Source organism: Ischnura elegans, chromosome 8 (genome assembly GCF_921293095.1).
Source record: "Ischnura elegans chromosome 8, ioIscEleg1.1, whole genome shotgun sequence".
In the NCBI taxonomy this organism is placed as follows: domain Eukaryota; kingdom Metazoa; phylum Arthropoda; class Insecta; order Odonata; family Coenagrionidae; genus Ischnura; species Ischnura elegans.
This window is the reverse complement of record NC_060253.1, coordinates 91,853,234-91,918,999: the sequence shown is the minus strand read 5'-3', so window position 1 is coordinate 91,918,999 and position 65,766 is coordinate 91,853,234. Positions and strand designations below refer to the sequence as shown.

At 38.6% G+C, this 65,766-nt stretch overlaps 2 protein-coding genes across 4 annotated transcripts; one reads left to right on the top strand and one right to left on the bottom strand.

Moving 5' to 3' along the window:
* Window positions 1-30,154: 30,154 nt before the first annotated feature.
* Window positions 30,155-43,491, bottom strand: LOC124163222 (juvenile hormone epoxide hydrolase 1-like). Its single transcript, XM_046539971.1, has 7 exons — window positions 43,048-43,491; window positions 42,687-42,930; window positions 42,375-42,549; window positions 41,009-41,146; window positions 37,208-37,410; window positions 34,452-34,722; window positions 30,155-30,595 (listed from the first exon to the last, which is right to left on the bottom strand). Exons 1-7 carry the CDS (start codon window positions 43,219-43,221, stop codon window positions 30,322-30,324), a joined length of 1,479 nt encoding a protein of 492 aa, XP_046395927.1. The 5' UTR covers window positions 43,222-43,491; the 3' UTR covers window positions 30,155-30,321.
* Window positions 43,492-44,149: 658 nt separating this feature from the next.
* Window positions 44,150-63,990, top strand: LOC124163224 (short-chain-enoyl-CoA hydratase-like). Of its 3 annotated transcripts, none has more exons than XR_006865736.1 (6): window positions 44,150-44,804; window positions 47,338-47,482; window positions 49,444-49,593; window positions 51,118-51,275; window positions 62,140-62,297; window positions 62,998-63,990. XR_006865736.1 is itself a non-coding variant. In XM_046539972.1 (5 exons), exons 1-5 carry the CDS (start codon window positions 44,427-44,429, stop codon window positions 62,218-62,220), a joined length of 912 nt encoding a protein of 303 aa, XP_046395928.1. In that variant the 5' UTR covers window positions 44,150-44,426; the 3' UTR covers window positions 62,221-62,356. The 3 variants fall into 3 exon arrangements, 1 of the variants encoding a protein (XP_046395928.1); XR_006865735.1 differs by lacking the exon at window positions 62,998-63,990 and adding an exon at window positions 62,579-62,931; XM_046539972.1 differs by lacking the exon at window positions 62,998-63,990 and having other exon boundaries at window positions 62,140-62,356.
* Window positions 63,991-65,766: the final 1,776 nt, after the last annotated feature.

The following is a 65,766-nucleotide window of genomic DNA, read 5'->3' as shown; positions in this document are numbered from 1 at the left end:
GATGATAACTGAATTCCTCCTACTGAACTAACGGTCCATACTGAAGAAGTTTGATGTATGCCAACTCTCTGGTCGATTATTAATTGGTTTTGTAAAATATCCATAGCGCGGCGAATAGAGCAGACCATCCATTTGTTCTAAATGCTTGCAATAGCTTATTTTCACTCGCGATGAATGGTATTGAGAAGTAATGAATGCAACAGATTGTATGATCTCTAAAGCAAATTTCGTTGAGCAGCCCTAATTATAGTTTATATCTCAGTGAAATTTGGATCTTTCTACCGTCAACGCCAGGATTGGCGATGTACTATGTAAGCCCTTTCAAATGCGCGGCGAATGTTAGCACATTTAGTGGCCAACTGGAGAATCCTCTGCTATAATATACGTTATAAATGCAGACACGGGTGACCAAAATGGCTGCGCTTATACCTAAATTTGAGGCCGAAATTGAAACTCCAACTTCAATTTTAATATAATAAAGGATAGAGTTTCCAATTGAAATACTTTCAGATATATTTTATTAAAAATGCTGATACTTCTACTTCTTCGTGATCATAAAATTTATTGGAAATAAAATTTAGGCATATAAAGAGACTGACCTCGAAATCGTCTTAGTTTTGAAGTGGGTAAAGCGTCCAACTTTAGACCTTAAGGTGTGAAGGTCAGATATTATTGACTGCTAATTAGAAGCTGCATAATTGACGTGAGCCAGTTTTATGACCATTCAGCCTTGTAAGAATAGAGCAGGAGGTCTATGAGATTGAATATCACTATTGCAATCGTAGGCGATTTTTTACTCATTGGGATTCAACTCCAACCTTTACTTTTCATTTGGTCTCTTTGCGTTTCCCTCTCCACTTTAGTGCCCAGAGCAAGTAGATGCATGTGCGTTGTATCACGGTCCTTGCTCTCATTCCTCCTCTTCTCAAGGGCGTAATCACGAATTTTACAAAAGAGGATCCTCAACCCGTCCTTTAATTGTGATGTCATCCACCGTGCATTTAAATGGGATTATAAAAATCCCCACTCGTGTCCCTGACGGACAAATTGATCTGAGCTCTACGGGGAAATAAGGTATAATTAGGGGTATTAACCGAAATTTATACACATGATGATGTGTTTCACCAAATTAATTACTTCAAATGAGTGGTTTGGAAGCCAAGGGATACAAGTGATTTATTTTTTCTATACACAGTTAAGTACAGAAATTAGGTACCTATAGAAAATAAACGAGATCAATTAGATGTTTAGTAGTGCATTTGATTTTCCACTCGATGTCAGCGCAGAACAGAGACTCACTCGTATCCCATGGCAACCAAGTTTTTGTGTATTTATCTACTAGCAATTAACTTTACCTATCTCTGTTGAAAAGAATATCACTTGTACCCCTTGGCTTCTCATTTCCTCAAATGATATTCATTACAATGACAAACATGATACTGAAAATATTGGATAAAAGTGGATCGCATTACTCTCATCACCGGGCTGCGGGCAATTTTGAAAACCGATTAAAATGCGACCGAATTGGCGACAGGAATCGGCCTTCTGTGGGGTGGAATTGGGCCTCCTCTATGCAGTCCCCTTTGGCATGGTCCACGTGGGTCAGTAGAGCTGAGGAGAGCAGAATATTGAGCCACCTAAATCATGGGTGAATGAGGCTCTCAGTCGTCGATTTCTCACTCGCCCGTGCGTAATCAGTTCTTGGTATCGTTGAGTTAATCGCGTAAACAGAATTTTTTGATGGGATGAAATGCAGTTGAATATTCAATTATAAATAAAAATGAATACTGGCAGGCCGACCGGCTTGGCTCGGGAAGGATAGTGCCTAGAGAAGTGGGAAATTTGGAACTTGGTTTACATGATCACACAGGATTTTAATGTTTCCCTCTTTGAGCGTATCAAGAGGTGTGACTCCCTCGCAGTATATCCAACCGCAGGTGTATGACGTGACGTAACAAACTTCAATGAGAAATCAACGCAAAAAAACGAGTGGGACGCAACCGAAAATAGCACTTGGGGGTTTGGGAGCATTAGATGCACCCGTGTACTAACTTTGGTAGCAGTCTGTTCTTCGCTATGGAAACGCATAGCGGGCAGACAAACATTCATCCTATTATATGTATATGGTTAACAAATATGTCCAAAAACTGACAAAAACGGCAAGGCTTATGCTCCTTTATGCAGCGTGGAGAGTTCTCGGGATCGCCATCGGGTCAGGAACAGCATTACTGTCGACGTGTCATTACTATGTCCGAATCGGCCATCGTCCTTAGAGCTATGAGGGCGATGGCTAAGTTGAACGTCGAAAAACGTCGGCAGTTATGCAGTTCCTGGCCTGGTGGCGATCCCTAGAAATCTTCACGCAGTCTTTCCGCCCGGAAAGCCCCAAACTCTTGAATTCAATTGATTCGGCTTTTACTTCGTAAAAATCCATGTTCAAATGAAAATACACCACCTTGGTAACTTTTCACTGGAAAATTATTTACTGGTATGACGGGTTTCGACGCTGAGGCATCATTCTCAAGCATTTGAGAATGACGCCTCAGCGTCGAAATGCGTCGTGCCAATAAATAATTTTCCAGTGAAAAGTTACCAAGGTTGTGTATTTTCATTTCACCAAACCCTTCTTCACCATTATGCTGATTCTGCGTTGCTCTACTCAAATTTTCCTATAATTTATGGATTTTTTCGCTATTTTGTAGCTGAAATCATTCTATAGGTAGCTTTTGACTAACATTTTCTATAAATATGACCCGCAGGAAGCTTCGTAAGTAAGCAGGAATGTCATGAGTAGCGAGAAAACGTCAAGGTGAATCTCTATTGTCTCCAGCTCAACTTCGAGGCTGCACCTGTAAACCATCGTTACATTACTGCGTGGAAATTGTAATACCAAGTCAAACTACAGTAATCATTGAAGTAATCTAATTAGCTTAGTGATAAATAAACTCGTAAGTCGTGGATCAATGGGGGGGGGGTTAAGGGGCAATAGCACCCCCTTGAATATCCAATTTACGCTAGATAGAATTGAAATATTTTTCGGACCCCCATTACTGGTGGTAGGTTAACCCCTCACTTAGGCCCCCTTGTCCCTATTCTGGATCTTCATGATTATTATTGAGCTGATTGAATTATTATTGCGTGTAAATTATCTACGTGACACATTTTGCAGATGCTTTCCCTAATTGTTTTGAGAACGCCATCAGGGATATGAGGAAATTCAAAGAATTTTCAGCAGATAATTTGTGAAAGTTTAATTTAAGTTTGCGAATGGTGAAGTAAAGTTCTAAGCTAAAATTTTTACCCCCATGCGGTTTTTAGCATTGAAAAAATAAATTTTATGAAGATTTTGAGTGAAAGTGTCACGGGAAAAACTTTGAAAACAGCATGATGAAAACAGCACTAAGTAATTGAATGTAGGAAGCTCACAAATCTGGACTCTCTTTAAAATTCTTAGCCTCGCTCCACAAACTTGTTAGTCGCGTCATCTTTTCCTCTGTCGGAGAGGACCGCGGTTTCATTATTAAATTCGAAGATGTATTTTTCAGGAAACGCAAAAAGTTCTTGCATTTTCCTAGTGTTACGAGTAGTATTTTGAAGGAGAGCCCATAATTACTCCGCAGCCCGCAGACTGCTCCTTCTTTATTTTCGAGTCTTCTCTGGGAAATTCGTGGTACGAGATCCAAAAACATTGCGGAGAAATTAGAATTCCTCTCCGGAGATGATGAATTCTGCCCAGGAGCTTCCTTTTGAATTAAGAAGGTAAGGTTACCTTGATAATTTACTCCACTGCCAGAGGCACATGTCTATAAATTGATTTAGGAAGCCCACGCAGTTTCCAGAACTATGCTGCATGAAATCGTGATGACTGTTTCATATTCTAAATTTTTGCTTAAAGTTTTTTTTTATACTAAAGGGGATAAATTGTAACATAACGGCCCGTACAGAACCTATGTTGGGTCGTATGTATAAGCGAGTTCTGGTCATTGGTGTCGGAAAGAGAATAATCTCGCATAAATATTAATTTTAAGTCTTTCCCCACCGTTTATTTCCATTTAAAATCAAGTAACAAATATCCAGTAATGAATTTGTGCGTCTAGAGTAGCCAAAATTTAAGATAGTACGAATCGCTGATACTTTAGGAGTATACTTTAGGAGAATTGGTACTAGAGGAGTCGCTGGTGATGGGACGAGTGAATAGCGAGGCGCTGCGGCAGTACGAGTCGTATGGCCCGCGCTTCGACTCCCACTAACGGCTACATCGTGACGGAACCGTCACTGAATGGCCATAGGGTAATTAGTAGTCGAATGATGACTGACATAGCGTGTCCACCGTGTCGTTATAAAGGATAGGTAAAACTAGAATGTTTCCGAAAAAGAAAAAGGGAAATTGGAAGGTAAACCATTCTCAAAAATCAAATATACAAATCTCGACGCATAGTTTGACTTACCTGCAGGGACGGTTTAAGTGAAAAGCAAATTACGCGGCCCACGAAGGGTGCCAAGCAATAAGGGGTGCCTAAGTTCTCAGTCCAATGCATACATAACTAGTTTTTAAGCTCTAAAAATATCACATTAACTATATAAAAGCAAGACTGTTATGATTTCACACTAATATTTAAGCCTCAACCCGTATTCTTAAAGTATTTTTATTTATTTTACAATGTATAACCGGAGACAGTCCCTAATAACTCTCAGGTTACTTTTGAGGAGAGGGGTGTTGTTTGCTTACACTAGAAATATTTATGCATATTCTGAGGAAATGTGAGTCTTCCATTTCCGGATCACTACAAAATATTAATGAATATACAACCATTTAGTCAGTAGATAGCCAACCATGTAGTTCTGTTGCCACTGAGAATGGCTTCATACAATCAGCTATCTCATCATCAACAGTAGTACCTACCCAATTCAAGGATTGGTTTTGCGCTGGTCAATTTTCCTGTTAGAGAGAATCCGTTGGTACTAAATGTTTTAAAGTAGTTTCTTGGAAAATTAAGTTAACTTCATTGATAAGGCTATATAGACTCATTTTTGACAACTCAAAACAAGTTTTCTTTCTTTTGTATAATCTCCATGGTAAGTATAAGACGACTATTTTAACGCATCGGTGAATAGCATTTTCCGGGTTTCAAACCGTTGCGAGTTCACTGTCAACTTCCATAGTTTGTAGAGCGAAACGAGCAGGATATGATGCCTATTCTGTTTCGCTGAGCAGCCTCCTCAGTATAAAGGGAAAGTTAGACATAATACACTTGTTATCTGTTGAATGAAACATTGCAATATTTCCACACGAATTATTCAAAAACGACGCGTTCAGTAGCAACAACAACATTATCAATTGTTGTAACAACGAAACGCGTCGTGTTCGATGAAATCCTATGAAAATATGGCAATTTTTTTTTCGATACTATTAAGAACTTCCACCACATCTAGCCGCATATCATACTAGACATAATACTTTGAATGCGGGTTAATGCATCGGATATTTAACGTTTAACGATCATGATTCCATCATCAAGTAAAATTCTCTGTCAGAGTAGATAAATAAAGAGAAAAGTTTTAAGAAGTTCTTGTCATTTTATTCTTGATATTCTGGTCCTTAACCTTCTGGCTGAGAAGGAAGACGCTCTCGCTGAGGACTCAACATGGGCGTATTTTGTGCTTCAAGAGTTTTAGAGTGGAGCCAACACAATGTCACTCTTTCACACGTCGACGATTTTTCGTTTTTTGCTTCCTCATCCGTTCCGTCGACCACATTCATCTCTTTTGCTCCATTACCTCAGCGCCATGGTTAAGTTTACTTTAGACCGGGGTAACCCGTACATGCTTTCTAGCCATAAAAATGTCAGCTGGGTAAAGAAGGAAGCAAGAAAATTAATATTTTTTCTATATCCGGCCAAATAATAGTAATAATTACCTAGGTTACTTTTGAACCTATGAATAATTTATTAATTTCCCAGGGGCAACCCCTGAAGAACAAAGACAATGCACATTTTTGAGCAACATAGAGAGAAAAATCAATAATTTGCAGTAATAATATGGTTAAAAGTTAAATATAAGTTAATATCATTTTCTCGTTTAAAGTGCTGATAGAAAAGTATTTTGGAAATCTCATTTTAAAGATGGAAATCAAGTGTTTTGGACCAAACTCATCTGCAAGCATTTTTCTTCTCAAAGTTAACAATAGTAAAACTGCAACAAAATACTATTTTAAATATGCAAACACAACTACTTCAATCAATTACTACAATATACAAAATAATAACAACATTTAGTTGTCAGAAAGTAGCTTAATGTAATATTTCATCTTAAAACTGGCAACAGAAGAACAATTTTTTAAACTTTTTTTGGCAAGGTGTTCAAGAGATGACTCGCAGTGACCAAAAAAGAATTTTTGAACTTTGTTTTGCAATCGCTAGGAAAGTAAAGATACTCAGAAATACATCAAGTATACATACGTATCCCTACTGGATGACTTCATGGAGGATATATCGAACACATTGAGGGAATTTTTCTTTGAATAAGGGGAAGACCAACAATAAAATAAGCATTTTCTTAAGGTGATGGGGAAGAAATTTAGAATGAAATTTACGTTGGAGCAGGATGTTTTGATTTTACGAGAAGTATTATTAACGTGATTACTCCAACACATACTTGAGTTCACTGTTATCCCAATTTTTCGAACTCTGTCAGATTGGGGAAAACTTTAAGCAGCATCATCCGCTGCATTACGAATAGCATGTGGGAGAACTTAAATAAATATGTAAGATTTTACACTTACCCGACGAACAATATGTATAAACTCTTCTCGGGATACCACGCGGGTGAGTTTATGTAATAAATAAGTATACTTAAATAAAATAATGAGCCCAAAGTGTTTAGTAATTATCTACCATTTCACCCACCTTTGTAAAATATTTTGCATCGTAGTATTTTGTGGAGAATGTTCAAGGACTAGAAAAGCATAATTATTTGTTAAATACCGTATTCTATTCGAGTAGCATAAGTCAAAGTAGTGCAAAAATATTTCTACTTTTGGATGAACGCTTTTTCATACATTACCGACAGTCTAGGAGGTAACATCATTTTGGGACGAGTATTGCTTATTGTATGAAATCTGTGTTTCTAGAGTCTTGGTGAAAGTTTCTAGAGTCTTGGTAGTTTCTCCAACGAATAAGTCGTGCTCAAGCAGTCGCTTCTCCATCACGCATTATGTGTCAGTGCATCAAACAGACTCCACAGTTACTCCCAGATGAAGTGACTTGGTGGCGTTATGAGATATGGGGCTGTTGCCATTAAATAGACGCGCACGAAATAATTATAGTTCGTTTCGTAAAAGTCTTCATACTTTTTTCAAGGGTTCAAATTCTATAACTTCTTATGGTTTCACGATCATAAAGTTAGGCGCAGTGTTATAATAGAGACCAAAAAAATGTGAATTAAGAGTTTTAGCTCAACAAAATTGACATTTTTTCATTAAAGGAGGGGAAATATTAAACACTAAATGCTTTTAAATGTTGAAATGTAGGAACATTTGAGGTTTACGAAGCTAAAATTGTTCTATGATCTTTCTTTAATAAATGCCCTCGCACTAGGAAAGGAAAATATACCCCTTTGTTTCCTGGTAAACCACTATGACCGTGAAAGATCATGCATCAAGGTCATTTGTGGAATGCATTTTCTTCTTATTTAAAAACGAATCAAGGAATAAACATGTCGAATCAGAGGATTTAAACAGCTCACGCGTATTTTTTCAATGCAAAAATACCTACAACTGTCTTACGAAGGTCAAAAGTCACATTGAATAGTAAAAAATGTAGCCAGTTACGATATAATGTAAGAGTTTGATAATGCTTTTAAGCCAATCGTGATTAATTCTTTTATACATTACAATATCATTTATATCAAGCCCCCTGATCCATGTTTCCTGCACCCTGAGACCTCTAAGCAACCCCTAGCCCGAGGACCGAACCCGGGTCTGAATCCGACCACTGCTCTTGACTCTCGAGATCTTTCAAATCATCCAAGAAGACATATTTACAAGAATACTATAATCATTATCTGCTCCTGCATAAGTTCTTTCGTACATTAGATAGCTACTAGAATGTTAAATGATTTATTGAAGGCTTGCTTTAAAAATATCATTGTTTTACATCAGTTCTCTTTTAACGTTAACCACTCAACATTTAAAACTCCAATAAGTCGCGGAAATGCCAAACAGAGAGTGGTGTGGTGGCTAATATACTGACTACAAAACCCGTGAGTCCGGGTTCAAATCCCGTCGCGCCGCGGAGGAGGTTGCAGATGTTACTCGATCCCTGATGAAGTACCGTGAGGTAGTTGCCTCAAGTACAGCACTCTGTCCGTCGTATGGGACGTTGTCTCCTTGTTACATTTAATTAATATAAGGCTAATACCGACGCGGGGTTCCTCTCTACCCTTCCTTCCTTGCCCTTCCAGACGGTGCGAATGGCCTTAGGTTCCTTGCACAAGCATTGATTTTGAACAGTCGGTAAAATATCGGCCGTCCACATTACAAATGTGAAACATTAGAGGGCATGGGAGCTTGTGCACTGACCGACCACGCACCGGCACTTGTAAAATGCCGACTAGCTGCCGGCCTTGCCGGTGTGGATCACGGCAACCAAGCAAGTGATAGTTTTTGACCGGTTAAAATCCGGCGTATGTGCAGGCAGCGCTCCCCCGGTAAAATATCGGCCGATATTTTACTGGTTGTCCTTAATCGGTATGTTTGAGCAACGGGCCGCTGTCAATGCCTCCTCTATGCATTGCTGCCCAGAACAATATGCTGGAAAATTCTTGAATATTGTGGACTTTTTTGTGGATTTAATTATGCTCACCTTGCATTAAATTAACGAATAAAGGTGACTCTTCGTGGAATTTCCATACTTAAAACATGTCGAATGAAATTTCATAGTGTTTTTCCCATGGTTTCATAACTACTACGATGGATTTCAACAACAACGGGTAGGTAGTCAGCTACCCCCTTTGAAAATGACGCATAGTTGTTGAGACCGGGGTAATTTAAAGCTGATTGTGAAGTACAAAGTAATTTTATTTAACGTGTTAAATGATCTCCTTAGTTGCGATTTCATAATTAATTTATATTTCCCATGCCCCATCTGGCTTCCAGTATAAACATAATGTGATCCAGTTTATATATGCTTCCGTAGGAGTGCATTTGTGCCCCAATTAGTCAGCCACGCGCTGAAAAAGCGCTATATTTTGTATTTTTAGCATTCTTTCTCAGAAAAAAATAAATGTCGATAAAAATCCCGGAATTCACATGCTTTAGCGTGAGAATAAACATTGCTTTATTCTCAACAACAATTTAATTCTGCCAAGTGACGCAGCGGTTACTAATACACGCTGCCTCCGCAGAGAAGCGCCACATGTTGTCCACGAAAGTTTCTCCGAAGGCACAAGTTCGCTGTAGTTTCATTAACTGGTATTCGCAAATAGACCACATCCGTTATTTTTATAAACTACCTCTCGTAATATTCAGCGAGAGCCATTCCACAGTGAAATACGAGCATTATTTCCGGTCGCGAGTCTCCCTGGACGAAAAGAGCTTTTTCAAGTGCGAAACATGTGTATTTTTTTCTCGAGTGTCACATCACGTGAATGTTGCACTTTAAAATATATTCTGCGATGAATCGTGTTTGAAAATCTACTCGAATGGAAGTTAAATTATTCCTTTAGCCAACGGTAAACCATGGATTACTTATCATCCCTAAATGCTATTTGCAACATATTCCTGTATTGGAATATTGGTTGGTTCTTCGTCATTTACAGATGGTTACTAGTGACATTTTGCATCATGTTCTGAGAGCCACTTAAAGGGTGTATGGCAGGGGATGAGTTATAACCAAAATGAAGTGCATATTGCACTTCGTTGTAAAGAAATGTATAAAAAGCATTCTAATCGCATTTATTTATGACGCTTGGTATAAATACCACGCAGTATCCATCTCCCATGAACTGCCAAGAACTACAAGAGAAATAAACAGTTAGTAATAAATTACATAAAATAATAAGTAAATAAGTTTAGTAGGTAACACAATTCAGTCTATATTTGCAAGGTGAACATGATTTAAACTAAGGAAAATTTGAACAGCTTAGAATTGAAACAATATTCGCTAAGAATACGTCTTCAAACGTTTTATTCTGCAATGCATTTATTTTATCTTCCTTTAGTGTTGCTTTCTACAATATCATCACTGTACACGTACGCATTTGAGAAATAGTCTTTTTAAAGCTTCCATTCCTACGACTCTCGGTGAGATCAACCCACATCTAGCCCTTAAAAAGGTTAAAGTTTTAAAACTTGATAAGATAAAAATGCCAGAGCTCTGAATTCTTCTAAACCAAAAATGCAATGTCATCTTCAAACATTTCCGGACCCAGTGCACCATCACAACAATTTGAGGATTCAAGCTAGGAGAGACTTTTTTATTATGAACGTTGTTATATTACTTATCTGTATTTTTATTGGCTCTTTTTTCACTATTCATATTCAGCGATATCTTATCCCGGGAAATGCTCTTCCAACCATGCATTACTCAATTAAACTACACCCATTTTACCATACATCTATTCATGGGCGAAACCAGCAAGGGGCAGAGGGGACAGCCCCCCCCCCCCAGAAAGCAAATTGCAAAAGTCTTTAAGGAAAAACAGGACTAGAATGAAACAAAAATTTTCTTTAAACCCACGAAAAGTGATATGCATTAGTATAATACATGTAAATAAAATAATTTTTTTCAAGAAAATATTTTTAAAAACAAAAAAAAAATCATATGTCTATACTGTGACGAACGGGTTTGCGTCCGTTATAAAATAGAGCAAGAAACACCTCAGAGCGGGGGCGACGTAAAAAACGAGTAATTTTGAGGATGCGAAACGTACGGGATAATTGGAAGGGGAGGTTGAGGGTGAAAGACCACACGTATTCCTGGGTTGCGAACACAAGAAATGCATTTATTGACAAAGATCGTAATAATTAAATTTAACATACAAAAATATGGGGAGTAGCACTTGAAAACATGTTAGTAGGGCCGGATTGTCAAGGATCAAATACAAAATACAAAGAAACCAAAAATCAATTTGATAACATAAAAGTAAACTTGAAATGAACTGCATTTAAATCTTTTCGCAAGGTTTAAAAAGTCCTCTGCTGCACTTTTGAGATTGAAGATTCACTAATCGTTCCAGCGCTTTCTTGCAATGGGAAAAGAGAGGGGTAGGAGGGAGAAACGTTCTCGACGCTGCTTCGACCGGGGACAGTGGTGGGGACACGGTTGATTACTGCACCTTATTCGGGAACACGAGGTGATGACGTGGCCGAGTAGACTTCTCATGCGCTCGTGATGGTTCCTCGTTGCATTTTCCAAGCCGACGACTGGGGAGTTGCCAAGGTGCTTTCTCTCTATCTCCAGTAGCCTGTGGCTCCAATGCTCCACCGCCTCTCTCCAACGTTGGTGGCTCGATCAATCTCGACCGTCCTCTCCACCGTCTATCTCCGATGTTGAGTGGTTCAAAGACTGGCTGTCTCTCCCCGATGTTGAGTGGTTCAATGACTGGCTGTCTCTCCCCGATGTTGAGTGTCCCATCACTGACTGTCTCGTGAGAGGGGAAGGGAGGGGAGGGCAGTAGTTCCACTAGCGCGCTCTGTCGGGTCGCGATTCACCTTGTTTGCGCGGTATTTAAAAAAAAATGCTATTCACACGCACACATGAAACAATTACATTTATACCGAATACACTCAAATAGTAACAAAAAGGAAAGGGTAGGAATTGTGACAAGTGCTACTCTTAAATGATAATTAGCGCTGCCGTTACATTGCCCCCACGACGAAATTTCAAAATTTTCGTACAGAAATTTTGAAATTTTGTCTGTCGGACGGCTAGCTGATTCCAAAAAGAAATTTAAGGCAAAGATTGTGAAAGAACCCAAGATCGCAGGTTTAGGAGGTCAGGTTGGGATCAGTGCGGGATTACAGGTGGGTATCCGCTCTGAAATAATCCTCTGCGTCATGCCTCAAAATAAGGCCTCAGGTTATGAAAATTGAATACTCCGATATCTCTCCCTTCAGAGTTCGTTAAGTGACACGCATTTGGACCAGACATTCTCGAAATTTGAAACGGGCCGGTATATAAGTGGAAGAACTTCCGGAACAGTTTAAGCTCCGTGCTTGATTCACGAGGCGTTCGCAGGAGTACCTTTTGTCCTAACGAAAAGGTGCGTGTTTTCCCTCTCTGGTTACGGATGCGCGTCCTAGCGGCACGCCTCAGACGTTGGGAAGCAAATTTCAATAACACTTCTTGGGTGGCGGAATCTTCCATATTCTGGAGGTTCACGCCATCGGGGAACTCAAGTGCAGGTTTATGGCCAAAATGCAGTTCTTGAGGGGTAAGATGTGTGGACTCATGGGTACACAAATTGATCCACTTATTAATCCAGGGGATTAACTCTGGCCAGTTATAGTGTTGCCTACTACAATAAACTCGAAAGAGTCTGGATAATTCGCGCATAACGCGCTCACTAGGGTTGGATTGTGGGTGACGAATGGAGGAATATACAACTCGGACATCTAATCTTTCCAAATCCTCGCGCCACCGCCTACTGGTAAATTGCGTACCGTGGTCTGACAGCACCCTTTTGGGCACGCCACACAAATTAAAATGATGTTTAACGAGATGATGGAGGCAGTTCTGCGCCGTGGGTTTGTTCAAGGGATATGTTTGGGTGAATTTGGAAAATACATCAATTATAACTAAAATGTACTTATTTCCTCTTCTTCCTTTTGGGAGGGGGCCATACACATCAATGGCATACAAATCTCTCGGTCCTTCGGGGAGTATTGGTGCGAAAGGGCCGCAGAATTGTTTATTCGGAAATTTTGTGCGTTGGCATATATCACAGGTGTTTAAAACTTTCCTTACGTCTTGGCGTAGGCAGCGCCAAAAATATCTGATTAACAGGATGGCGCTGGTCTTTAGAGCACCAAAGTGGCCATTTTCGGTGTGAACGGAAACAATAAGTTCCTTTCGCAACGTTTCCGGAACCCATATCTTTGGTTCCCACACCAAGGGATTGACTTCGTTACGCGCACGACGTAACAAGATGCCATCAAAGATTTCGGAAAACAATGCGAGTCTACGCATGCGCTCAAATTTAGGATCGGCGGTATCCAACGTACCCTCCAAATAGTTAATAACAGTGGTCAATTCGGGGTCAATACGCTGGAGCACGCGAATATTGCGAAATCCTTCTGTGGGGAAGGGGGAGACCATTAAATCTATCCCTAGAACGCGAAAATCTTCTGCGTGAGAGGGCTCATCTCTTGACTCATTAGACGGGTTCCGACTTAACCAATCAGGTATTTTATTCATAGACCCCGGGATGTACCTGATTTCAAAATCAAATTCTTGCAAGTACAACGCCCAGCGTGATAGTCGACTATTATCCAAGTGGCATGTCATAAGAAACGTCAGCGCGTGGTGATCAGTAATAATTATTAATTTCTGACCCAGAACTAAGGTTCTGAACTTGCGCAACGCCCAAATTATCGCAAGGGTTTCCTTTTCCGAAGTGGTATAAGCAATTTCGGGTCCCTTTAAAACACGACTGATAAAGGCTAAGGGGACTTCTTCATCCGCGGTTGTTTTCTGATATAGTACGGCACCTACGCCGCGATTGCTAGCGTCGGTCTGTAGATAAATTGGCGACGAAAAATCGGGGTATTGCAACACCATAGCGTTAACAAAGGCCTCCTTTATTTTAGCAAAGGCTTCCTGATGTGATTGGGTCCATTTCCATTTGGTGTGTTTGCGCAACAGCTCCAAAAGGGGTTCAAGTAAGCGGCCGTAATTCTTGGCAAACCTAGCATAGTAATTACAAACGCCCATGAATCCTTTTAGTTGTTTCGGGTTTTGAGGGGGTGGAAATGATTGAATGGCTTCTATTTTCATTGGATCAGCACGAATACCTTGGCGGGTCAACAGATACCCTAAGAAAGGGACTTCTAGCTGACAAAATTGGGACTTTTCGAAGCTAAGGGAAAAATTCGCCGACTGAAGTCTTTTAAATATCGTCTCCAGGTGGCCTAAATGTTCCTCAAACGTTTTTGAAGTGATAAGGAGGTCATCAACATATGCGGTGACGTAATTTCGTGTGTCTGGACCTAAGACATCGTCCAGACATCTAATAAGGGCCGCACCACTGTTTCTCAAACCAAAAGGTACGCGACAAAATACATACGTGCACGACCGGTAAATGAAGGCCGTGTATTTTTGGTCTTCGGGGTGGATGGGAATCTGCCAATACGCAGATACGAAATCTGTGGTTGAAAACCATTGCGTGCCATGTAATTTATACATGATCTCGGGGATACGGGGGGGTTCATCATGCTCAGGGATGGTTACGCTGTTCAACTTTCGTGCGTCAATGCACAAGCGCAAACGGCCGTCTTTTTTTTTACAACCAATAAGGGACTTACATAGGGACTTGGGGATTTTCGTATGATGCCTTCCTTTAACATTATATCAATTTGGCGATCTACTTCATTTTGGTGGGCAATGGGGATTGGATATGACCTTTGAAAGAAAGGTCTCTCATCACTCAAGCGGATCCTATGAACAACCTTGTGAGCGACTGAGGGGGAGGGGCTAAATACGCGCTCGTATTTTACGAATAACACGTTGAGCTGATGTCGCTGCGCGTCATCCAACACTTGGGGAAGGGGGGGTTGTGGCTCACCTTGGAGTTCGGTCGGGCAACTATACGCGATTGCTATCCCTTCGTTTCCGGGGGATCTGGGGGGGGCTTCATGACATACAAAATTAAATATCCCTTTCGAGAAATCAAGAATTATACGGTACCTGGATATAACGTCCATACCAAAAATGACAGGAACAATTAGGTCTGGGACTACAAGACAAGTAACCGACAATTCCATTTCATGGACACGGCATGTTAACAATATCTGTTTCGTAATGGGCTTAGATTTTTTGTTGTTCGCACAAAGAATTTGGGATCTTCTAATAGGAAATACTGGGAGAGTGGGATCACGGGATAATAAGGTTTCGTACATGTCATATGATACGACTGAGATTGCACTTCCTGTGTCAATTAGCACGTCTAGGATTGTGCCTTTATAATTTACCTTCACTTGGGGGGTTAATAGTTCGGGTCGTGCGAATACTTCTTCGTGCAACAAATCATGCGGATCATTCCCTACTACTTGGTAAGGTAGGACCCATTGGGGTTCACTACCTCTCGTCTCTCGGTTCGGTTCCCGGGAATGCTTGGTTCCGAACCTACTTCGTTTAAAGTCGACGAAGGCCGGCAGGCATCACTGGGTCGTGTTGGGTGACAGGGTGGAAAGGGGAGCAAAGGTGGAGGTGAAGAATGAGGGGTGGTAAATGGAGGGATGGGCCTGTTTGTTCGACCATGTGGTCGTGAGTGAGGAGACTCGCTCGCTGGCGAGGGAGGGGAATGAGAGGAGGGAGGGGAATGAGAGGGGGGAGGGTTAAAAAACACGTGGTTCTGAATTCCTCGTTCTGGAGGCGCGATGTTAAATGACTCGTTGGTATCGCTTCGGGTAAAGTTTCTGCGTTGGGAGGGACGTTCCTCGCACATGTAGTTTACGCTGGATTTTTGCTCATGACGATCAGACCACGCGGGCAAACTCTCTGCGGAATGGTCATACCAACCTAACAGCTGTCTTAAACGTTCAATTGATACGGGACCCGCCGAACGTATTAAACCTTGGATGTTTATCGGGAACTGCTTAATGATAGCGGTTAAAAGATCGGGATCGTTCAGGTCGAATCCGCTTAATCTAGCTAACGCGATCTTTCTCGTGAGGTATTCTTTCATGGTCCCATGGTTGGGGCGGTGATATTTCCCAGTCGTCACCTTCATTTTATAAGAATACCTGGTGTCGTAATCCCAGTAATTCTCCAAGAACTTTGCCTTAAACTCGGCGTAAGTGGGAGGAATTGGGTCTAGCGAATCACTCCACATTTTTGCCTTGCCTTCCAGCAAATAAGTAGCAAGACGGGACTGATGTTCGGGCAGAGCATTAGTGAAATTGAAATAGTCCTCCAAATCTCTAATAAAAGCCAAGGGGTGTTCCGATTGCCTTTCTCTAAAAACAGGTTTAGCTATTGGGACAGGAGTCACGGTTTCCCGGAAGGGGACGGGTCGCTCGGTACCTAACAAGTTGATGCGCCCATTCAACTTGGCTACTTCACATTCAACACGTGGTATAATCCCTTTCAAATCCGCGATTTCGCGTCCTAAGTTCACCGTTACCTCTTCGTGAACATCGGAAATTTCCTTGCGGCATGAATTTATTTCTGTGGTTTTTGCCCGGGACATTGTTTCGAGTTGGCTTTCAAAATTATCCTGAACTCTTTTTGTTTCGTGTCGTATCTCGGCACGTACATTTGCAACGTCAAACCTAAAGGCTTCCAATTTGGTATTAATACAATTAATACTCTTCTGATGGGACGCCGCGAAGCTAGAGAAATTATTTGTAATCTCGTGTTGGAACGCAATCATCTTCCCTTCTATTTGAGATTGAACACGATTCAAATTGTCTGACATTTTCCCTTCCACAGCACTTAAATTATCAGACATTTTTTGGACTAGTGCGAGCAAACTGTCGAGTTTATCAGGGGAAGTGACGGATGGGGGGGAATTCATCGGGGATGAGGCGACGATAGGCGTCTCGTCCTCCACTTCAGTTGTATTCACCACGGAGCTCGTCTCCCCTTGAACCGATAACGTCTCAAAATGGCTGGCCAAGGATTTAAACGGGGTCTGCTCATCGCTTTCGGAGTCGTCATCCGACCGCATTTTGGTCGTCGCGTCACGGTATTTAGTGAATGCTGTCTCCGAATCACTCATCTTAAACAAAATTATTTATCCTCGTCGTTCCTTTTTTTCTTACTCGTCCGTCTCACACATGAAATTAGCAAATAAATGGTAATGACCACAAATAGAAACTGCGGAAAAGAGCACAGAAATGGCCTCTGACTCAAAACAATGAATATAATGTTAAGTTGACGATTTAACACGTGGCGCGGAGAAAAGTTCCCATTCCACTCAAATAGGTATGGAGAGGCCACGCTCCACCAAACAAGAATGACGGCGTCAAATGCGTGATCAGGCAACGGCGTGGTTGCGGTGCCACTAAATATCTCGTCAAACGAAAAATCGGGTGAATTCGTGGTCATGCAGAAATGCGTGATCGAGCCCCACACGTGGGAGCGCCAAAACATGTGACGAACGGGTTTGCGTCCGTTATAAAATAGAGCAAGAAACACCTCAGAGCGGGGGCGACGTAAAAAACGAGTAATTTTGAGGATGCGAAACGTACGGGATAATTGGAAGGGGAGGTTGAGGGTGAAAGACCACACGTATTCCTGGGTTGCGAACACAAGAAATGCATTTATTGACAAAGATCGTAATAATTAAATTTAACATACAAAAATATGGGGAGTAGCACTTGAAAACATGTTAGTAGGGCCGGATTGTCAAGGATCAAATACAAAATACAAAGAAACCAAAAATCAATTTGATAACATAAAAGTAAACTTGAAATGAACTGCATTTAAATCTTTTCGCAAGGTTTAAAAAGTCCTCTGCTGCACTTTTGAGATTGAAGATTCACTAATCGTTCCAGCGCTTTCTTGCAATGGGAAAAGAGAGGGGTAGGAGGGAGAAACGTTCTCGACGCTGCTTCGACCGGGGACAGTGGTGGGGACACGGTTGATTACTGCACCTTATTCGGGAACACGAGGTGATGACGTGGCCGAGTAGACTTCTCATGCGCTCGTGATGGTTCCTCGTTGCATTTTCCAAGCCGACGACTGGGGAGTTGCCAAGGTGCTTTCTCTCTATCTCCAGTAGCCTGTGGCTCCAATGCTCCACCGCCTCTCTCCAACGTTGGTGGCTCGATCAATCTCGACCGTCCTCTCCACCGTCTATCTCCGATGTTGAGTGGTTCAATGACTCTTCGACCGACTCCTCTCCACCGTCTCTCTCCGATGTTGAGTGGTTCAAAGACTGGCTGTCTCTCCCCGATGTTGAGTGGTTCAATGACTGGCTGTCTCTCCCCGATGTTGAGTGTCCCATCACTGACTGTCTCGTGAGAGGGGAAGGGAGGGGAGGGCAGTGGTTCCACTAGCGCGCTCTGTCGGGTCGCGATTCACCTTGTTTGCGCGGTATTTAAAAAAAAATGCTATTCACACGCACACATGAAACAATTACATTTATACCGAATACACTCAAATAGTAACAAAAAGGAAAGGGTAGGAATTGTGACAAGTGCTACTCTTAAATGATAATTAGCGCTGCCGTTACAATACCCTCTACAATATTTTTATTTATAAACTATTGATGTTTAAACTCCTAGACCCCTATTGTATGGCCTAGTTGTACATAGAGCTTATTTTTCTTGCACGAAAAAAAATTACTGGTAAAATATTTTCGTTAATACAATCTTGATTAATTGAGATTGGTGTTGTAAAAGTGTATCAAACGTTCAACTGTGAAATATATCTTGCATGAAGTGAAAACTTGGCATCGTAATAATTCTCTTACATTAAAACCATGGACGTACTAAGCATAGAAAAGTCATAATTCTTTTTTCACAGCAAGAACCTTTTCGTTCTTCCTTATGGAGTCGTCTACACATATTTTCCATGCAGCTGACGATAGAGGATCATGTTGGCGTTGTGGCTAGAGTTTTGGCTTCCCACCCCTTGGACTCAGGTTCAAATTCTGGCAGTAGCGGAGAATTTTCAGGGATTCCCCGATCCCCGCTTGAATGCGATGTGAAAGACATTTCAAGCGCAACACTCCGTCCGTCGGATGGGACGTTATGCCGTGGTCCCTTTGGCGCCTTTCGTTAAGAGAAGGCTAATGCCAACGCCGGGCTTCTCTCCACCCTTCTTACCTAACCTTTCCTCATAGCGCAAATGACCTAAGCTGTCGGTCGCCTCCTCCAAATACTATACCAGTCGACGATGTGTGGATGATATGTCTGATTTCAATTTCGCGAGGCTCGAGGTAAAAGTAGATGAGCAAAAACTTGAGCAGGTAAAGCAATTCAAATATTTAGGTGGCACATTAGAGGAAAACAGATACAGCAGTAAGGAAATTAGGAAGAGAATTGCGCTGGCAAAGGAGGTGTTCATAAACAGGAAGGGATACATGAGAGGATCGTCATGCAAGAGGAAATAATCTGAGCTTTTCCCCGTGAATAGCATGGATGAAAACTTCTCGGGTTTTCAACCATGCAGACCCTACCCGGATGGAAACCTGAGAAGCTTTCATCCACGTAATGCAAGAGTTTAAAGAAAAGGCTAGTGAGGAGTCTGATCTGGATTATACCGCTTTACGATGCGGAAATATGGACACTTGGGAAGGAAGACGAGAGAAGACTGGAGGCGTTCGAGATGTGGGTATGAAGAAAAATGAGGAGGGTGAAGTGGACTGAGAGGAGGAGGAACGACGAATTGCTGGACATGGTGAGTGAAGAGTAGTAGACTCTTAAGGAGATACGGAGAAGATAAGGTATGCATAAAGTGAGTGCTGAGCGAAGAGGGGATGTTGAAACCAGTGTTATAGGGTAGAATGTTGGGTAAAAGAGGGAGAGGAAGACAGAAAATAGCTTTTATAGATAGAAAGAAAGGGAGTAGGCCTTAGTTAGACATAAAGAGGGAAGTCCAAGATGGAAGGGATATCCCCTTGCTAAGCTAGAATGTTTCGCATATAGTCCCTGTAACTTTACCTTAATCGATAGAATATTTTTTAAATAATAAATGTTGGAGAACTTTAGCATTAGGAAAAGTTGTAGCCTTGTTTCATTCCCATAAAATTTCATAATGAAACACTGACTTGCAATTTTCCACAAAAATAAAATTTAATTCGACTCGAGTTTCGATGTTACTACATCATTTTCAAGGTACAACTGAGAGAGGAGAAATGGGATGGAAGGTCCTCAAGGAGGTGGCTGGAATGGGTAGAAGTGCAAGGCGTGGGGGGGGGGGGAGGGGAGAGTGGAAAAACCAGAGGAGGTAAAAAGGTTGGAAATTGAAGGTATTTTTTTACCATAAAATTTCATTTTATCTCTGGTTTTGCGCTCTACATTCAGCCTTAGTGGCCGTGAAGTAAACAAAACAAAAATTCATTGAGACCTCTTCATATGAGTATCTCATTGCGACATATTATTTTCTTAGTGAAGATTTTTATCGTCTGACCTCGGGAATTCTAAAAGTGTAAGGCAGATTTATTCCTATAAAATTAATTCTGATAAAAGAAGTCGCGAAACTTTAAAAATAAAAATATTCTCATAAAAGCTCTCGCAGAGCCATCTTATATCTTTCAAGAAAATTGAAAATATAAGTCGCTATTAAATTTCCCGCTCACACATCCTTGTATCCCTACAGGTTTCTCGCTTCGCTACTGATGCTTTGACGCTGTCCGATGGAATTATGGAAGGGGATAAAATTGGAGCGATCAATGCGCTCACGTACGGTCAAAACAGTAACTTCCATGACTCAGCCCGCGCGAAGGGTTTAAAACTCTCAAATTCTTGCGCATTATGCACTTTCCTCAAAGAAATATTTTACCGAGGAGTAACGGATAATATGCATGCATTTAGTTGAAAATATGCGTAGTTAATGTCAAAATTCCAGTAAGTATATAATAGTTAGTATATTGAGAATAAGTTAGTAATTCCAGTGAGATAGTTAAATTTTGGCACTGATTAATTTTTTTGTAAATTTGCTTCGCTTGGTAATAACGAAATTAATTTACAAATAATTACAATCGTACTGAATTTGGTTATTTTTAGCCGTCATCCTAATGAAGGCAAAGGTGACACACTAAATAAACGTCAGTTTTTTAAAAATGGTGTCCTAATAAAATAATCAAATTGATGCGAGATTGATGAGTTAAGTATCACACTATACAAATTACAAAGTTTTCTTCGACATTCGACATTAGAAACATTATCGAACCAAGAATTTTATGGAGACTCCAAAGAGTCTCATCGCTGACTAATACATCATCGTGGTGGTGCCTTTAGACCTTAATAGCGCTTTGCCCGGCTATGCGACGCAAAGAATGTCCGAATGTCCGTAAGGAATATCCAACTAAGGAAAAAGGAATGTTTAGACCCTCTCCCACAGCTCTTTTTATGGGCCTCTTCGAAGAAATATTCATTCCGAATATTGATGAAGTCGCAACAACGGCTTTGCGAGCAAAATACCATAGAATTTTACAATACGTAATCTGGCCATGTATTTTTAGGCATGAGTTGAATTATACTTTGATGGTAGGGGCGACCATCAAACAACTTTTTTCGAAATTCAAAGTTCGATATAAGTCAAAATGTTGCCCGAGGTACCAAATGAACAGAGAAAAACATTGTTCCTGCAGGTTGACATCCTACGGTGGCGCCAGGACCTAGGATGGGAGAGGGGAAAGGTGTTGTTCTATATAAGAGGAAGGGTCACATTAGAGCGATCATTCCCATAGGAGTACACCAAATTAAAATATATGTCATTAATTAAGAAATTGTCAAAGTTTTTTACGTTACTTTGCTTTTTAATACCGGTGGTTATATAAAAACCGTGATTATTCGATCTATGTTGCTTACCTCGATGATTTCAGACATAACTGGTGCAGAATCGGCTGAAAAAAATAACTTGAATCACGACATTTATCGCCGAAATAGCGTAAAAAGAGTGTATATGTTGCGGGTTGCCTAAGATCAACTTAAATAGCCCTTGCGCCACCGTAGAATGTCAACCTACACGAACAAATTTTTTCTCAGCTCATTTGGTACCTCGGGCTACATTTTGACGTACGTCGAACTTTGAATTTCGAAAAAAGTTGTTTGATGACCACCCCTATTGGATGGTCTAATCATCACTAAGCTAGCTGGGCTATGCTGTGAATGAGATAGAAATACTGCTATATTATGCTGTGCGCAAGTCAATATGATTAATACAGTTGCGTTTACGGCGCGCCGTTTTTTTTCAACAAATATTCTGAGTCACGAAGAAGTTATTATCGATCTTATCTGGAATGCGTAGGTAAACTTTCTTATCGATATTATCGTGAATGACTTCATATTAAAGAATTTATTCCTTATTTATTCTTGATCGGGGAGAATAGTGGCTCAGTGAGAAGAGCCTATGCTTAGCAAACGAAAGAGACCTCAGGCTTTCAACTAAAGTCCTCATGTGCCAGGTTTCTCAAGGAAAGTACCTTGAATGTAAAGAATTCACGCGACCCTGTCAGGTTATTTATTTCTTAAATGACCCGATAAATGTCTTTAAAAAGACCCAAATACCTCTACAGAGGATAAAAATTAGTCAAGTCTAGACTTGATATTGAAAATTTAAATACCGTGAATTATCCAGAAAGAAGGCTGCGACGTTAAAATAAAATCCATATTATCTCAATGAAATATTGAATCAGTGGTTTTTGATTCGATTTTTTCGCCGAAAGGTGCACAATTTGGATATGGCACCTGGATGCGAAAAATCTGGCAGCGCCAATAGAGGAAAAAATTAAGAGCAATTAACAATCACTCTCTAAAAATGAGTTTGAGTTGTGATAATAAACTGAACTTCGCTTGATAACTGGCTACCCTAGGTTGTAGAAATGAATTTTAAAATCGAAAGAATGATGAAAACCCTAGAATAAAAACAAGCAAGTGGTGTGAGCTCCTTGCAGGTATGCACCACTCCAGGCAAAACATGGACATTACGCGAAACAGAGAACCTTTGACAATTATCTAGAAATGCATTGAAGTTGAAGGCGATTTTATCCATTAGGGCTTACTGCACGCATTTGGTGTAACAATTTTGGGTGGATATTTTTCCCTCGCCAAAAGTTCTCCGTTATAAGTTTTATTCAAGTGGTGCTTGGAGTGATGCATACTCCACAGGAACTCACTTGAACTGCATGCTTTTGTGCCGCGTTTTTCTTAATTCTTACGATTTAACATTTGTTTAATTCATAAAAACTAAGCTAGCAATTTTTTGAGCCAAGTTTAGTCCAGCTATCGTCTCCGAAATTACGCTCTGCTTTGGGGCCAAAGCAATGCTTTGAGTTGCTTATGGTGATCGTAAGGACTGGCCAAGTCGAGGTTAAGGCAAACCAAGTTGCTAATGGTCAGGGGTGAGCATAAGGGATGGGGTACACCCATTTTCCCCGAATAAGTGTCTGTATATGCTGCTGTAAGGGCGTATTTTCGGCGGCGAGTATCGGTGAATACGCCGATGGTCTCTACGGCACGAATATGTCACTTGCGATAAAAATTGAGCATGCTATTACTCGAAAGCGCCCACCGCTATCCCCAATGAGTAGCAAAGTGACCACGTTGGTGACAATATCGAGTAGATTTGTTTCTCCCCAATTGATGTAATGCTGAATATTTTCATAAAGTTATCTCGTTTATTCATCCACCAACGGAATGAATTATTAAAATTGTACCATTTTTCTTAAAATTATCCCATTGAATCAATCGCTGGTAATTTAATAAATAAACTTACTTTATTAATAAAATTTTAAATGATGGATATCGAAAAATACTAACCTTTAATACACATCAAGTACGCATGTACTTCCCTTATTTGTGTGGCAATCATGAAACTTACCGAATCAAAAAAGATTTCTCAATGAAATTGACGCAGTCGTAGAATAGATGACTGGAAGCTTATTAAAGTAACAACACGATTAACTACTAAGTATATCGTTTGCCGAACTTTAATTTGTATGAAGTAAGTTTCTCACACTTTCACAGGGTTAAGTTGAAAAAACCGAAATACTTTTATTTGATTTTTTAAAATGGTTTTAATTTTTATACAGAAGGGCTATAAATCTATCCCCTGCTTTGGTGAGACTCGCTCCACAAATAAGGGACGGTGGTGGCGTAGTTATTGGCCCGTGTTCTTTCCCGCTGTTTCGTGAATGCTTAATGCCTTGAGCATCGTGAACGAATTGTGGAGTGGCTAGAGTGTTGGCTTCCCAACCGGTGGGCCCGGGTTCAAATCCCGGCAGCGGCAGAGAATTTTCAGTGGCTGCCCGATCCCTGCTTGACTGTTGTGTGGAGGACATTTCAAGCGCAACACTCCGTCCGTCGGATGGGACGTTAAGCCGTGGTCCCCTTGGTGCCTTTCGTTAAGAGCAGGCTAATGCCGACGCCGGGTTTCTCTCCACCCTTCCTCACCTACCTTTCCCTCATGGCGCAAATGACCTCAGCTGTCGGTCGCCTCCTCCAAATACCATACCACCACCATACGAATTGTGGAGTGCAATTTGCCATAATGTAGTGCGACCATTAAGGATTATGGAAATTGTTCAAGGAGAAAAAATCGATTTGACATGGCTTCTGGGTAAGGCGATGGTGGTTTCCATAGCAAGAGTTCGGCCATTGATGCTAACTGAACTGTTGCTTTCTAACATTCGAGAGAGTTCCAAAATAAAACTCAATCGGTAGATGAGATCGACGTTAGCAGTATAAGAAATACTGCTATATTTTGCTGTACGCAAGTCAATGCCATTAATATACTTGCGTCTACGGCGCGCCGTATTTTTCAACAAATATTTAAGAAGCGAAGCAGTTATTATCGATCTTATCCAAAATGGGTGCGTAGACTTTCTTATCGATCTCAAACAACAAAAATCGATTTTTTCACCTGGAACGATTTTCGTAATCCTTAGCCTTAATTGTTGCGTTAAATGATGGCATATGGCGCTTCCCACTTCGTTCACGATGCTCGAGGCATTCACGGAATAGTAGGAAAAGAACCCGAGTCAAATACTACGCTACCACCGTCCCTTATCTGTGAACCTAATATCCCTTAGGCAACAGCTATAGCTCTGGCACTTATGTGTAAAGATTAAAACCATTTTGAAGGATAACACACTATTATTTCGATATTTTCAACATAAATCAGTGATAGCGATGAAGGAACTTCATAAAAATAAAGGTTCAGCAAACGATAAACTTAGTGATAATCGCAATGATATTTAAATTAGCTTCCAGACAGATGAACAACGGCCTTCGGTCTTATCTCTTGATAGATAATATTGAGTTTTTTTAACTCTCCCGAATAATGGAGAGGAACAGAGTGGTGAGCATCTGTACACGAATTCTTGATAAAAAAAACACCATCGCCAGAAGCCTTGCAAAATCGATTTTTCCTCTAGAAATGATTTCAGTAATCCTTAATGGTCGCGCTAAATTATGGCAAATGGCGCTTCCCATTTCGTTCACGATGTTCGAGGCATTAAGCATTCACGGAACATCCTCGCACGTTCCATAAATCAGGACGAAACGAACCGAATGTCTGACAGCATAACGAGCTAAGCGGCACGGATGAGCCGATGACCGCTGTTCATCGCGTAATTTTTTTCCGCTTGCGCATATTCCTCTCGAAAAAAGGACTTGTGGCCTTCACCGTTATTTTTTTCAGTGTATTCGTCCTCACAATAATCCCTAATGATGAGTTATTTCAAGTAAAATGGCATGTAAGTGAGGTTCAGGCAGGGGCGATGTGGGGCGATTGGGGGCCCTCGGCTGGGGCCCCCCTTACCCGGGTAAGGGGGCTCTCCCCCAGAAAATTTTAGGAAATTGCATGCCCGAAAACGGATTCAGACGATATTCTGGCTCTTAAAAATCAGATCAAAGGAAAAAGAAATTGGCAATTTCGTAAGAAAAAATACTATGAAAAGGGAAAATTTCATAGTTTATAAAATTTAATAATTTATTATGGTTTTATTTTCTATTATTTAGTGGATTTGTTCATTGAAACTGCGATTAAATCTAAAAAATCTCTAAAATAACCTCCTTAAATAACCCTTTCAGAAAAGAACAAGTTCCCTTTTATCTTCCGACACTTTTATGTTATTTGTTATTTTATATAACCTTCCTACACCGAATATGCATACAATGCGAAGCAACTAATGAAAACGTAAAATTTTATTATAGCAAAAAAACTTTGTTTCAAGTACATAATCGGAGTCTTTTTTTAACTACACCCTTCATATACGCTTCACGGTAGACACAAGCCTTGTTGAAAAGACTGATTATACAGAAGCATTGGGGCCCTCGGCGATTGACGATCAGGTGACGATCAGTCTCCTGATCGTCAGGAGACGACGGATTCCACAAACTACTATGGGGAGGTGGGGGGCGAATGGGCCCTTCCCCTGCCCTATCCCCATCAGAATTATGAAACTAAAGAAAGAAAAAATGAAGTGATGCAGTCTGAATTAACAATAAACTAATCATGGCGGAGGAAAAGTCTGGTTCTCCTTCATAAATATCATTATCCGTCATCATCAGCGAACAATTCTAAGATTGGTTTGATGAAGCTCTCCATACCTCTCCCCTAACCGCTAGCCTTTTCATAGCGAAGTATTTCTTCTCTTTTATGTCCTTCATAATCTGTGCTATGTAACTCATTCTGGGCCCTCCCTTGCCCTTCCACCTGTCAGTGGAGTTGTGAGGGGAGTGGTTCGCTACCCCCGGAATATATAAAAACACAATTACTATCTTTCATAAATGAAAAAAAAATATTGCAAAATCATGAATGTACAAAATATTTCTTTGACAAACGAAGCTTTTTGGATTATTAAAAGTTTTAAAATTAGTTTAAAACCCTAAACTTAGTACCCTACATTTTTCAAGCATTGAGTCAGGGATCGAAAAGGAGATAAGATGAAACTCAATCTTATGCTACTCACATAATGTCATATCCTAATGAACATTCTGAAAGGTCATTATTCTCATTCGAACTATGTCGTTGGCTATCAGTGGCCACCAAAACAGTAAAACAGTTACTTATGCCCCTCATAGTTCTTAGTAGTTAATTATGTTGTTGATCCTGCATTAGTCTGATGTGGTGGAGTGTTTACACAGCATTCCCAAGGTCAAAAATTTGTCATATTTTTGCCTATATTATATGCATTACTGTACATGTACTTACATGGCCATGATTTTTACACTTTTCACTGAAATTGTTATGGTTCTTCATGACACGAATGCATTTTTTCCTGCAACATTACAATGTTGATAGTGTTGGCATGCCTAACTAATGATACATACTTTTGTGCCATTATACATGCATATCTTCCCCTAACAGAGAGGGAACGTTCTGAGGTTTTCTAATTTTTTTTCAGTATTTGTAGCTTCAATCCTAAGTGGGCTACGCACGAGCAGGATGCACCCCATTGGTCATTGAAGGTCGATTTGGTAAAATGTCACGGGGGTTGGAGGATATGGCATTGCATGGATGTGATACTTGGAAGGGAATAGATAACTAGAATGGGCTGTTAATAACTAGTCCCCGTAACACTACTCAAATAATACTAAACTTACCTACTATTCCCCTCAGTGGAAACCTTTTTGCTGGGGTATGAGTTCACAAGACATTTTTGGTCCACACACGTTGAGACACACATAGAAATCGATGTTGTGGAGCCGAGTATAAGCTGCCTCCATGTGCAGTATGTAAACGGAAATATGGAGCTTTTTCCATTGTTTGCTTTTGCTGCTATATAAGTTTGCCATCATCATACCTGCTTTGCTCCTTTATCTATAAATTCTGCCATGTGACCATGAATTTCAAGTTTCCCACTTTTCTAGGTACTATCCTTACTGAGCAATGCAGGGTGGCCGGCTAGTTTCAGATACATATTTATTCTCTCCAAAATATACTTTAAGTTAAGTGGTTATTTTATCAAGTGTGTGACCCCTGAAGTCACCCTCAGAATGTTGCTGCATTGGTGTGGAACTGCCAATTAAACTCATCCCTCATTCATTTTTGACTTGTGTTGAGACATGTTGTGGTCTGAGGAATCAATGATGACTTAACTATGGCCATTGCAAGGAAATTTGGCTGGGGCAGCCATGGGACACCCCAGAACCACCTACCCTCTGGGGATTCTGAGAGATACCCTCACTTCCAAAGAAACTCCTCAGAAATTTTTAATTTTATTTCTTTACATTTTGAATGTTAACCCTTCCGCTGCTGTGAATGTACCTTTTCATCCCCCCTAACATGAGCTTAGTGCTTTCGCTGCATTTAATGGTTAGATTTCTATAGAGTGCAACGCAGTGAAGGATTTTAATTTTACTTTTTACACCTTAAATTGACCCTTTTTCTTATGAAATTTTTGTATATTAATGAGCATTTTGATATGCATTTTGATTTGCCAAAGGTTTCTGGGGGGCACGAAACCTCAGGGGGCAGGCTGGGCACTCCTGGGACTTTCATAGCTATGCCCATAGTTTTAACCAAAATATGATAACTAAGAAAGATTTATAAAACTTCAGAATGGATAAAAAATTTAACTTTATTGATCCACAGACTATTTTTTTTTACACTACCATGGTCTCAACGCTCTGTGTCATCCTCAGGCTAGGAGTACATATATTGTACAATGTATGTACTCCTCGCCTGAGGATGATGCACAGTGTCGAAACCTGGTAGTGTACTAATAAAAATATTCTGCGGACTAACAAAGTTTAATTTTTCATTCAAAATGAGTAAATTCTAGAAAGTATCCCCAGTATCAACTTCAGAAAACGTTTTCTAAGGAATCAGACACATGGAAGTGCTTAGAAAAGGACCAACTAGTCTGCATTTCATTTTACAACAATGTAAAAATGCATGTGTTACCATGAAGGGAAATACATACTTATCACAATACATACATTAATTAACAATGCATGTATTAATACATTGGTATGTAAAAACTTTAGTTCATAGGAAATCATACGATAGGTACTCAGGCCGAAAAAAATAACAGTAAATGCTACTGGAATGGACCAATAGGAATGTTGGAAATTTTAAAGGATTTTTTACTGCTCAATCAACCCTTTGTTGAGCTGCATTTACAGTAATATGTATCATGTAAGAGTGTAACCATTGCAGTTTGAGCTCTTGCTACTAGTTAGAATTACCTATTTTCTTTTAATGACAACAATAGGACCTGCACAGACACTGGTTGTGTAGTTACAGCTAATGAGGAAAATAACCATTATTTTATTAATAAGGTAAAGTGGCGGATCCAGGATATAGACAAGGGGGGGGGGGCAGTTCCAGTAGTTGTGGGGGTCGGAAAAAAATTACCATTCTATGTAGTATAAATTGGATACCCCCATTGAGCTAAGTGGGGGTTAAAATTCCAGTAGTTGTGTGGGTCGGAAAAAAATTACCATTCTATCTACTTTAAATTGGATACCCAAGGGGGGGGGGGGCTATAGCCCCTGAGCCCCCCCCCCATAGATCCATCACCGGGTGGGGGTAAGTGCGGCCTCCCTTAAGAAGATCGTATTTCCATTCTCGAAGCAGGTGGTGGCCGTGCAACATCTTCCACACATTGTAATGAAACCAGAGCCAACTACTTTATAATACTTATCCCTCGAACTCTCAGTCCACATGCTCAGAAAATATACCCTTCACTTCATCTCGTAGTTGTAATTGGTTGTGAGGAGAGGTTACACTGCAGTTCCCGCAGAATCAATGCATCGAATGCGTTAGGTAAGAACTATGTCTTGTTTTCTCTTCTTCATGGATTAGTTTTCCTTGTTTTACTTTCAAGTTTGGAACTCTGGTCATTATATTTAGTTTAGACGGGGGTCGTACTTTCCCCGCCGTAATCATTCATTCTTATTTGCCTGGGCAAGTAAGACCCCGTTGCCTGGGATAAGTGCCACAGGGGGTCACACTTACCCAGGCTATGAGGTTGTAGGATGGATTAAATTTTTAGTTTCTTGCCTTAAACTTTTTTGTATAAATGTTATAAATTATCATGGATTATAAAACTAGGTTGTTTAATTAGTCTCCTCACATCAACTTTTCTTTTGAAGGTTTCTTTGTTAAAGAAAGCTTTCTTAAGTTAGTTTTCATACAATAAATACCTCGCATTGTACTCTTACTGAAACAATTGCATCTTTGTAGGTGTCATAACCCAAGTTCTACCCAGGTCAAATTGAAAATATCCGTACTTCTCTGGTTATCCAGAACAGTGACCTGTACCATGAAATGGAAAAATTACTGGGCAAAAGCAAAATCCAAAAACACCATTATTACTGTTATTAAGTGTTTTTAATCAAAAAATACAAAGAAGCAAAATAGCCTCCAAGCTGCCAACATTCACCATACAAATATTTAAAAAAATAACCACATAAACCAGGCTCATTCACTCAGCTCCACCAGCATGCAAAATGTAGCGCCACGCTTATTTTATCTTGCTCTACGCTTTCTTTGTGTCGGCTCTTTCATTTGACTTTTTTTTCAACTCATCTGCTATTTTCCGTTTTGCATGATCCAACTCCATTGCCTTCACAGAGTCCCAGATCTCATCAGCCATGAGCCTTGGCTCTTCAAATGCAGCAAAGTGACCACCACGAGGCTGATCACTCAATCGCACTAAATTATGGAACTTGTTTCTTATAGCAAATTCAGGAGTGTAAAGTAATTCTTCTGGAAATCTTGAAATGGCGACTGGAACTGTCTTCACTGGTATGCTGCAGGTAAAAGATAACAAAGTAAGATAATAATGACTGTTGGTCAAACATTCAGAAGGTTGTTATCATTCACAACAAAGATTTTTGAAAATATAAAATTCTAAGTTGGAAGGTGAAAAACTAGATAGGATCCAGGATTTTGCGGGCACTTGATTTCTGGTCTCAGATCTTCAGATATTTTCAGATCCAAATGTATTTTCAATTGTTAGCTTAAAAGGAAGTAATTATTCAAATTTCTTCTGGGTAAATACAATCAAAGAAATGCTATTTTGACTGACATACACAATTTAATATTCTAGGTAACTGATTTAAATCTTTTTATAAGCTTTCAATTTATTTCTTAAAAACACTAATATTTTTAAACACTCTAGGATATACACTGTTAGGCTTGCAAGCAGAATTAATACAGTAGACTCTCGTTAATACAAACAACTTTATTCTGAAGTTCTCGTTATTACGAAGCAATTCTTTGGTCCCGACGAAAAGTCCTATCCAATCAATAGTAAAAGACACGTTATTAAGGAATTTTTGTTGTTACAAAATTACAAACCTCAGTCTCGGTGGTTACAAAATCAACTTTATTACGAAGTTACGCGAAAAAGCAACGATATTTAGGTGGATAAACACTACGCTACATTATCATCATTGATCTATGTTTAAGTTCTCTTCTTGTACTGTGCCCAAGAGCATCAATTATGGTTCTTTCTCCAATCTACACGCAACATCATATAATACGCTTTATTCCTGTGGAATTATGGTGACCCACTCATTAACGCTAGTAAATTGAACGTACAGTTAGTCCTCTTACTACGCACATTCTACTAACGAACTTTCAGAGATACGAACATTCGAAAAATTCAAGCGTGCCCGAAATTTTGAATTTGGTGCCTTTAGAGTTAGCGGATGCGATACGACGTGGCATAGAGGAACTCGCACTTTGGGCATAATCTGAACAAAATATCATTTAAACCACTGTGAAGTCTGGAACTATTCAGCGTTTCGCCCATTCTTTCTTCCAGCACACAGCGATTCTTTTGGCTCCGGCTAATTTGATCAGTTCGTCACAATCGTGAGTTAACGCACAATAGGGTAGTTTCCTTCATCAAAGAAAACGAAAGGCATTGATTGCGATTCGTTACCCACCATTAGTATATTCATAAGACACAAAGTATTTGGTTGTTGAAATACCCGTTTAGACGAATGGCAAGGGTCAAATTTTATCCTCATTTGAAAAAGGCCAGATTGGCGCCCATGCGATTCCACTCCGCATGACGTCACAGGGACCTAGTTTCTACACGAGAGGATAGGAGTTATACATCGTCTGAGGTTACCAATGCATGCATGAGGCACAGAGCTCAGGGAAACATGTCTTAATAATCACCTATTAAAACTGGCTAAGTTCGGAAAGTTTTCTTCGTTTGATAAGGTATTAATAAACCTTTTTTAAGCCAAGCGCTACCATCCAGCAAGGTACTCAGCTATCCGCTAGCATCCTGCGACGTATCAGCGCTAAGCCTCGCCTCAAGGTCACCTCACTGGGCGGGAGGGGGAACCAGAAATACGACGTACGGAGATATTTCCCGGCATTCATACTTAAGCGTCGCGTTTTCGCTCGCTTGAAAATTTTCACTTTTCATTTAATCGCGAAAAATAGATGTTGTCATTTAAAAATCTAAAAGCGTGAAATATGTACTCCAGGAGTAATAATCTTTCGATTAAAGCAATAAAAAAATAATAGGAAACCACCCTATTGTAATGCAGTGTTGCATTCTGCAGGATAACCAGTCTCCTAATGCCTTTTGTAGCAATTTGCTTGTTTTTATACATTTGCACCTAATTTAATTGCGTACATTACACACTTGAGTCTGAAGCTATTTTGCAGTGCCACTATAATTACAAGAGACTGAAGAGACAAGAAATTTTGACAAATTATGTTCTTTTTTCTTTCGATGATTCCTAAAAGAAGTGTTCCAAGAAGAAATGTTCATACGGACTTCGTCATTACGAAACTCCGGTTTTTCGGTCCCGAGAACTTTGTAATAATGAGAGTCTACTGCAAAAGGTTTCAATCTTTAGATGAGCTATCAACTGAATTCAAACCTTCGTCTCACACTTTCCCCTGATTTTTGTCACTTTCTCATCGTATACTGACATCTGTTTCACTTGCAGATATGCCTCAGTAGTGGTAAGGTGGATTTTACACTTCCTCGCGATAGTTTCACACCACAGTGCATACACATGTGATATTTTGAATTCTCATCTCAATGAAAAATGTTTCCACTCAGTGAAAGACTTTTTCTTGGTACAACATTAAATTAAATTGTAACAGCGCAATCTGCAACACAATTGACATTTTTTAGAACAGGGATATCCAATTTACTAGGCTACAAGGGCCACATTCCAAGTTCTGAATCGCCCTGCGGGCCGGATAGCAAATTTGCAGATGACTGAAGTATTCGATACCAACGTCTAGTAAGTATTCAGTGGTGTATTTCTTATTTACGAACAGTAGAAGGCGACTTTGACGTGCAGTACAGTGCTGCAATTCTCCTAGCGGCTTCTCACAGAGTTAAACGAGCGAGAATCACGCGCTACTTGAAACGAGTGCACGGGCCGAATGAAAGCCCTCTGAGTGCTGGATCTGGCCCACGGGCTGTATTTTGGAGACCCCTGGTTTAGAACAATGACCCCTCAACAAAAGAAAAGGGTGGGCAGCAGAAGTGCACAAAGGAGAGGTGGAGGGGAAGTACAGTGGAACCCGTTCTATCGTTCCTGCTTTGATTGTTTTCCTGCATTCATCGTTCACCATTCCTGGTTCCAAATAAAGTTCCATAAAGACAATGTTATTTTTTCCTGCATCTATTGTACCCCGAAGTATCGTTTTCCCACATTGATTGTTTGAAGATCACGGTCCCACCGTATAATTTCCTCACTTCCATTGTTTGGCGAAAATGAGACTAAGTGTTTACAATGTGTTATATGTGGCTAATGATGACAGACACATAGTTTGAATATTCCCCAGGAGATAAAACTACCATAGGGAGAAGCTGAGTGCCGTGGGATAGTAACATAAGCGAATTTCCCAAGATCCGCTATCCCTTCCATTCAGCACTTGCCTCCCCCCCTCTGATGCTTTCCTCTTCTCCGAAATAAAAAAAAAGGTCTCAGCTTGTGCAGGGATCGTATTACGAAGAACTTTGCTTCAAAAGAAAATATCAAGGTAACTCCCCAAAATACTGATCATCCATTCCAGGAATACAAGAAAGCATATGCTAACCGTTGAGAAAACAAGTACCATTCTGCAGAAAATTTTCATTGGTTTGTGTTGGCTGAACATGACCCTTCATAAGCATTATATTTTATGCCTTTACTCAACTCTGTATCAATTAATGCTTGAGCAAATGTAATAAAACTAATTCCTCATTTGGTACTATTCAGCTCCCTTGGTGACAGAAGGTACTCACAGGGCCGGTTCTGGACATTTTTCTTGTGTAAGCAAATGATATTCCCCCTCTCAAAAATAACCTGAGAGGTAGTAGGGATTCTCTCTGGATACATTTTAAAATAATAACAAATACTTATGGAATAATGGTGGGGACTTAAATATCAGCATGAACTTTAAATGTACTTGCTCTTATATATTGAATGTGATATTTTTAAAGCTTAAAAACGAATTACATATAAACATATTGGGCTGAGCGCTTAGGCACTCCCTTTGGCTTGATGCACTATTGGGCTATGTTCTTTGCTTACTGCTTAAACCAGCCCTGGGTACACAAAAAATTGTTCACTGGAAAAGATCATCATCAATCATTCTACAGTATCTATTGTCAAGGCAGATGAAATTGAAACTTACTTATCAATACGTGATGACATGCGAGCTGACCCAAGATTTTCTGAGTACAACCTGACCGATGTTGTGATACAGCCTGTAATGTAGTAAATCATTACATTGTCAAGAAGAGCTGTCAGGGAGATCAGATTACTCCCACCACTCCCTTGCAAAGGCCTATCACTCAGATTCAGCCCACCATCAGGAGCAGTCATCCAGCTCTCTTTAGTCCACGTGGAAAATTTCTCCAAAATATAAGCGGCTAATCCTGCTGGGGAATCTCGGAGTGCAATGCCTGAGGGTACAATAAAATTTTTGACATTAGGGAATTTTGGCATACTCTGAGACTATAACAGGATGTCCAGCCAATCATAGCAGAAAAATTCAAGCATAATTTCAAATTTTCCAAGGAAATTCGACAAAACTCCCGATTAATCATATGTAATTACTGCAAAAGATGAGAATTTTAAAACACCCAAAATTACTACAATACTTTTAAACAATATTATATTTATGTAATTACAAGGACAAGGAATTGGTTCGTTGACACACATGGCATTTAAAATTCAAATTTATGCAATGCAAGTTATGAAGCTGCTTCGACTTCATAAGTAAATGCTGATGTCACTTTGCATTCTATTCTTAATGCTTTCGAATCTTACTTGAGTCACGAGTGCTAGATATCTCCATTTTGTTGCCTTGGTTGCACAATAGGGTGGTTTCCTTTTCTTTATTTACTGCCTTAATCGAAAGATTATTACTCCTGGAGTACGCATTTCACACATCTATTTTTTGCGACTAAATGATATAACAAAACACCCCTGTTGAAAGAGGCACCATTACAGAAGATAAGCATATTTAATATAGAAAGATATTTACAAAAAATTTAATCTATTTAATATGAATTCAGGATTTTTAAAATCAAATTCCACCATGTTTAAGATTTACTTATTTCAAGGTATGCTAATTCTGTAAAATCTCTACACAACAAACCTCCATACATTGTCCCATTATCCATTGGCCTCGTCTTAGGCCCGTCCAATGGATAATGCATGCAAAAAAACTAGTGATAGGTTGATACCAAAATTTTAGCCATTCTGATCCAGATTCTGTTATTTACATTTCGGTTGCAACTCTACCAACACCGATTCTATTGTTTCTGATGCCATAGGCTCCAAGGAAAATATCACTTAATACGAGGCAACAAGACAACCACGTAAAATATCATCACTCAGTGAAAGAATCAGTTAACAAAAGCATCATTCATATCATCAATATGTAATTAAAATATAAATGCCAAATTTCAGAACTGAAATTATGTATCTTTATTTTCATTACAGCATGGAAGAAATGGTCATTACTCTGATTCGAATGTGTTTTGTTTTTACGTGTACATGGCACGAAAATTCAAATGACTGTTAGAAGGATGGTTGTACATAAATTTGTGGTTTAAGTACTACAGGAATCCGAACTGATTTTTCAACTTGGTAAATACTCATTTTTGATTTGGATTCTTCTGAAAAAAAAAAAAACTCCCATGACAAACTTCTCCAAATACAAAACCTCCCGACAACAAAGTCTGTGCTTGGACCCCTAACATAGAAAAAGCCCCTCGAGAACAAATTATTGAGAAAAAACATGGTATTTTGCATTCACAGGTAATTTTTTCCATCAGTATATATATGTAATAACACTCCTCACACAACTCAAACAAAAACTCAGGTACCTTGTTTTTTCAGCAGACACTAGCATAGGGAGTCTGTAGATCCCAGTTAAACTTTATGCAAGCAAGGCTCACTGGGGATCTTGCTCACTTGCTGAGTAGGAAGCCCAGCGAAACAAAATTTTACATATAGTTTGATTTCTCCTCATCTCTAGTTCCCCTTCATTCCCTTAAAGGCTGCCTCTTTGAATAAATTGCAATTTTTGGGGCAAAAACACAAACCCATTGGCAAAATATAGACCTTAGCTATCAAAGTACCCATAAATACTACTAGGCAAGATGACACAGGGTAATTCCACGAAAATTCAACATAGAAAAGTGACATTTTCAACCCGACATGTCAGATTTCTTTCAAATTTGGTGCATTCAATGATCCTGGTAAGAGATGGAAAAATACCAATTTGCAGAGGTAAATGACAATTTTGACAAAAGTTACAGGTCCGAAAAAGTTGGAAATTTGTCAAAATTTGGCTTGTTTTTCAATAGTTAAATGACTATAATTCTGGTTCTATTGAGGTCATCGACCTTGCATATTTCAAAATACCCCCCTTCAATTTTTAAAAAAAATATATGTTATTGCAAATACATTTTAACTATATGCATGCAAAGTATCAAGATGGCACACTTTAAGCATCATGCCCAAAAAGTTCTTTGTCTACAGCACTCGCAACCAAAATGCAAGAAGTACCACTTAAATATGAAATGAAATTATGTAATAGAAGTGGAAGCATGCATCAAGCTTCTATGGAATTGAATAGCACTACTGCTATGTTGTCCCTTGTTTCCACCACTCAAGGACAAGTTTCTTCATGCAGAAAGTGAATGGCCTCCTTCTGCATGGTACCTTTACCAGAATACATTCGCAAATTTATCTCATCAAGATAATTCTTTGAATACAAAGAGAGCACAGTGGAATTGGGGCCACTCAACAAATGTTCTTTGATAAGATTGGGAACACTAAAGTAGATATAAATTATAAACCCATACCATTATTGCCACCCAACACGCTTTGAACAATTTTATAATTGCATGGGTCACAATTAAAATGGAAACTCACCCACTGTATCTGGTTTAGTAGCCTGGATGTGCATGTATCCTGACTCCCTCATTACTTTAGAGAATGTCTTCGAAAGAGGATAAAGATGAGAGACACTGACTTCATCAGCAAACAGAGTTGGCCATGTAAATGCTCCAAGGACCAGTTTGAACATGGTCATGGGACCAAATGCAAAACACACATTGGAATGGAAGCCAAGAACACTGAAAATAAAAATTCAATTTTTTGTGACTTTATTTAAACATTTCACAAGAAATGTACCATCAGCATCTCAATACAGTAAAACCTCTTTACATCGTAATGGAGGGGACCAAAATTTGGGCAATTTGATGTATGGAGGTTCACTATAGAGAGGTTTTAGTGGTAGGCACCATTTTTTCATATCCTTGCGAAATGAAAGGTGCTACTGTCTTTTAAGCCATTATATTAATATATTTAAATATATAGGTATGCATAAGTGAACATATATTTACATTTTAATGGTTACACAAAGGTAAAAGTAAATTGTTCAAGAGGCCTTTTTAGAAAATAAATTAGTTAATGGGTTTGCTTAAAAATTTTTTCAAACTCTTTCGAAATAATGTTTTCAATTCCACGAGCACTTTTTAATGCCATTTTCACTGTAAATAAATCACTAGCTGTTTTCCTTAATGCCTTTTGACCTAAGAAATAATTCCCTGGTTTAAGGGTTGTAATTTACTAATAGTGTTCGGAGGAAAGAACAATAGTTTTATATATCTAAACATAATTTCTTCATCCTCGTATTTAACTGCCTGAGTTTTTTTATTTGTGCAGCCTAGCCAGTTTCTTCTGTTTTTCCTCGGTTGTTTAAAATAGATGTGAGGGTGAATGATGGTATTCCAAAGGTCGCTGCCTTCTGCCTGTCCTCGTTGATGGCTACGAAAATTGCTAATTATGTATGTGGTAAAGTCAAGCAGTCGCCTTCTTTTATTTCTCGAATCCATCATCAGCCTATGATTAATTAAGTAATTTTGATATTTTTTCATATTTATGGGAAATAATTGAAAATACTCCTTATTATATCTTTTAGAATTGATTTATCATTCTTATAACATGTGACTTGTTAAAGATTAAAAAAATAAAAATAAACACGTGACTACCGCAAAAAAATAGACAAAAAATTGAGCGTAATTTTGAAAATTTTGTTGAATTCCCTCTCTTCAAAATACAATGCACGTAGCGTACCGAAGAAAAACTCTGTCGAGGGCACACAGAAACGCTAGGTCTGCGAAAGGACGTGATTTCCCGGTGAGAATGCTGGGCGAACCACTTCAGAATGCGGCGGCGACGGTAAAAATTTCATTGCCCTACCGCGTATCAGCTATTTAGCTGCCACCTTCACCTAAAACTGCCGCGCATGGATTGATGTTCGTTCAGTATTGCTAGAAATTGACGTCCCGGACTCCCGGTGGAATAGTCAGATTTCGCGGCATAAATACGCAGGCAATACATATGACTGTCGCTAAGCGCAATAAATTTTAAACTACGATCGTTCACGAAAGCATCGAAAAAATTACCAAGGCGGTAGTAAGAAAGTGCTACACCGGGAAATATGGGAATAAAATAATTGCGAAACTGTATTTGATTTATTTCAAGTCGCTGAAAATTCTCGAAATATTTTAATTTTAGAAGCGGAAGTAGCAATGCGGTCGAGTAATTCAGTCTCCATGGATGGGAGTGAAGTTAGTTGAAATATTTCCGTCAGCTAGTGATTATAGGCTGCGCTGGTCGCCTCTTTTATTAACTGAACATAGTATGTAGGCACTTACAAGAAAATAAAGCCATCAGTAAAAGAAAGCGAGTGTTATCGCGCGATTTTGACCGTGATTCGAGAGAAAACGATGTGTTCTGTCTTCATTTACCGTCACTTAATATTATTAGGATAGTTGGATTCCCTAACTAATGGTTAACGTGAAAATTATTTAAGGTGTAAAAGAAAAAAATAAGCGTGAAATATTTATCGCTGAAAATGTCATTCCATGTAGGTAATCGCGGCTGCATTAATGGTCTCTAGTTGTCTCGGTACGATTTGCGGAGGTAGTTAGGCCGCCTCGGGGCTGTCTTGTTGGTACGATGTATGGAGGTTTTTCGAGATAAAGAGGTTCACTATATAGAGGTTTTCCTATAAATTTACATGTAAATCTGACGGGACCAGAGGGTTGGTACGAAGTATGGAGGTTTACGATGTAAAGAGGTTCACTACATAGAGGTTTTACTGTACTAGGCAATTCCAAAAGGCATAGAAGGACAAGTACTGCAAATAGTAAAAATACTATTACAATCATGTTGGATATTCCTTCACAAAAACATTTTCATCAAATAATTACTTGGCAATAAATGCTAACCAAATTGAAACTGAAACAATATGCCTAGACAACTCTATTTGTTGTGCAAAATGCGAAGAGTCATACATTCAATCTTCTCTTTTTTCACAAATGAAGGAGGTATTTAACAAAGATATTTAGATCAAAAATCATGTTCTTGTGCATAGCATCAAAATTACTATGACAATGGACTAAATATTTTGCATGGATTAATACCACACCAAAATCTACTAAGTCGAATCTCATTAATATGAACAACCTTATTGCGAAGTTCTCATTTTGACAAACTAAATTATTGGTCCCGACGAAAAGGCCAATCCAATATATAGTAAAAGAAATGTTTTTACAAAAGTAAAAGCCTCATTTCCGGTCCTGGTGGTTTCAAAAAGAACTTTATCATTTAGTTCCACAGATAAGAAACAGCAGTTAGGTGGATATGCCATAATCTAAAACGCTATGTCATAATCATTGCACTACGCTCAAGTTCTCTTAGAGCACTGAGCCCAAGAGTGTCAATTATTTTACCTTTTGGTCACAAAATATTTTAGAGAACACCATTAAATATCGTTTAGATGATAAGAAACAATTGCCATTTCAGATCCATCTTTCATCAATTTGATTTCTATCAAGCTATCTCTGGAAGATGTATTTGTTCTAAAATTTAATTACATTTACATATATGTTATTTGATTTGTTACACATGAAATATTAAGATTGAAGAAGTACTAGAACAAATTAATGCACTGGCATTCTTCCACTGATAACATCAAATGTGACACACGACTACGCGTAAAAACTTTAAAATTAGAGCAAGAAAGTATCTCAGGACGGGGGCGACGTCAAATGAGTAGATTTTAGACACGAAAGATCAAAAGGAAGGAGATTGGGGGGATGAATTTTAGGGAAATCAAACATACCTCTGAATTGCATGCAAAATAACACATATATTCACGAAAGGCATGAACAAAGAAATAAACATTTGTTTCATATGTGAGGTTTTACGGTAAAGGAGCATGAAATCCTTTTCAATTGGGTCCGATATATGTTTCCCAGATTCAATTACATACTAATTTGGACGCAAGAAAATGAAGCCTAATGATCTTATTTACTCACAAGCAACACCACAGATGACGTGTTACCTTAAGAGAAACAACACTCAGTCTATGAATGATAATTTTTAATGGCTTTGATCATCATTCTTGAACATAAAAGTCAGTTTTTCAGGATATTGCAAGCATATTTAGTTTTGAGTCCCAATAGTATGCATATTTTTAAATAAAAAACTTAAATTTCCAAATATTTGAAATTGAGTGAAAAGTAGATCTAAGATTTATACTTGGGACTGAATATTAAAATTAAGGTCAATCATCTAAATACTGGACACAATAATATTAAAATAAAAATACCAACAATTAGGTACTTTAAAATTATCAGCTGAACACGTTAGTGGTCTTACTTTTCAGGGAAAAACAAGGCCATATCAGATCCAATGGCACTACCCCAATCGCCACCATGAACATAAAACTTAGGAAAGCCAATCTTTTCCATAAGCTTCTTCATTATGAGTCCAATCTGAGCGGTATCCATTCCTGGCCTGAAATCAAATGAAAAATTGCTTTGATTAATGGTCTACATTATTCAGTACTTGACAAATATAACAAAAAGCATGCATGAATTTAAGTATTCAGGGACTAGCCATGGTGATAACTTTACAGAGTCACCTGCAATTCACAAATTGTGCGAAAAATCTACAGAGAAAAAAATCTTTCACCTTGATGGGGATTCAAATCCAGATCTCCCAATTTCCGGTTGAGTGCTTAAACATTGTTCTCCTCTGTCAAAATTTGAGGACTATTTGCGGATAAGGTGGTATGGACTCCTGAGCATGTGATGCGACAAGCAGTTCAATTAAATGTGGCTTAAATTAAGGAACTGAACCCTTAAAATTTTTAGCAGCCAATGTATAGGCCACCCAATCAGGTCTTGGTATTTTTTTGAATTCAATTTTGAAAAATAAAACTCGGAGGCAGTTTGAAGGCCTTTGATCAGATTCAAAGACCCTGTAATTTATATAGATTTCATATTAAATCTAAAATTGTTTGAATATAGGTCCACCGAATTAGTTTCACCAAACTGCAAGAATGAAAGCAAGACAGCTACAGCCAATGCACACCACAAGTGGGAGCTCCTCATCCAACCAGGAATGGAGTCTTAAAGGAGATATGGGACTGGATTGCAATGAATACCAACATATGTAGAGCATACTATTATGAACCATGGCTGAAATGGGGCTGGGTAGCTAGTTTGAGTGGTTGCAAGGTAATATCCTTTCTTATAACCTAAAGGATAAGGGTCCGATTCCTGCCTAGGAGGGTTTTTCACCACCCCGAGCATGGGTGTGTGTCCACCAAATTTGTGAAATGTAAGAGAGAACTAAATATAGTTAATTCTACAGGCAAGATGCAGGGAAAAAGAGTAGAGATACATACAGGGAACAACTGCATCCAGAGTAATATTTCACGACAGTTTCTAAATCAAGGACTACCTGAAGTTCCACAGGCAAGGAACAATATTTATTTTCCAGAATGTCTTGTCAAAATTGAGGCACAAAATAAGTTTTGGCCAGAAAAAAATTGAAATTTAAATCACCATAATTTCCCATGGTTATTCTAAGAATTAACTGTTTAGAGGAAAGTGAGGTTGAGAAAAGAGATTTAATTAAAAAATGTATTTCCTTCTCATAGGTTTCAACGTTTGTCTCAATTAATGCACTGTAAATAATTACAAAATTATATGTAATTGCATCACACAGTAATACCAACCTGTGAGCTCCTTCAGAGAATCCGTACCCAGGTAGAGATGGTATTATAAGTTCGAAAACAAAATCACTGCGTTGATAGGGTGTGGTGAGCATGGGAATTATTTCATACATTTCTCGAACAGATCCAGGCCACCCATGAAGCATGAGTAACGGTAGGACTTTTACGGTTTTCGCCTCTATAAGAAAAGCAGGATTCATTTCTTACGATCATTCTTACATCTACATATACTTACGCCAAATGCATCACCGGTAATTTGCAGCATATTCTTTACAAAACGTTTTCCGAAAACGTGAATAATGAAAGAAATCCTACCTTCTGCGGTTAATTTTGGTTTGACGTGAATGAAGTGGATGCTCAATCCTGATATAACAGTCTTGAAGTGCGGCACAGAGTTTAAAAACTTTTCTTGTCTTTTCCAATCATACTTGTTTCTCCAAAATTCGATAACTTTACGCAAAGTGGCAGTATTAAAGCCATACTCGAAGTTAATATCATATAACGGAGGAGTTAAAGTTTCCAGTGCAACTTCAAGGCGTGCATTTAGGTTTTCAATCACCTGTGGAGATATTGCATATATCATATCACACGTTCTATCACCACAAAGAATAAAGGTAAAACTAGAAGATTCAATAAAAGAATTACAAATACGCATTCATCAGCGAAAAATACTAACCTTTGGTGGTACAGTGATTGAAAATGGGGTAATTTTAGAGTCATCGGCTACATTGGAACCTTTTCCCCACCACTTCTCTTCCAACGTAGGAACTGGTGGAGTACTGGTTAGTTTATTATACAAAAATGCTAGGCCAATGCCTAGCAGCAATATTACAGTTGTGACTTTCCCCATGGCTAAAGGCAAACGTGCTTCAATGCCAGAGGAGAGTTAAGTAAAGACAACCGCAAAGAATAGCTCCCTTGTCGCTGGGCAAGGCAATGGGCAAGATCGGCAAGATACAGGGATACAGGTGCAGAGTCCACCGAACAAAGATTACCACCCTCTCCACCGAATTTTCCCAAGGACAACTCGACTGGAAAGAGGCGATGATCACATTTCTTCACACTGTTAGTCAAAACTGCTGAAAATTCTTTCAAAAATAAATTGCGATACTATCAAATATTTATTACTTCTCTTCATCAGTTAAACAAAAAACACAGCGCGAAAATACATGTGACAGCTTGTCAACAAATATGACGTCATCAGCCACAGGCTACGCCCCACGGTCAAGGTCAAACTCCACGTTGGTTTGGATTATTTAGCCGATTACGCAAGTTATGCAATACTTTACTTCCAGAAATGTTCGTTATCTTTGATACCATACTTTGGGCCAATTGTTGATAAGATTTTATGAAGTGTGCTACATATCTTTTAGTAGAAACTGGCTGAGATAACGATGGTGCCTATCATTTTGGGCGTTTAGGAAAAGTAAACAAAAATCAACGTAGACAACGAGCCTGCCGGAAAAATAAATAGAAATTCTCAATGTACTAGCGATAGTATTTTTCATTGCATAGGTAGCTTGAGATAAAACTTACTTAAAATAATCTACAATAACTGAAAGTTGTAATGCATTTAAAATTGCCTCCGTGATCACAGCATTTAGAAGTTTTCGTGCTTGAATAGAAAATTTTATTAGTTCAAATTACTTCTTCAAGATAATTTTCTATTATTCTTTTAAAATGAAGCTTTCTGAATTATGATTTCGTATTATCGGCATCTCTTCCCCCGTATCGTGACATCCTGTTCGCGGCTACCGAATAGGAATAAGAATAACGAAATTACCTCTATCAGCTGTAATTGTGAATTTTGACCGGCCTTGTGCGTGGACTAGTGTTCGTCGGACAGTGTTTTTTCCCAACTTTTAAGTTTTTACTGGTTCAATGTTTTGTCTTCCGAAATCATTTCGAAGAAGTTCTTTGCTTTTATAATCATCGATATCAAGATAGCGTATCCCAATTGTTTACATCTTCAGATTTGCCTTGGTGCATGTGTGGTTTACTAGATTCAGAAGTCTTCTTCTTTGTGGGTATTCGGTGTGTCGCCTTCAAGCTACAATGTGCGTAGCTGCCTTAAAGAATTGTCTCTTTAAAAGTGAAATTTTGATGCGAATCTTTTCGCATAATTCATTTAAATTTCGCGATTGTCATGGTGCCAGCAGTGGTTCAATCATAGTGGAGAAACTGGGAGCAGTAACCACTGTTGGCATTAATCGGCCAGAAAAGAGGAATTGTATTGACATGAATACAGCTGAAAGACTGAACGACGCGATAGAGAACTTTGAAGCTGATAATGATTCATTGGTGGCAGTTTTGTATGGAAAGGGGGGAAATTTTTGTGCTGGATTTGATTTGCAGGAGTTGACAACCATCAGTGATGTGACAAAAATTCGCGAAGTCATCTCTCATGGTCCTCTTAAGGGATTGGGGCCAATGGTATGTTGGGAAGCAACGAAGACAAATTTCAACCAAAATCATTTCAATGATGGCGGTACCAAATATAATTTTTGCCATATTTTCTTCACGGTTTGGTCTACCGATATAACTATTGTTTTAATTGCTGATTGTTGATTTTTACTGGTTTGGTAGCATCATGGTAGTCGACGTTGATGACTTAAATACTTGACAAGTTCTGGAGAACCTTAAGCCAAGTTTGGGAAGTAGCCTCATTTCTTGTAGAGGCCGGATACAGTTATTAGTCACAGTATTTATTTCATGAACCTTTGCAAAGCTTCAGAAAGAGATGTAATGAAGACAAGGATAATCTAATTCTGACACCATGGTGGTATTTATAACTGAAAAAATTAAGAACTTACTTGGCAATACGAAGGATGAGACCTCTCCTTTACAGTAGTCAGGATTTTACCAGTTTAAATATAGTGTATGTGATTACTTGTATTGTAATCCCACTGTGAGGTTGAAGAAACACATGGAACTCAATAGAAAAGATTCCCTTGATCTGCATTTATTGGCATATTAATTCCCTTGAGGCATTTATTTGAATCAGGTTACCAAATCACTAATGTTGATCTCACATTATTGAAAACCATGGAAGACAAAAAATTAGATGCTTACACAAGCTTATAAATTCTCTTATATGGGCAGGGCTGGCTCAAGCAAAATACTTACCCAAGTAAACTGCTGTTTAGTCGCCCCCCTACTTGGGACCTGGGGGGTTTGGTGTGGAATAGTTCCCAATTAAACAGGGTTTTGGGCATTTGGTCGCCCCCCCCCCCTAGCCTCAACGCTGTGGGCAGTTGTCTGGGATGCTGGGCCTTAAGCCGGCCCTGTATCCGGGAATAAAACAGAACTGGTAAACCAAAAATCATAAACTGCTTGTAATTCCACACAGTTGAACCATGTAGCAAAACACAGATCAATAGTCACAAATCACCGAGTTACTGGAATGTTCCTCTTGCACTTTATCGAGAACGATTGAGAACTCCCCTTCAACTGATTGCTGACCTCAGCTCACCCTTCAAATATACGTGGCTCATCAATAATTGCTATAAGTCTGAATCTTTTGAACTTATTGAAATATGGAGTTCATTGGCATTTGGATTTCCTGTCTTTGGACTTCTCAAATCATAGGTAGATAGGTATTCTGCATTAGAAGGTAGGTTTGCCTAAAGCAAATCACTCCAGCGTATCACCCTTTTCAACTAAAAATTATCTCCTACTGCTTATAGCAACATTTATGGAGGTAATTTTTGGAAATTTCTAAGCATTACTCTTCATTCTGCATTTGAAACCCATTCTATTCCTAGTCTTCCCTCACTTACCAGTACTGTCTCCTAATGTCATCCGAAGTTTTCTCTCCACTCCATGTATACATATGCAGAATTTCATTGTTTTATCATATCTCAGTTCATTACACCTTCTATTTCAAAATCTCTAAACATATCTTTTCTATTCTCATTCTTCTTCCTAACCACCCACATTAAAATGGTTGAGGATTTTTGAATTTTTCCTCAATGACAGTCATCAGCTTTTTTCTAGTCCTAAGTTAATACTTTTAAATGGATTTGTTGTTGCTTTCTATCTTATGTGCTATGTTTTTTTTAAGCTTGTATGTTCTCTTCAAATGTGTATTCATATTTCTCCACTTGTTCATATTAGTGACTTTCCAATTTTATGTGTAGACTCAAATTCTTTGCTCATGAAGCTTTATGACACCAACTGACTTCGATACTCTCCTGATCAATCTTTTTGTGATTTTGCTCAATGTATTTACGAAACATTTCTGCAAACACCCAAACATTTCTTTATTAAACAGTGCAACCAGCCCACCTGCTTTCTCGTTCATATTACTTAACATTTACATCCTCTCTGAAACACTTGGAATTGCTGCAATGAGGTCAGGTCCGTGAACAGATTTTCAACCGGTTGTCTGTCCTTACAATTTGCAGCTCTTATGTTGAGAAAGTCAGCCTGAGATCACTCAATCAAATTCTTTTTCTGAATCCATGAAACGATTAAATATTTGCCGATTATATCCGTATCTCTTCTCTGCACCATCATGGGTTGACTTTCTCTCACTGAATCTGACCTGATTGTTGCCCGAGTACTCCTTTGCCTTTATCCAGATACTTGTTTATGTATGAATTATTCCCAGTTCTACTTTCGCTGCATGCATTATTAGCCTAATAGTACTGTAGTCTCCACTATTCTTAACTTACTTATTGTTTGGAATTATAATTAGAACAATCTTCACAAAATTCTGAGGCATGCATAATATTAAATTGACATTTTAAGTAATAAACGTTAAAGTGTCATTGTTTTCTTGGGAATTAGATTACGAGGGTGGATAATTGGGATCAAGCTCATGTTCTTGAATATGTATTTCAGTTAGATTAAATCAAAAATACAATGCTAATTTATTTCTAGCTTGGCCATGTCCATAAAATAACTTTGTATGGACAGTGTTTTCTCATTCTGTGTTATTATTTTTCATTGTGTGCTGTAGTAGGGCCCCACAAGAAAGATATTTAAGAAGCCAGTGATTGCAGCTATTAGTGGTTATGCTGTGGCAGGTGGTTTTGAGCTAGCCTTGGCATGCGATCTTCGTGTGGTTGAAGAAACTGCTGTAATGGGAGTGTTCAATCGAAGATTTGGTGAGGTATTTTATGAATGTGCTCTTTTATGTTGTTGGTTGATGATAAAAAGGACTATAGATAGCATTGTAATTACCATTTAATAATTATGATCTATACTTTCACTTTCCCCAGTTGTTTACTCCATGTTAGAAATTTTTTTCCTAATATTGCTGGAATATCACTTTTGGGAAATGGCTGCCGAACAGAAATTTATCACGTACAAAAGTATTTCTTTCCCCTAATTATCAGAAATTATGACAGCTGTTCAATTCATGGTTGCAATTTACTTAGAAGTGAATCACTTCTATCACTTCAAGGACTGATAGCATAATATTGATGATTTTCTTTCTCCATCTTATTATGTATTTTTTATTTATTTTAATGCTTGCATATATCTATTCTAGTATCAGCAAATAGCAAGGATACAATAAATATAATTACATTATCCTGGAGTGTGTGGATATCTATGTTATATTTTCATGCTTTTGCCTTTCATATATTTTCCTGAACTACATATGCTAATAAAGCAGCAAAAATGCCTCTTGAAGTTTAGCATATTTATTTCGAAATTATATTACAATGTCAAGGTTTAATTTAATTACACTTGGGAACAGCCTTGTCTTACATTGGAGACTTGTTTATGACTAACTTTTGGCCTCGGGATAAGAAAATAACCTCAGTTTTTATCTATCACATCAACTTTTTAAGCTACAGGATACCCTCTTTTTGTATCATATTTCATACAAAATTTGCATGTGAATCAATTTAAAGGGAAATATTATCTTATATACTGCCCATACAAAATGATTACTGATGAATGGTTTGGTGCTGATGAATGGATGGTTTACCTATGCGTTTGAATAGGGTAGTTTCATTCATCAAAGAAAACAAAAGGCATTGATTGCAATTCGTTACCCACCATTAGTATATTCTTTAATACAAATTATTTGTTTTTAGAAATCCCAGTTTAGACTGTTGTTAGTGATCAATTATAACCTCATTTGAAAAAGGCCAGATTGGCACCCATATGATGCTACTCCACGTGAGGTCACAGGGACCCAGATGCTTTATGAGTAGTCGGGAGTTTTTCATTGTCTGAGATTACCAATGTTTGCATGAGGCACAGAGCTCAGGGAAACATTTCTTAATAATCACCTATTAAAATTGCCTATGGTCGAAAAGTTTCCTTCGTTTGATAGGGTATTAATAAGCCAAGTGCTACCTGCTAGCAGCCTGCATCGAAGCGGCACTCATAGCCTTGCTTGAAGGTGGCCTCACATGGCAACTGCTGGGACTAGATTGACGTCACACTGGCTTTTCCCAGCATTCATACTTAGCCGTCGCGATTTTACGTGCTTGAAAATTTTCACCTTTCGTTTAATTGCGAAAAATAGATATCGTTGTTTAAAAATCTAAAAGCGTGAAATACGTATTCCAGAAGTATTAATCTTTCGATTTAGGAAATTAAAAAAAATAATAGGAAACCACCCAATTGGCAAGTAATTACCTATGTATATGTTTATGCAACCTGCTCAACAGTGAAGCTTTCCACAAAGCAAATTTTGGACTAAGTGCCTGCGTCTAACTATAGTATCTCCTGCATAACTAGACAATTACGCACCTGTCGCTAGCCTCCTACCTTACCAGTCACCCAGAAAAAGTTGCATAAGGTTAATGTCAGCCAATTGGAGAGCAATGAAGCATCTTGTGATAGGCACTTAATCAAGCTGAGAGTGGTTATAATCAAACAGAGTTTGGTGAGAAAAATTGACGTGGTTGAAGAAAACTAACTACAGTTTTGTAATCAGCATGCCTATTTTATGCTTAAGCAGCTCAAAAATTGAATTCAATAGAAAATGTGATAAAAAATTTTCCCCAGTGTTATCTATTGTGTGAACTTGTTAGATGTTTAGAGTTAGTGATTTTTTTCTGGGATGATGTTTTAATCTTCATTGTTACCTTTTTTCAACATATTTCAGGAGTGCCATTGGTTGATGGGGGAACCGTGAGACTGCCTGCCCTTATTGGTTTGTCCAGGGCGATGGATCTCATCCTTACAGGCAGACCAATTAATGCCAAAGAAGCTCTGGAGTGGGGACTTGCTAATAGATATGTTGCTGTTGGCACTGGTTAGATATATTCAAAGTTTTTCATACCCTTGAAGACATTAAAATATATAAAATGAACATCCTTTCATGTGAGCATTTCAGATATCCACTCCAATGCCTTGAGTTGAAGATAAAGTAAATCCTCACAGTCTGGAAACTCAGTATGCATCATCATCACTGGTCAACAATCCTAAGATTGGTTTGATGCTGCTCTCCACTCAATTTTCCTATCTGCTAATCTTTTCACACCTATCTGTCTTCTCTTTCACAACCTTCTTTGCCTGTTCCATATATTTTGTTCGAGGTCTTTCTTTTCTGTTCTTGCCATCCACTTGTCCCTCGACGATTGTCTTTATCAGGTCATCATGTCTCAAGATGTGGCCTATGAGGTTGTTCCGTATTCTAATTAAGGTTTTCCCAAGACTTCTCTTCTACTCTTCTTAGAACTTCCTCATTACTACCTCAGTTGATCCATTCGATCTTCATCATTCTTCTGTGGCACCACATTTCGAAGGCCTCTATCCTTGCTTCCTTCGCTGCTGTCATTGTCCATGCCTCACTTTGGTGTAGGAGGATCCTCCAACTGTAGGTTCTTATAAATTTTTTCTTTACTTCCTTATTTAAGTTTCCCGCTGTGAGCAGGTCTCCCTTTTGGTTGAATGCTCTCTTTGGTTGGGCTATTCTACTGATAAATTCTTTCTTGCTTCTCCCGTCGCTAGTTATCCTGCTTCCCAAATAACAGAATTCATCCACCTCTACCAGTTTTTGGTTCCCTATTTCAATGTTAGTCTTGAATTTTTCTCTTCTGATGCATACTAATATCTTGATTTTCTTTGTGTTAATTTTCAGCTGATATTTATCCATTACCATACCCGTTTTAACCAGAATATTTTTCAAATCCTTCTCTGTTTCTGCTATGATGGCTATGTCATCAGGAAATCTTAACATGCTTTTTTTTAACACATTTTTTCTCCACGGATATTCACTCCTCAGGCTTTTTCTGTGATTTCATTAATGGCTCATGGCCTATGTAATAAGGATCAAATTTATCTGAAGCAAAGGCTGATGGGAATTGTGGAATTTATCTTACAAATTTCCAATTTATTTCTTTTGTTAAGGAATAAGCATTGTTGGAAAAGTGGCATGTTTGCATAATTCAAATATTAGCTAAATTTTTATGTGACCCTCCTTTTTTGTGAAAATGTGGTATGCATTCAGCTTATGGAGAAATGGATTCCTGAAATCATTTGGACCCTTATTAATGTCCTTGTTTGTCATGATGCTCACCAAACACTTCTAGTCTTATATCATAAAATTTGTGAATGCTAAAATTTCCTTTTTGTGATTATCACATATCAGTCATTTTTAAAATTTTCTGTTTTGACTTTCCGTCTACCGCCACAAATAGGTGCCTTTCTACCGTGTTCATTTTTGGTTTGGAAGTTATAGTTAAAGGTGCCAATACTATTTTTGGCACTTATGTTTGATGGGATGATAGTTAATGATGGTTATGTAATCCTTTCTTATGACAATTCTTTCTTAAAGCTCTTGGCCAAGGTGTTAATCTAGCCAGGTCCTTGTCCAAGTTCCCCCAGCAGTGTCTGCTGGCAGACCGGGCTTCCGCGTATGAGGCTGCTCTGTCACCCAGCACAGCATTCCTTCAGGAGACAGCTGCTGCAATATCTAATCTTGAGCTAATGAAGGTATGCTACTGCTCCCTCTGGTTACATACACATTTCTTGCTTTCTGGTTTGATGTGTGCACCTCTGAATTAATCTTTGATTTCATCTCCTACCTGAATGTGAAATTATAGTCTTAGCCTGTTTGAAATCAGTAACTTTGTTCCCTTGTTCGTATGTATACACAGCAGATTCCCAATTATCCGGCTATGGTTTATCAATACATACTATGGATTATTTGTGCATGAGTTCGCACAACTTCGACGTTTTGTGCGATCTTTATTTTAAAAAATCTGATATAAAACCTCCATGTTATTTGCATTTTAATGTAAGGCTATTCTGGTCTTATTATTTCGATCAGAATCCCCTTAGTAAAATGGAATTATTTTATATATGTACACCCATGTCTCGTATAGCGCAATTTCGATTAGCGCAATTTTGATATAGCGCAAATTCGTTCCTCGGGGAAACATTGCAACGCAGTGTAGCCTAATCAAAAATTTTAAACGCTCTCGTGATAAAACGTGAACTTGCGCTAAGTACACACGTAATTTCTATCAATTTATGCATATTAATATTATTTCTTGCCTCAAATCTTCTTTTTTGTTTATATATTAATCGAAATTCATTGCTGTGCAATTGCCAAAAGTATTACTCGTCATTGGGTCCAGATAGCCGGCCTACCGAAGATTTATCTGGTCTCCTTAACAGAATGATAATAAATAATTTAGATCGTTAATTAAGCGTGGGGCTAGTGGAAATGAGTTTTTTTTTCAACAATACGGTTTGAGACGTATTTTTGCCGTCGTAGGTTACCGGGCGATTGACTTCCAGGTAGAGGGTCTACGCTAAAACCTTCAAGGTCATCGGTATTCACGGGGAGAAATGGAGCGGTGGCCGAGTTGCGCATGAATAGCATCAACACGTAAAAGGGTCCGCTACAGAGTCTCAAACACAATGGCTTCGTTCCCTCCCCGCAGTCGCAGGCCTTCTGCGTCTCAGGAATACAGTTCAGCAGTAGAAGGTGATTTAGATAGAGCCATACAGAGTAAAAACCAAGAGAATATGGCAAAAAATAGGAATGCGTGTAGAAAAATCAAGAATTTATCAAGAAAAACCATAAACCTATAAGAGGACTTGAGAGAGGTCAATTGCTTTGAAAATGGAGAGCGTCAAAGCGATATTGCGTGGAAGTTTAAACTCACGATGCCTTATTTTGAATAAAGACGAAGCTAAAATATCAGTGACCTCAGCTGCACCAACTTCAACCAAGCGGTCTACACATACGGAAAGTTCATGGTGAATCAGTACAAAAAGACGAGAGTGGTAATCGCTCCGAGACATTTAGTGAAAGCGGTTGGTTCCAGAATTTAAACGGCAAGCAGGTATTTTCAGTGCGGCGATATCAGGTGAATCTGCAAGTGTTGATAGCGCAGCCACCACAACATTTTCTGATGAACTCCAAGCTGTTATTGAAAGTGGCTCCTTTCCCCCTCAACTAGATCTAATGTTGACGAGAGGATATTCTTTTGGAAAAGAATGCATTCTCGTTCATTCATTTTCAGGGAAGGAAAACCTGGGTCAGGTTTCAAGGCATTAAAAGACTGTTTCACGTAGCTGCTAATGACTCGGAGGACTTCAAATTAAAATGATTTATCATTCATAAACTCCGCTAGCTATGAAATGGCATTTAAAGTAGCATTTTCCTGTCATTTCGATGAGCTACAAAAGGGCCTGGGTGACACAACAGTTGTTTTTAGACTAGTTTTAAAAATCGTCAACTGCCGGCAACGCATTACGATCCCCTGAGATAGCAGATGTTAGCCCACCTGCACGACAGGATGGAATTTCGAAAGCACGTAAGAATTTTTTTTAACGTGAATAAAAGTCTTTGAATGCGTGAATACTATCTTTAAAGATGTTTTAACACTAGAATGCCGAAGGGTGTCATTTTGACACCCTACGCGTACATTTTTTACGGAGCTGGCCCTTAGAGAGTGTTTTAGAAAAAAATCTTTCGTGACTTTTATTCATATTTAGATCTTAACAAAATGACATAAAAGGGATACCCCCCATAATTTTTATCGTCTCAAAAATTCAAATTTACCTTGAATGCCGGAGGGTGTCATTTTGACACCCAGTATATCATATCATTTCTTTCTTCGGTTTAGGTGTCTCGTGGGATGCGGCTTGATAATTATTTCTCAAATTAGTATAGTGTATTACATTATCTTCATGTGTAGAACCTTTAGGTATAGTATAGTATATTTTAGTATAGTATATTACCTTCATGATTGTTTGTTCTACATAATTTCAATGAGCATCGGCTGTATAATAATTTTTTCAAAAGTTTAGTAGCTCGTAAGGTAAGTATTTTCGCTGCCTTTTGCAAATGTTTTGCCTCGAAACCAGCTAGTTTTTTTTTACTGCGGTGACAGTTATTTGCCCTGAAACATTGCAGTGAAGTGACGCGCGCGACAATGCAATTAGCTGCTGCCGAGCCTCTGTGCTCGGCTGCCTGGCTCGTGCGCGTGTTTGGCGGACTGGGTCGCTTGTGTGTCGCGACCTGCTGCTTGACTTGCTTCGGCAGTTCTGTCTTGATAATGGCACTGCATAGACGTGTTACGACGGAGCAAAGTATCACAATACTAAACGATATTTCTGGAGACGTGTCGGAGAAAGGGTCTGATGCAGATGTTGAGTCGGACAACGATTGGGTTGCACAGGAGGTGCAATTTAGATCATCCAAAAATGATTAAAATAGTGAGCACGGTCAGTTTCAATGTTTTTTATATTACAGTTTAGTAATTTAATCACGAAAGATACACATATTTATTTTACAATACGCATATACACATAATTGAGTTACTGGATCTGCACTGGTTATCGGACAGAAAAGAAATTGTGCGTGGTCGTGACAAGGTGTGCCGACGTGGAAGGGGCGCTGGGTAGACTTCAAGGCGACGTCAACTCCTTGCTCAAGATCCTAAGAAGGAGATGGCCATGCTGAGGAATCATAACCTGGGCCTAACATAACCATTGACGAACAGCTGTTTCTAAGCAAAGCTAGATGACCATTCAAGCAATTCATGGCACCAAAGCCTGATGAGTATGGGCATAAATACTAGTTTGCAGTATATAAAGACAGTATGTATTTGGTAAACTGATTCCATTAATTTCCAGATTGACCAGAGGCGTCAAGGACAGCTCTCATCAATCTGACGATCGCGTTTCAGATCATGTTGTATTGAAACGTGTGCAATCCTACATGAGCAAGGGCAGGAATGTAACCACTGGCATTTGTTTCACATCACTTTTGCTAGCTCTACTCGAAACAAAAGGGTATTTGCCTTTCGGGAACCGTAAATAAGGGAAGAAAGGAAATACCTGGTGAAATAAAAGCTTCTCGGGCTGTAATCAACTAAATTGAACAAAAATGGTGACGTAACACTTACTGCTCATCAGGGCAAACAGAAAAAAATGTGTTCTTGTTCTATGATCTCTTCGCGCTCATATTGACATTAGTAACAACTCTAACAAATCGCCCGAAACTGTAAGGTGTTGTAATGAGATAAACTCTGAAGTAGATATTATTGATCATATGGGGCGGAAATATTTGGTCAGAACTAGAACCAGGCTTGTTTTTTCTTTCCAGAATACTTTTGACTTGGTCACTATAATGACGTAACCTGGATAATATATATAAGGAAATAACTACACAAAAGATGTCCCGAATTATTTTTACAAAATTTATCAGAATAGCTTGCTTTTCCTTACATTGCGTCAATGAATATCTAGCAACCAAATCCAGAACTGACTTGGGATTGTCAAGTATAGATAAAATGCAATGAAAACAGAACTGTTGCTTTTTGTAAGCTTAGTGAAAAGTCAGTAAACCTACTGCCAAAACAGACCAAAAGTGCCAGAATGTAGAGACTCTACTATATAGATGAAGCTTTTTGTAAGTGTGTATGAAAAAGTATTCGATTTCTTTTTGGGTTCATACGAAGTTTTTGTATTTTATTTTTAAAAATTTCCTACTTTTGTAGCCGCAATGGTTTTATTTTAATTTTCGTCTTTTGAAGCACACTTCTACATTCTATGACGAAAAATTGATGAAAAAAGTTAACAATTATAATAAAAAGAAAAGCAATCCTGTCATATTCATTTTAATTGTTTTATGCACATAAAATTTAACCAATTACAGTGAACAATATATACTTATAAAAGAGTATTCAATGATTATATGTAGGTATTATTGCACTTTCATGCGTCCTCCGACGTTTCAGCGCAATCTTTTCGATGGATGCAGCATTCCAGGAAAGTATTTTTTTGTAAAAAATTTTTTACTTCAATGGTGCTCCATTAAAACATTAAGTTTTTTTTTAATATTAGGGCACAATCAGTATCAAACAAAAGTTGGCACTATCGACTCCGAAATAAAACTAATCTGCTACGTAACATGCATATAAAAACATGGGTGTCAAAATGACACCCTCCCGGCATTCTAGGGGAAACAAATTTCCCGGCATTCTAGTTTTAAACTATGAATATTTATAGAAATAATGTTTTCTAAGGCTTTTTATGTGAATATAGATGTTTTAGAGGAAATTCAATACCAAAGACCTATGCTACCAGGAACGCATCCCTATCTTCCCTATGTTAAAACGCTCTCGTATAACGCAAATTCGTATAGCGCAAAGACCCCAAGGAACGCATCCCTTGCGCTATACGAGACATGGGTGTACTTACTGACGAGGAATGTTTCAAGTTTACTTGTACATCTGCTCTAGCATTGCAGACCATGATCGGTGGTGAGAAAAAAATCTTTTGATTAATTTTAGAAGATTCTTCAATGGTAAACGAATCGTAAATTAAGAGAAATGTTATCTGCAATCTTTAATTGAATATTTTATACCGCGAATGTGGAAGTATTGCCATGGCCTTGCATGCGGTTGAATACGGCCCAAGGGAACTGGAGATTTTGTCGCCTTCGGGCATGTTACGCTGTGACTAGACAAGGTTAAACTAGAGAGGAAGGGAATAGTAGAAGGGAAGGCAACAGGTGACGTGGAAGTGGAGATAGCATGAGTCATAGCCAGGCACTCGCCAGCGTAGATAATTTGCCATAAGTCCTGGTTTCCTATATCCTTGCTGTGCGATGGCGTGATCGCTCCTGTTGACTTCATGGGAGTTATGTGCTCCTTTTTGTCAACCATCAAGGTGCACAATCGATCGCGCCCAGTGATCACGGATCAGCAGTTGCATTCCGGGCAGCTTGTACTAGATGCGACTACGTTATGATTCCGGAAAGCAATCTAAAATAACCGATAACATGTGTAAATTAAGGATGGATGGATCCAGGATTTTTTCTGATTCAGATCGGATCCTTGATTTTCAGAGCATCCTGGATCTCTCAGTTCGGATATTTTCGGATCCAAATGCATTTTCAAATTCCTGGTGCTGAGATTCCCCCGATGATTGTTCAATCTCTTGGGAAGAGTCACAATATGTGCCAGTCGTATTTTGCCTTTTTTATTTTCCACGGCTGAAATTCTCCTAGGTAACCTCTGCGAGAGCTTTCAAACAAAACGGTTCATGAATCGCATGCGACAGTGCATTCGAAGATAGAATCGGAACTCTTTCCACCCTTATTGCACTGTTGCATTCTCTGAAGCTATTATTTAAAATTTTGGATCCAGATCCGATGTCTTCCCCAACTTTGGATCCGATGTATCTGATGAAGGGCAATATCTGCTGTTATTTGGATCCTAGGCATCCGATCCGACCATCCCTCGCGTAAATAATAATGAATTGTTTGATTTACGTAAATTTTGAAAATTACAAGAAATGAAAGTGTAAGTTTGATTTATTTGTGTTTTCCGATAATTCCTGCCGCCTCTCGCCATCATTAGCCTGGATAATCTGGAGTATGCTGTGTATGCATGGCCTGCTATCTTATACATATGTATCTACTTAAGCAACTGAAGATGGCATAATTTTCGAATTGAGGAAAAAAGTAAATTGAATGGATGAGGCAGATACTTTGTGGAGATCCATTATGAGATATGAAGTGAAACAGTGGCACAGCGAGGGGGGGGGGGTTTTGGGGGATAAAACCCCCCCCCAGAGCTCAGAGAATTTTTAAAGTTTAATCCATTTTACTTAATTGGACTAATATTACTTCTAGAATAATGTAAGGATTATAAAAATATCCCTCAGAAGGCCGTAAAACTTACCATTTTGAACCATATATCTTAAATTTTTCCTGGGGGAGGGCCCCCACACCTCCCGCTTCCCCTGGTGGGTATTCCATACCCCCTAATTCCCCAGTATTAGTTGTGCCTAAAACCCCCCCTAGCCTCAATTCCTAGCTGCGCCCCTGTAGTGAAACACTTGCACTTCCCTCATAAAATTTTATCAAACTACCGTCGACATGTTTCGCTGCACTGCAATATTATCAAGATGAAACCAAGAAATTAACTTAACCAATATAAATAAAAAATTGAACACTTCCAAACAAATGAGAAGGTGGGGGTGGAAGGAGGGAGGGTTGGGAATTTTAAACTGACCGTTGGTCTGGGTAGAGGTATGGTGACTGTTTTTAGGTGCTCGTAGGGTATTTTTCCCCATTGGCTGAGGGAGTTCAAGGAGTGAAGAATGGAAGGGAAAAACATAGTCATTAGTAATACAGTAAACTCTTGATTTTACGAAGTCAGTGGGACCGGAAAATTGGCACTTCGTAAAATCGAGTTTCGTAAATTCAAACCTGTTTCATAAGTCACGAAAAAATGTTCGCTTTTGTTTCTTCCGCCGTTTTTTGTCTTTAGTGGTCTTATTTAAATGTTTTCGGTGGTTATTCTCGGTATAATTCATAGAAAAGGCTTTTTGCTATCGATTTATGATGTGAAAAATCGTTAAATAATTATACCACCATAAAATTCCCATTTCTTGTTCATACTTCAACATCAACGATCGCTAAAGAAATTCCCGACCAGTTTAGAAAACGTTATGAAATAATGAATTGCAATGTTTATTAACAAGTTTGCAAGAATTAACAGTTATAAATTTGTGGTTAGGAGCCAATAGCTACTATTAAGTATGCAAAAGATAGATATTTGTTTCTGACACCCACGGAATTTTAGCGGCAGCCGGCCTAACCACCATTTATGTCGCCCTCTATCGCTCAGTGACGAGAAAAAAAGGAAAACAAGGGTCTTAGCCTGTTTCCAAAATAACCTTCGTAAGTTAATATTTCGAGTTACTTCGTATTTTCAGCAGAATGTGCTCTATTTTCACTGAGATTCAATTACGATCATAAATAACGTAGGATGTGATTATCTTCTGGCGAATATTTGAAGTAAATTCTGTTTGAGTTCTCCGTCCGACTACTGTGTTCCATCATCTTCGCAGACGTTGCCATAAAAGACTTAATTCTTCATCAGGACTGTATTCTTCATACCGGGTGTGAGGTGACCTGTTCATATAGTATGTTTCTCTCCTTTTATGCCGACAGGAGCAAGGTTCCAACCGGAAAACGACAGGAGAAACATCTTACAGTATCGGAGAAATATAGATAGAAACGTTATTATCCACATTGATTGTTTTCCTACAAGAGACATTTTATCATTTCTCAACGTGGTTAAGTATTGGTTCGCTAGCGTGAATTCCCAAAAAATGACACGCAAAAACCTGTACCGTCACCTCATTTAATTTTCGTGTTCCTTTCTCCGCCGTATTGAAAGTTAGGCAAAGGATCATTGACATAGAGAAAAGATTTTCTTAGTTTTAGCACTAAAAAATAGTCGCGCCATAATCGTAAATAAATATAGTGTGGAAAGAGCAAAGAAATTAATTTCAATTGAAAAGTCAGCTGAGAAGAAGAGAGACAATTATAAGCGCGGCACCATTTTCCCGATAGTGGAAGATACTTCTTCCGCCTCTCTCCGGTTAATAACTTCCCCCCGTTGCAGGTAAAGATGAACCATTCCACAATTGGGGAACGTTCCCAGTGGGTGGGGTGAATAAGAGTGGGATGGGGATTGCCTGAGGGAAGAAGTGTGGTCAGCACAAGGACTGGTGAAGGGGGCAGGACAAAGAAGGGTGGGGAAATGGCCTTCAGCTCTGCCTCAGTCTACATTTGGGGGCCGTATTTTTTTGCGACGCACACAAGCTCAGTCTCCTTAGGGAGGGAGTGAATGGGAAATGCTGGGGAAGGAGGGGTTTGGGATGCGTAAGGTGGGTGTCAGCAAGATCAGCCAAAGGCGGCAGGAGGGAAGGGACGGCTTTGGAAAGACAGAACCCCAGCATGGGAGAACGGGGAAGCACGTGAGAAGAAAGTTCATGGTTAGACTTGGAAGTGCGTCTTCATTACGAGAAGCCTGAAATATAAATTGGCGGTAAATAGAGCCCAGTACTTAAGATATTTAAGTTTTTCATTCACAAAGGCCAATATATACACGAAAAGATATTATGGCGCGGATTGCATGTATCAACGTCCATTTCGGGATGTTATTAATTTCTGTTCCCATTTATAAAAGTAGCAAATAGATTTGAAAGAATGATAATCATGAATAAAAATATCTAAATCGATATCCAAACGCACATGAGCAAAATAGATGAATGTATACATACCGATCCATCGCAAGTAATACCGCTCAAGCTTCTTCCGGTATAGGACTTTAAAATCCTGGATAATGCCTCGGTCCAAGGGCTGGGACTTGCTAGTCGAGTTCGGGGGTAAAAAGAGGACTCGAACATTAGCCAATTTTAGATCTTCCACGTATTTATGAACGGTGGCATTATCCATTATTAAAACAATTTTGCTGTTCTCTCCAGCAATTTTTCTCTGTAGACGTATAACCGTTTGCTGGAAAATTTCTCGGGTCATCCAGCTGTTTTTATTTGCATGGTAAAAAACGGAGAGGGCTTCCAATTTTACATGTTTTAAGCACCGTGGCCTTTCAAATTTCCCAATGACAACGGGCTTATTTTGTCCGTGCCCGTTTGGTTGATGCACAGCCCCCCAGTAACACCCACTTTACTCTTTTTCCCCCCATGGCACCTTTGCCCTTTGAAACCCAGGGTTGCGTCAGGTAATGCATTAAAAAATAGCCCAGTTTCAGGGGCCAGCGAGGGTGAGCTCGTCGAGGAAAGGGTCCCGGATTAGGGCCCCTTCGAAGTGCTTCGGCAAAAAGTAGTCAAGTAGTCTTGGAAGTACGTTCACAGCAGTGCAAAGGGTTAATTAGGGGTGTACGAAATACTCCGCGCGACCTTCCTGACATGTTAAACTACGAATTATTGTCGATGCTATGTTTACGAACAGGCACGTAAATAGGGGCATAATGTCAGCCGCGATATTTTAACTTAACTCCTACTCCCCCTAAATTCCCACAGTGAGGTTTTTGGCGACCCATTTCTCTCCAAAGTTGCATTATCATTTACGATTTCGCACTTTTGATGGACCACAGTTGGAAGCGCTGATTTTTTAGCTACCTACGCCGGCGTAACTAGTTTTTTTGACAAATTTTTTGCCATAGTTCGTATAAACGAATGCCATTTGCTCCTAGGGACCGAGCCGAGGTTCGTAAATTCAAAAAATTTCGTATAATCGAAAACTTCGTAAAATCCTGCTTCGTAAAATCAAGAGTTTACTGTAATGTATTTCCTTTGAGTAATGGGGTTATGCATTTTTGCGTGGTTCAACCTTATTCACAAGTTTAATTCAGCACAATTATTTTCATATCAACTGGCACTTTAACTTCTGTAGCATACACATTTCTCTTTGGGTAAAACTTATTTGAAATTTACATAATAAAGCAATATTAATTTGAATTACATATGTCTCAAATTCTTCTACCACCTGTTTTTTAAGGTTCTTTGCTGTCATTGTCATCCGGATGGGAAAGCTAAAATTATTATCTGGCATTGTTTTTCTAAACTCATGTATGTCTCATTGTGGTGAAAATACAGTGTTTATGCATTATAAAGTATAAAAAAATTTATAATTCCATCTAAATTTTATACTGTACGACCTCTTCAAACGGTAAATTCTCCATCTTTGATGCAAATGTACCAGATAATGATGTGGGACATTGAAACCTAGGTCATACAGTATTAAATTATGTGGAATTATAAATTTTATACATTTCATTATGTTAAGTCTATTTCCTGTAGTTACACCCTAGACAAAAAATTTTATCAAGTGTTCAAACAGCATTCTCCGTGATTAGCCTTTGCATCCAAATCTATAAAGGATTTTAACCTGCCACTACATATTTTGAAGGGTGCAAATTTAATGTGAATCAGTTGATTACTAGAAATGGCAGAGGCAAGTATGTATGTGTAGTGTGGACCTTTATGGATGTCAATATTCATAGATATTTTGCATAGATAAAGACATTTTCTTTCACTTCATTATGTAATTTTGGCTTGTAACTAGGGCATACAGTTTACTGTCTAAGTAAACAGGTGCTTTAGCTTAAAACTTTATGTATGAATTCCTGTGCTGTGAAAAACTATGATTTTTAAGCGAAATATCATGGCTTTATTAAGTGGATCATGGGAAAAGTGCAAAACTTGAAAGCAAGGCTTTCAGCCTACATTCCATGGTGACAATTAGCTTTCGAAGTACTTATGTAATTATTAGTTAGTCAATCATAATTGAGAGGACATTAGAGGAATTGATTGATTGCTAAACAGAGGAATACCCAGAAAAACCCATTTCCTTTCTGTTGTACTCCAAGCTGGGGCCTATTTTTCCCTTCTCTTATGCCATTTGAATTTTTCTTTCTAAGTTGAAGCAAGCATATGTTGGCATTCTTTGTTTTAAGGAGAGCTAGCAATAGTTTTTAATTTACCAATAACAGCAATAATTGATTCATTACAGGAGGCTGTGGATGGGGCAACCAGATTTTCCAGTGAAGGAACAGGCAAACATGGAAAATTCAACCTCGAAGGAAATAAATAAAGTAATTTAGCTTCTCCATGGAATATTTCATGATAGAAACTCACACAAAGGAGATGTTTGAGGTGGATTGTAATGAAGTACGTATGAAACACTTTCAAAGTCACAAATGTTGTAAATGTATGAGTTTTGGTTTTCACTAGTGATTTCATTTGCAATTCATATATCATTGCCATCATCATTCTAATCCATATCCTATCATCCCATTTCTTTTTCTGAATATTTCCTGGGTTTTACCTTTTAGGAGAATAAATGTTTGGAAACATAGACTGTTTACCCACCTTATATGGGAATAAATCTAGTATTGCCGATTGTCGTTGTTAGTGCTGCGGGTTGAAAGGATTTATGTACTGTGTTTCAGAAATAAAAAGTGGGGCATTGCTCAGGGAGATGGAGAAAGAAGTTTGATTACAGTTAACTCTTGTTATTACGAAGTTCACAGGGCTTAAAAACCGGAGTTTCATAATTACAAACTTCGTAAGAGCGTATCTTTAAGGAATCATCACAAAAAACTTACCTTGTCTAAATTCGTTGTCTCCTCAATCTTCTGTACTTATAGTTGTGCTGCGGTATAGCTTCAGAGTCATATGTATGATAACGTGATGTGAGAAAACCCGTCTTTGCAAGCCACTTAACGTTATGTTTAACTGATGGTATGATTGTTGATGTAATGTCTGTTAAGCTTCTGACAATTATGATAAAATTTAAAACATATTTTTGATGATAACTATGACATATGTAGTTTACTAAAGAAAATTGATGTATTTGTTTTGAATGGAGGGTTCCAAGACATTGGTCAACAGCTGGAAGAGGATGATTATTGTGTGCCTGCATCGAAAGGAAAACACGACCAATTAACTGCTGCCGAGTCTAATGCATCCTGCTGCTTGACTCTGATCCGTTTTGTTAATGAAACAGTACATGGCATTATCAGGCAGATAAACTATTACATCATCAGCTTGATTTTAAAGTTTCAATTTTTTGTAAAATTGCTTTTCTTTCGATAAATTACTTTTGCAAAAGGATATTATACCAAACTTTAGCATCTGAAGAAGCCTTGAAGAAGATATTTTCTCAAAATATTAAAGAGAATAGCTTGGGTGCTCAGGTGGAATTGGGAAGATGGTCTTGGAAGCAATCACTGTGTCAGATATTAACAGGCAATGAAGTTCTGGATTTTCCAGAATTTACAGAACATGACCTTAAGATTTTCCACCGGCACATACCTATTACAACAAGCGGTTTCTTATTTAGCTGAGCTAATAACAGAGGACAATTTCACACTGCAATATTTGAAGTTAAAGGCTAGTATTGTATAAATCCAGGTCTGATATTGCTATACCTAGGTATTTCTAGCAAATCCTATAACTGTTGTGTAGATTACACACCCAATGTAAAGGATATATGTAACCATATTAAAAGCCATTTTTGTGAATGTGCGAATGGTATGTGAACTATTGGCTGCAAATATGATTATAGACAATAATCATTATTATTCTTACTGTGATAGGCATTGTCATTGTTAATATTTATTCTCAATCAATGATATTACAAACTGATCACAACTGATTACAAATTGTTGCTCTAAATAATCAAATCAAATATCCTCGAGGAATATGTTGGTGAAAATGATGTAGAGCAGGTGTTTGTGTTTTTGATCGTGTTCTACCATTTTTAAAAACCTGAAAAAAATTAGGATTATACTTCGATGTAGGGGTAACGATATAAATTTTATATTGTTACCCCTACATCAAAGTAAGTACATACATACATTATCTATTGTACCCTAAAATTTTAATTAAATATTGAACATTTCAAACTTACGTAAAATCTTGGTTTTTGGTCAAATAATTTTGAAAATAAATCAAGGTGGTGGAATGTAATTGAATGTACATTTTAAAATGAAGAAAAGATTTTTACAAAAATAAAAATTGGAGATATGGTAAAAAAAAAAAACTAAAAATCATGTCTCAATTGTTTGGGTTAATTTCAAATGCTATAGCCTGAAACTTTGGGGAAACTCATAATTTTTATACAATTTTTGTGCATATTTTTTATTTTTCAAAATATCTTGAGGCACTTATCACCATCTTTATATTCTAGATACAAAATATCTTGAGGCACTTATCACCATCTTTATATTCTAGACTCTTTATGTGGTCACCCTCACAAAGTTACTTTTCCCAAAGTTCTTTTAATGTGTCAGGTTATAGCTGGGTCACTGACTACTGTTTTAGTAAAAATATTTTCACAATTTATTAATAGTGGAGAACATTTTTTTGTCTCTGAATACATATCTTTTTATTTTGCTAAAATCTTTATAAGTATTTTCTGGTACCAAACCCAATGTAAAAATAAGAACACCCCATAAAACCTTGATTAGGTATTTTACACTAGACTTCTATTTGCATCCTCAAGCCAAGCCTGTCACGTTTTATCTTGATGACATTTCTTCGGCCTTCTTTAGCTGCAACCTGTGGTCCATTACTAAAATTTTTCTGTCTCTTTTCCTCTGATTTCTTGTTCACATTCCCTCCTATTTTTTTTTCTCCACAGCCTCGTGAAATGCATTGATGTTGATTCTCCTTCAATTTTTCAACTTGCCAAATGTTGTCACTGCCTTCGTCAGTTTTTTTAAATTTGAGGTGGTATTTCCTCATCACTAAGTTATGCTCACTGCCAATATCTGCTATGGGGTAGCTTTTGCAGTCCTTCACCTGGTTCTTATCTGTTTCTTCACTCTTAATGATCAAGAATCTTTTGAGGTCTCCTGGCATTTTCAACATGTATCCTCTTAGTATGGGACTTTCGAGTAATGTGTTGGTACTCCTTGATTTTTGGGATAGTGAATTTTTTGCCTTTTTAAGTATAATTTCAGTTTTCATGAGATTTTTAGGGTATTTGTCTGTTATAACAATTTTTTTTGCAATTGGGTACGGTCTATGTAGAATATTTTGCTTTTTTTTAAATTTCAAACCATTAATTAGTATTGATTTCACCAAATCTGAGGTATTTGTTGAAACGACGGATTAAAATGCTGAATTCTCATTGCTGTCACATTCATCTTAAATTTCTCCATGAAATGAGGTGGCAGAACTATTGGTACATATTCTATTTTCACCCTGTTAACTACTCAAAGCTGAAAAGAATACTCTGAGAAATAAGTCGGCACTCATTCTGAATGTTTAGGAGCAGACGCATCCAGTAAATAACTCAGCAGCTAATACTGTTGTGCTCTGAGAGCTCACTCCCTGCATCGACTAGCATCAGAGCAAGGTGGCATATATTGAATGAAATGTTTTCATGTTTTGCTCTCATTCAATGTATATACAGTTTTTGAAGTTCTAGGGAGCCCTTCATATATTCAAACTCAATGTTTTTAAGATTGTTACTGTGCACTTCACTTTTTGTGGCTTCCTTTCCAGTCATCTGTCCCTGTGCCAGTGATTGTTTCAGGCCAATTTCTTGGTAATTTTGCAATCTAGAAGTTTGGACATGGGTTTCAAGGGAAATTCTGGACATGAAGAGTGAGTTTTTACCTCTAGGAAT

Coding starts and splice junctions, on each gene's coding strand:
- LOC124163224 (XM_046539972.1), top strand. CDS start 44,427: ATGTGCGTAGCTGCCTTAAAGAATTGTCTCTTTAAAAGTGAAATTTTG. Junction 47,483..49,443: donor AGTGTTCAATCGAAGATTTG/GTGAGGTATTTT, acceptor AACATATTTCAG/GAGTGCCATTGGTTGATGGG. Junction 51,276..62,139: donor CTAATCTTGAGCTAATGAAG/GTATGCTACTGC, acceptor GATTCATTACAG/GAGGCTGTGGATGGGGCAAC.
- LOC124163222 (XM_046539971.1), bottom strand. CDS start 43,221: ATGGGGAAAGTCACAACTGTAATATTGCTGCTAGGCATTGGCCTAGCA. Junction 37,411..41,008: donor GCCTTGTTTTTCCCTGAAAA/GTAAGACCACTA, acceptor TTTTATTTTCAG/TGTTCTTGGCTTCCATTCCA. Junction 34,723..37,207: donor TACTAAACCAGATACAGTGG/GTGAGTTTCCAT, acceptor TTGTACCCTCAG/GCATTGCACTCCGAGATTCC.